The sequence below is a fragment of the Lycium barbarum genome, chromosome 12 (genome assembly GCF_019175385.1).
Source record: "Lycium barbarum isolate Lr01 chromosome 12, ASM1917538v2, whole genome shotgun sequence".
Taxonomy (NCBI): domain Eukaryota; kingdom Viridiplantae; phylum Streptophyta; class Magnoliopsida; order Solanales; family Solanaceae; genus Lycium; species Lycium barbarum.
Window position 1 is genome coordinate 63,226,143 of NC_083348.1, and position 72,089 is coordinate 63,298,231.

Here is a 72,089-nt window from a genome sequence, read left to right on the forward strand (position 1 = left end):
CCCTATTTCAGTTATGATCCTTTTACTGTATTTCATGGTTTATACTCAGTACATCTTCAGTACTGACCCCCTTTCTTTGGGGGGCTGCATTTCATGCCCGCAGGTACAGATAGTCGGTTTGGTGATCCTTCAGCATAGGACTTCTACTCAGCTGTCTTGGAGAGCTCCGTTGTTCCGGAGTCTAGACCTTTGGTACGGATCTTCTAATGTATATGTATATGCTTATCCAGGGGTACGGCGGGGCCCTGTCCCGTCATATTTCACTATTAGTACTCTTAGAGGTCTGTAGACATGTGTGTGGGTTGTATACAGATTATTATCAGTTGTGTCTATATAGCTATTGTGGATGTTTCTGTTGTTGTAGCAGCCTTGCCGGCTTGCACGTGTTATCGATACGTAGTGGCAGCCTTGTCGCCTTGCGTAATACATTGACATGTAGTGGCAGCCTTGTCGGCTTGCGTAGCATAATGATATATATAGTGGCAGCCTCGTCGGCTTGCGTATGTTATTACGTTGTGATTGATTGAGAACCTATAGTATCAGTCCGATTACGTTTAACAGGTACATATGGGTGTCCAGCTCGGGCACTAGTTATGGCTCACGGGGCTGGGTCGTGACAGTTCTGCTGATGAGTATAGTGAAGATACTGATGATGAGTTGGATGTGGATGTTGAACCTGGCGTTGACTTGCCAAGTAGAAGGAAGAGCAACAAATTAAGGTATGATCCAGATTGTGTTGTAAGTATTTTTGAGCTAGGCATTGTGTTTGAAAGTGTTGAAGTGTTTAGGGAGGCAATAACTAATTATGTTGTTGAATACCATGTTCAGTTGAAACTTAAATCAAATGATAAGAATCATGTGAAGTGTAGGTGTAAGTCTAAGATTTGTGACTGGAGGTTGTATGCTAGTGTTGATAGAAATTCTGGGATTTTATGGTAAAAACTTATCATCAGATTCATAAGTGCACTCCACTTAACAAGAAAAAAATGTACATTCTAAGTTCATATCCAACAGATTTAGAGAAAGGATCTGTTATACCCCGCATTTTTAGAGCATGAGCGTGACACGTGCTTCCTCAAGAAAAATTGACAATCATGTTGTTGCTACATAATTTAAACTCACGTTGATAGTGTTGTATCCCGTATTTTTGAACGTCGGATTATTTGTAAGCTGAGGTGGGGCCCACACATCGAGATTTTTTTGGAACATCTCAAAAGTTATATGAATCACATATGTGAAGTTAAACACAACTCACGAAGGACTCTTGGGCCAAATCAAAGTAGAAGCCCTCCAAACGAATATTTTTAAGAAAACGTTTTCGGGTGACCTAAATTCGAGGGGCAAAAACGGTATTACAAGTTTGGAATTTGGAAAAATACCAAGAAATATAAGTTGTAGATAATTGAATTATCTTTCCAACCATATATCGTGGGCCCCAATTTGAAGTCTGGACAAGGAGATCTGAACGTTTTAAGTCCGAAAGGTCAGTGGGCTAGGCCCAACTCGGGCCCAACCGGGTTAGGCCCATGACCCATGTTATATAAGTGATATTTCAGCACTTCCCTACTCATTTTCAGACCTGGAACAACCAGAAAATTCTGGAGATGGAGAGAAAAAAAAGCCTTGGAGAAGAAAAATCAATTTTGACCAAAATTCGAGCCCCGAATCCTGAAGCCCATGAAGGGAAAAGTGTTGTACGCTGCGTTGTCTTCAATTTGAGTTAAAAATCAACCAAGGAGGAGGGTGATAACGTGGTGGCTGAATTCTTAAGGTATGGATAAGGCTCCTTTTCATTGCTAACAAGTTTATTTAAAGTTTTAACGGATTAGATCGGAAAAAAAAAATAGCGATATAAATTCGTCCGTTGGTATTATGAATTATGGAATGAGATTTGAAGAGAATTTTAGATGAAAATAAATGTAGTTAACTTGTATAATGTGGAGGATGTTGCTATTGATGTTGTTAGTATTAATTTCGACTTCGTTACGGAAATAAAAATTATGAAATAGTTATATCGTGAATTGGTTGGTTGGAAAATTTGAAAAATAATGTGTGGGCTATTATATGGAATATTTTGGAGCTGGAAATATTATGAATAATTGTTGGTGTTGTTGTTGATATTGTGGCCGAGTTAAATTTTCGGGTTTTTTGTTGTATTTTTGGCCGAGTTGAATTCTCGGGGATGTTGAATTTATAGGGGAGATGCTGCCCAAATTTCTGTAGACAAGTATGGATTTAAGATTGAATTCCTAAAGGCTTACAATTAATATTTGGTAATTGTGACCAATTGTGGATTTTGGAGGAAACGGGATTTGAGTTTGGACAAGCGTAAAAAGCAAATAAGGTATGTAAAGCTTTACCTTTCCTTCTTTTGGCATGTCTTAGACATAATAGGTTTGGATACGAGCCTCGGGGACAACTCTATTTCTAGAAATCCGAGTTTGAATTTGACCCCTTTTCATTCAATAGAATTGAATTGAGTACTCCATGCCTTGTTGAAACAATTGCTTAAAAATCTACAACTTGCCCAAATGGAACCGTACTACACTAAAACATTCATAGGTGACTCCCTAAGGCTTAATGTACGTAATTTGTGTCCGCCACCTCGGTTGACCCGAGGTGGGCCCACTATTTCCGAATTCGCCCCTATTGTATTATTGATTTGTCTTCGAGCAATAATTAAAGGAAACTTTTGATCATTGTTCCGTTTATCAAACAATAAGTGTTGTAACTACTCCAATGAGTCTTATAATGTATTTGGATATGTAAAATGATTCTGAAGGCTTTATTTTGATACCGTCCATCGTGCCATCCAAAAGGTATATATATACATTATGACTATCGTCCGATTCTTTCGAACTGATCTGTCGTTTGAAATCTGCTTTGAAATGTTCGTAACGATTCTGTGGTAAAAATGTCTGTAATTTTCACATATCAATTCCGATCGTCTCGGAATATGTTTATGATCTTCAAATGTCAGTAAGTATTCGTATCTCTCGAGTTTGGATATGTGTGTATATGGTTTCTCACTGCTCTGTTCGTGCAAGCCTCAGTATGTCATTCACTGCGCCCGGGCCAGATTCTGTTATGTTATCGTGCATCTTCCTCTTCATTGTTCACCGCGTCCCTCTCCCCTGCGGGCCGGGTTCTGTTATATGTATGTTTATGATGATAGGGGCGGTGGTCAGGATGGCATATGATATGTGATTCACCGCGTCCCGCAGCAGAGGGTCGGGTTCTGTTACATGCATACATGACATATGATTTACCGCGTCCCTTACTAAGGGCCGGGATCTGTTATCTACATATATGTTACATGATTCTAACATGCATTAATAGTTCTGTCCACCGCGTCCCTTACTAAGGGCCGGGATCTGTTATCTGCATATATGTTACATGATTCTGACATGCATTGATAGTTCTGTCCACCGCGCCCCTTACTAAGGGCCGGGATCTGCTATATGATTCTGTCCACCGCGTCCCTCACGGAAGGGCCGGGATCTGTTATACGCACATATACGATATACGATTCTGATATGCATGGTTTGTGTTTGGAAAGTAAGTTCTCTGGCGTTCTGTATCCTCTGTACTTCTTCTGACCTATGATATTGATATACATGATCTGTGTCTGGAAAAACAAGTATTCTGACATTCTGGATCCGTACTTCTTCTGACATACGACTTCGGCTTATATGATCTGTGTTTGGGAAACAATCATTCTGATATTCTGAGTCTGCACTTTTCTGACATATGACATCTGCTTACGTGATTAGTGATCGGGAAATATCACTTTGATAATCTGGATAATGTATTTACCTTTGTACTGTTGATCCAGTATGTTCTGTTTTCTGTATTTCATGCTTTACATACTTAGTACATATTCTGTACTGACCTCTCTTCTTTGGGGGCTGCGTTTCATGCCACGCAGGTACACCCAGATGATGTGCAGTTTTATAGAGGATGTTCCAGCAGAGATGGCAAGCTCCATTTGTTCCCGGAGTGCTGCCGAGTCAGAGTTTGTATGTTATGATTCCTGGACTTATGTTAGAGACTTTGTAGACAGAGTCGTGGGTATTGGTTGTCGGTTCTGTACGCGGCTCCATCGGCCGATGTGTCACTTTATGTTATGATATAAGTTCTACATGTTTACAGACTTTTGTTTGATTTGAGAACCGCGAGGAAAAAGAAAAATATATGATATTTCTGAGAGCTTTACTATGTATTTCCTCCTTAATTGTTTTAAAAATTAGACAAGATTATGTATGTACTAAGAGTCAGAGGGTTCGCTCGGCCCCAAGTAAGGGTCGGGTGCCCATCACACCCTAGTAAGGTTAGGGTGTGACAAAGTGATATCAGAGCAGGTCTGTCCTAGGGGTTGTCTGCAAAGTCGTGTCCGGTAGAGTCCTGTTTATGGTGTGAAGCGCGCCACATTTATAAACAGGAGGCTACGGGGCATCTAGGGATTGTTGACCTTCTTTCTCTCTTAGATCGTGCGATAGAGCTAAGTCACAGGAAATAAGATTCCTTACGTAAGCCTTACATACGGCGAAAAATGGCAAGTGGTGACATGGGAGGTCATAAAGGTAAGTCTGGATATATTTGTCTTGTTACCTGAAACAGAAAGTTCTGGATGGCTAGAATGTGATATGTAGCCATATACTCTGTACGGTATTTTTGGTATTTGCTGTGTACAGATTTCGAATGATAAGAATTTGTAAAGGTGACTATTGAAGATCAAAAAGGGTAAAATGGTAATTGTAAAAGAAGGGACGTGTTACGAATATGCTTTGGAATCTGCAAAACCTTGACTTGCTCCAGATTATGTAGTAAAGGACATACGAGGAAGTAGACGCGATTATATAAGCATTAGGGCACCGAATTCCACCAAGGCTTCGAGGTTAAGTGTGCCAAGATGGGAGGATGGGTGACCCCCTGGGAAGTATACCCACAATTTCCACAAATGTAGATCCAAGAGACAAATAAGAAGTTGGAGTAGCCTGAGTGAAATTAGAACGTACGGGATGGTGGGAGACCATAAAAGGCCACATAGCACGCGGCAGGCTAGATTAGATAAGAAACAGAAAGTACGTCACGGCTCTGGAATTTGGATAGGCTTGAATAGCGTTTGGAAGCATTTTGTGGACTAGTTGATAGTAACTATTTATATATATATGAATGTGTATGATACCACATAAGTGACTGTATCCGTGGACACGTGTGTCCCAGCGACCGGTGCTATGATATGGAAGGCACCAATCGAGTAAGAGTGCCGAAGTTTAAATGACAAAAAAAAAAAAAAAAAAAAAAAAAGGGAATGGTGCAAGTGTTATAAGATAAATTGATATTATTTTCGCTATAGGTTAAGAATGGAAAAGTCTTAGCGTAATGATGTTTGGAAAAGAATGAAAGAGTGTAGATGGAAGATAAAGAGATCAAAGTGTCGGAAAATGAAAAGTAAGGAAATCTCAGTGAGTGAAACCCCCGAGAGAAATTACCGATAAAGATACAAGACTATTTGAATGAAAATTTAAAGGTAGGCATGTAAAAAGGATAAAGTATGGTAACATGGGACAAAAGAGGAATGTGTGGAGTTCAAAAAAACCAATTTCAACAAGTGGGGATAAAGGAATAGTGACTGTGACGAGAGATGTGAAGCCAGAAAAAGAATGATTAAGCCCTGTGATGATATAGACATAAAATGAAAGAAAGACTTATGGTAAGAAGTTTTTGAAATGTTATGTGCAGAGCCGGAAAGAAAGACGAGGGTACTCAAAGACTGTTGGCGGATAAGACTCTCCCTAAAAGGGGGGGGGGGGGGGGAGAACATATTATATATTAGACCACAATTCGAATCCCTCATATTGGGCAAAGTTGCACCGTACTTAAGTGCGCAGCAACATGTTTTAGAGAGTAATAAAAAGAGCAACAAAAGGCTACAAGCTAAGTTCACGACGGGTAATGGAGAAAATGATAAGATTCAAAGGATATTTCCGGATAACAGCGACTGTTATAATGAAAGTATCAACAATTGGTAGTCTGGGAAATTCTGAAAGGAAGAAAGAACGCAGCACCTGTGAATGAAATAAAAAGAGTTCACCGGATACTAGCAAATAGTTTATGGACCATTAATTGTACGGGATATGAGGAGATACACTGTGAAATTATATGAATCATCGACGTGAAGCGATGCTCGATCATATTTGTAAAGAATCAGCACCGAAGAGTCAACAGGGAATAACTATAAGAGGGGCCCTCCCGAAGTACTACAATACCCCATAAGATCAGTTGAACATTCGAGGACGAATGTTTTTAAAGGGGGAGGATGTTATACCCCGCATTTTTAGAGCATGAGCGTGACACGTGCTTCCTAAAGAAAAATTGGCAATCATGTTGTTGCTACATAATTTAAACTCACGTTGATAGTGTTGTATCCCGTATTTTTGAACGTCGGATTATTTGTAAGCTGAGGTGGGGCCCACACATCGAGATTTTTTTGGAACATCTGAAAAGTTATATGAATCACATATGTGAAGTTAAACACAACTCACGAAGGACCCTTGGGCCAAATCAAAGTAGAAGCCCTCCAAACGAATATTTTTAAGAAAGCGTTTTCGGGTGACCTGATTACGAGGGGCAAAAACGGTATTACAAGTTTGGAATTTGGAAAAATACCAAGAAATATAAGTTGTAGATAATTGAATTATCTTTCCAACCATATATCGTGGGCCCCAAGTTGACGACTGGACAAGGAGATATGAACGTTTTACGTCCGAAAGGTCAGTGGGCTAGGCCCAACTCGGGCCCAACCGGGTTAGGCCCATGACCCATGTTATATAAGTGATATTTCAGCACTTCCCTACTCATTTTCAGACCTGGAACAACCAGAAAATTCTGGAGATGGAGAGAAAAAAAAGCCTTGGAGAAGAAAAATCAATTTTGATCAAAATTCGAGCCCCGAATCCTGAAGCTCATGAAGGGAAAAGTGTTGTACGCTGCATTGTCTTCAATTTGAGTTAAAAATCAACCAAGGAGGAGGGTGATAACGTGGTGGCTGAATTCTTAAGGTATGGATAAGGCTCCTTTTCATTGCTAACAAGTTTATTTAAAGTTTTAACGGATTAGAACGGAAAAAAAATAGCGATATAAATTTGTCCGTTGGTATTGTGAATTATGGAATGAGATTTGAAGAGAATTTTGGATGAAAATAAATATAGTTAACTTGTAGAATGTGGAGGATGTTGTTGTTGATGTTGTTAGTATTAATTTCGACTTCGTTACGGAAATAAAAATTATGAAATAGTTATATCGCGAATTGGTTGGTTGGAAAATTTGGAAAATAATGTGTGGGCTATTCTATGGAATATTTTGGAGCTGGAAATATTATGAATAATTGTTGGTGTTGTTGTTGATATTGTGGCCGAGTTAAATTTTCGAGTTTTTTGTTGTATTTTTGGCCGAGTTGAATTCTCGGGGATGTTGAATTTATAGGGGAGATGCTGCCCAAATTTCTGTAGACAAGTATGGATTTAAGATTGAATTCCTAAAGGCTTACAATTAATATTTGGTAATTGTGACCAATTGTGGATTTTGGAGGAAACGGGATTTGAGTTTGGACAAGCGTAAAAAGCAAATAAGGTATGTAAAGCTTTACCTTTCCTTCTTTTGGCATGTCTTAGACATAATAGGTTTGGATACGAGCCTCGGGGACAACTCTATTTCTAGAAATCCGAGTTTGAATTTGACCCCTTTTCATTCAATAGAATTGAATTGAGTACTCCATGCCTTGTTGAAACAATTGCTTAAAAATCTACAACTTGCCCAAATGGAACCGTACTACACTAAAACTTTCATAGGTGACTCCCTAAGGCTTAATGTACGTAATTTGTGTCCGCCACCTCGGTTGACCCGAGGTGGGCCCACTATTTCCGAATCCGCCCCTATTGTATTATTGATTTGTCTTCGAGCAATAATTAAAGGAAACTTTTGATCATTGTTCCGTTTATCAAACAATAAGTGTTGTAACTACTCCAATGAGTCTTATAATGTATTTGGATATGTAAAATGATTCTGAAGGCTTTATTTTGATACCGTCCATCGTGCCATCCAAAAGGTATATATATACATTATGACTATCGTCTGATTCCTTCGAACTGATCTGTCGTTTGAAATCTGCTTTGAAATGTTCGTAACGATTCTGTGGTAAAAATGTCCGTAATTTTCACATATCAATTCCGATCGTCTCGGAATATGTTTATGATCTTCAAATGTCAGTAAGTATTCGTATCTCTCGAGTTTGGATATGTGTGTATATGGTTTCTCACTGCTCTGTTCGTGCAAGCCTCAGTATGTCATTCACTGCGCCCGGGCCAGGTTCTGTTATGTTATCGTGCATCTTCCTCTTCATTGTTCACCGCGTCCCTCTCCCCTGCGGGCCGGGTTCTGTTATATGTATGTTTATGATGATAGGGGCGGTGGCCAGGATGGCATATGATATGTGAATCACCGCGTCCCGCAGCAGAGGGTCGGGTTCTGTTACATGCATACATGACATATGATTTACCGCGTCCCTTACTAAGGGCCGGGATCTGTTATCTACATATATGTTACATGATTCTGACATGCATTAATAGTTCTGTCCACCGCGTCCCTTACTAAGGGCCGGGATCTGTTATCTGCATATATGTTACATGATTCTGACATGCATTGATAGTTCTGTCCACCGCGTCCCTTACTAAGGGTCGGGATCTGCTATATGATTCTGTCCACCGCGTCCCTCACGGAAGGGCCGGGATCTGTTATACGCACATATACGATATACGATTCTGATATGCACGGTTTGTGTTTGGAAAGTAAGTTCTCTGGCGTTCTGTATCCTCTGTACTTCTTCTGACCTATGATATTGATATACATGATCTGTGTCTGGAAAAACAAGTATTCTGACATTCTGGATCCGTACTTCTTCTGACATACGACTTCGGCTTATATGATCTGTGTTTAGGAAACAATCATTCTGATATTCTGAGTCTGCACTTTTCTGACATATGACATCTGCTTACGTGATTAGTGATCGGGAAATAGCGCTTTGATAATCTGGATAATGTATTTACCTTTGTACTGTTGATCCGGTATGTTCTGTTTTCTGTATTTCATGCTTTACATGCTCAGTACATATTCCGTACTGACCCCTCTTCTTCGGGGGCTGCGTTTCATGCTACGCAGGTACACCCAGATGATGTGCAGTTTTATAGAGGATGTTCCAGCGGAGATGGCAAGCTCCATTTGTACCCGGAGTGCTGCCGAGTCAGAGTTTGTATGTTATGATTCCTGGACTTATGTTAGAGACTTGGTAGACAGAGTCGTGGGTATTGGTTGTCGGTTCTGTACGTGGCTCCATCGGCCGATGTGTCACTTTATGTTATGATATAAGTTCTACATGTTTACAGACTTTTGTTTGATTTGAGAACCGCGAGGAAAAAGAAAAATATATGATATTTCTGAGAGCTTTACTATGTATTTCCTCCTTAATTGTTTTAAAAATTAGACAAGATTATGTATGTACTAAGAGTCAGAGGGTTCGCTCGGCCCCAAGTAAGGGTCGGGTGCCCATCACACCCTAGTAAGGTTAGGGTGTGACAGGATCACTTCTCAACCTTATATTAGAATCTGGGAAATTCAGAACTTGGTCAGGGAAAAACTAGGGTTGTATGTGGGTAGAACTCTATGTTATATGGCAAAACAAATACTAGTGATTATATGCTCATTATACAATTAAGGAACAAAACATGCACTTGTAGAACATGGCAGTTAAGAGGAATCCCCCGCCAACATGCAATATGTGCATACTATCATCTAGGTGATGAACCATATAATCATGAGGACCATTGGTATAGAAAAGATACATTTGTAAAGGCGTACTCATACTTTCTTGACCCACTCCCCAACATGAAGATGTGGCCTGAGACTAATAACATGGAGATTGAGCCTCCAGCACCAAAAGTAATGCCTGGCAGACCCAAGAAAAAGAAAAGACAAGACAAAGATGAACCTAAAAAGAAGTATGGCAAGCTGTCCAGAAGGGGTGTGAAGGTGTGGCAAGCTGTCCAGAAGGGGTGCAAAGATGACATGCTCAACATGTCACCAACTAGGCCATAACAAAAAGTCTTGTCCAGTACAAGGGTATGATGTGATTTACACTTTCAGATTTAATACTATATCATTGTTGTAGTTTTTATAACATTTGGCATTTGATTTTATTTCTAGGGTGTAAAAGGAGAATCTTCAAGACAAGCTAATGCAGCAACTCAATGTAGTCAAATAAGGGCTGTTTTTTGGTGGTCCAGAAGCTGGTCCATATAATGCAACCAGGGGCAGGGGGAGAGGATTATTTCCTAATTCACCTCCTCTAACTCCTGGTAGAGCTGGGTTGAAAAGAGGTAGAGAAACTGCTGAATCAAGCTCTACAAGGAAGCAGCCTAAAAATGCAGGATTTGGATGCTATGTAAACCCCATAACTGGAAGGACTGTCATTAATGTAAGGATTCAAGTTTTACAATTCCAATCTAGAAATGATTTATAGCATTTTGTTAAGTTAATCTAATAGTTTTTAATGTCAATTGCCGCCTGAGTTCAAGTAAGAGAGTTGTGAGTCATGGAAGGTCTATGAAGGACACAAGTGCAGTAAATATTGACCTTGGATTTGAACCTCCTGGTCTGAAGTTCAGAGGAAAAAAAGCTATCACAGCTACACAGCTCAGCAGCAAGATATAAATAGGAGAAACACCCTCAACAAAAATGTTACACCTTGGAAATTTCATGTCGTCGTGTAGTGAATGAACCAATGCGAGCTTAAATATAACAGGAAGTTCTTAAGACGATAAGACGGATATTTGGTAGTCTTAGAATGCATACGTTAAGATTTTGAAGTCATACGAATTGATAAAATAAGGATTGATAAGGACAAGTGAAGTATAAGTAGGGTTTTGGAAAGGTTTCGTAAATTATTGTGATAAGAATCGTTTGGTAAGACCTTGAGGGAGAGTTATAGGGATGTTTAGATCATTAATGAAGTATTAAATGAGTGTTAAGAAGGTTGTATAAGGATTGCAGATCAAACGAAACGACGAGGACAACTTCGGAAAAGCTATGAGTTACACGACCACCTTACACGGACCGTGGAACTTTATACGGACCGTATAAGGGCCCGTATAACCCAACAGCAAGAATGTCTTCCATGGTGGTGAACCACGGATACTTATACGGACCGTACAATGTTATACGGACCGTATAAGTGGTCCGTATAATGCCCGACGGACTGATTAAGTTGCAAGTATAAATACATGTTCCCACTTTTATTTTCTCATTCTTTCCACTTCTCCACTTCTCTCCAAACTTCTAGACTATTCCATGCACTTCTTCAACATAAAATCAAGGGAAACCAAAGATCAAACACTAATATTCAAGGGAGATCAAGCATATGGAAGCTTGCTAGAGTTATGAAAGTTAGAAATTTCCTTTGGAATTGAAGCAAGGGTTTTCTCAAAGTGAAGCAACCCTAACCAAAATCCGTTCCTACACATTCAAAGGTGAGCTTTATGATTATTCCAGGTTATTTAAGGTACTAAAAAGTTGAAACGCTTGGATTATGGAAGAAGATGGAAAATGGGTTATAAAATATGAGATCAGTGGCAATTGTGAGCAATAGATTAATATGAATCATGATTATTGATGTGTTGTGATTGTAATTACGTTATGAATGATGTTAAGAGCATGAGAGAAACATTAGACGAGAATGAATGTAATGTTGTAATATGATCATGATTATGGATAAACTTGAGAAGAAATTATGGGGATTGGATAATGATGAATTTAACAAAATTTATTGATGATGATATTATGAATGTTATTATTGACGTTTAGGAGTTGATTTATGATATGGAGAAAGTAGTAGAAACAAAGGAGATGCTGCTCAATTTTCTCTAGCTTTAGTTCAAACACGCTTATGTTATCGATTATCTAATATGAGTATGAACTCTCTTGAAGGTAGAAACGTGAATATTGGAGAGGAACGTTCAAGCGATAGAGTAGCTAAATGAAAAGGTATGTAAGGCTAGTCCCTTCTTTCTAAGGCATGAATCTTATGATATGATACTTCTTCCTTCTTCATGAATTCTCTACATTCCGAAAAAACTAAGAGTCTATGTTCATGAATAGCCATATGAATTAAAGAATAAGAGATATTATGAACATGATGATAATGAGCTTAAGTCCAAAGATTCTAGAGTTCATGAATATGATATTTCTACAAGGCTAATGATGTTGTTCATGTATACACTCACCTTATATGCTAATTCCTTCAAGGTGAGGCAGAATGCTTATGAATGCTCCATAACGGACTCGAGGGTTCACAACCTTTCGTCATCCCGATAAAGTATAGTTGTCTTTGAGTTCCCAGGCATGCATAATGATAATAGTATGATAATATTATGATAAGTCTATGAGATATACATGATGATATCACGCTGCGCCTATATGGCCGGGCAGACACCGCTAAAGCGGGCAGCGTATACACCATGTCTAGATGGCATGGGCAGACACCACTAGTGGGCGACATGAGATGGTACCTCGGACGCGGGAGGCCTGGACGCGGGCTAATGATTATCACACCGTACCTATATGGTCGGGCAGCTTATACATATATGCATACTTGATATGATGATGATTATGGAGTAAACCAGCATGCATTATTTCTTTAATAATTGATAGTCAGTTACAGGTTGCTCCTCACTTGATGCTTTCTTATTTCATTGATGTATTGTTATTGTTGATGCCTTACATACTCAGTACAATGTTCGTACTGACGTCCGTTTTCTTTGGACGCTGTGTCCATGCCCACAGGGAGACGGTGCAGATCCATAGGAGCTATCAGCAGATTTACAGGAGCACTCCATTATTCCGGAGGTGCTATTTGGTTTATTATTTTGTGTACATATTTGGGCACGGCGGGGTCCTGTCTCGTCCATATGTCTTGTACTCTAGTAGAGGCTCGTAGATACGTATGTGTGGGTAGTATGATCTCACGATGTCCTCATTGTATATATATATATATATATATATATATATATATATATATATATATATATATATATTATTTGATAGCCGAAGGGCTTATGTTTATAAAGGTAAGCATGTTTTAAATGAAAATGGTTTTCCTATGATTATGAGCACAAGAATAATGAAAAAATGTTTAATGAGTATGATAAGTAATAGAATGAGCGGTGCTCGGTGGTTAGTCCCGGGTACCCGTCATGGCCCCTAGTCGGGTTGTGACAAAAGTGGTATCAGAGCAGTTCAGTCCTAGGAAGTGTCTACAAGCCGTATCTAGTAAAGTCTTGTTTATGGTGTGTTGCGCGCCACACTAATAAACAGGAGGTTACAGGGCATTTAGGAAAAATAACCATCTTTCATCTTAAGAGATCATGCAATATAGCTGTGTTATAAGATTATCTCCTCATTAATAGTGTGCTATGATTTCAAAAATGCCGCCAAAGGGAAAAGCTACAGCCACCCAGAAGGGCAAGACTACGATAAAAAGGCGGGTAGAAAGAGAGCCGCCAATGAGTGTAGAAGAGGGCGAATCACATAACGAGGCTCCATCTAATACTTCTCCCACTCCGCCTATTATAGAAGAACAGGAAAGGGCATCAACTCCAGCTCTTATGCCTCCAGTTCCTCCATCGGCTGCTTCGGGTCAACAAGTGACCGAGGTTATTCATCTATTGACGCAGTTAGTTGCCGCCCAGGCACAGCGGCAGAATGCGAGTCCAAGTGATCGGGCAGCTAGTACCAAAGCCCGTGATTTGATGAGTTTGAATCCTTCAGAGTTTTTCGGATCAAAGCCGAATGAAGACCCACAAAGTTTTATTGATGAAATGTTGAGGACATTGAAGATTATTCATGCCTCCGAAATCGAATCTGTAGAGTTGGCATCTTATAGACTCCGAGATGTGGTGGTATTATGGTACAACAATTGGATATCGTCAAGAAAAGAGCATGTGCCTCCTCCCGTTTGGCAAGAATTTGTGGATGCCTTTATCTGCCATTATTTGCCACCCGAGGTCCGTCGATCTAGAGCGGATAGATTTTTAAATTTGAAACAAGGGAATATGAGTGCCCGGGAGTATAGCCTTCAGTTTAATTCATTGGCTAGTTATTCCCCGACTATGGTGGCCGACATGGGAGATAGGGTACACAGGTTTGTGAGTGGCTTAGGGCCACATTTATTTAAGGAGTTTGATGGCTTCGTTGCAAGATAGGATGGATATTTCCCGCATTCAAGCCCATGCCCAGAATTTAGAAGGACAATAATATCCACAAAGGGGTGATCGTGATATTGGTAGAGGGCAAAGCAAGAGGGCCAGGTCTATGAGGGCAGGTAGTGATTATAGAGGGGGATCGAGGCAGACATATCCCAGACACTCAGGCCAGTCGGCGACTAGTGCGTCTTCACGATTTGCAGGTTGAGATTTGATCGCTTCTTTCGTTCAGGACAGGGTCAGAGTTCGAGGGCCTCAGATTCTCAGTTTGGGGGAGATTATAGCCAGAGGAGACTCCCAATACCGCGATGCAGCCAGTGCAGTAGACTACATTCCGGACAGTGTCGCCAAGGTTCAGATGCTTGCTATGCCTGTGGCCAAGTTGGGCACATAATGCGAGATTGTCCATCAATGAGTGGTAGAGGTGGGGTTCAGCCCACAGGATCAGCGGTTGGTTCCTCTTTAGTGCGCCTAGTAGGGCAGACTCCCCAGATTCCAGTAGGTCGAAGTAGAGGCAGAGGGGGATCATCTCCTTCAGGCGCCACTCAGCCCCGTATGTATGCTTTAGCCGGACAACAAGATCTTGAGTCCTCCCCGGATGTGGTTACAGGTACATTATCCGTATTTTTTCATGATGTGTATGCAATGATAGATCCGGGTTCTACCCTATCTTATATTACTCCGTATGTTGTTGGTCGTATTGGGGTGAAACTCGAGCCAATTAAACCTTTTGAGGTATCTACTCCGGTTGGTGATATGCGACCGCCAGACTAAATAGGCCTTGAGGGCGAGTTATAGGGATGTTTAGATCATTAATGAAGTATTAAATGAGTGTTAAGAAGGTTGTATAAGGATTGCAGATCAAACGAAACGACGAGGACAACTTCGGAAAAGCTATGAGTTACACGACCACCTTACACGGACCGTGGAACTTTATACGGACCGTATAAGGGCCCGTATAACCCAACAGGAAGAATGTCTTCCATGGTGGTGAACCACGGATACTTATACGGACCGTACAATGTTATACGGACCGTATAAGTGGTCCGTGTAATGCCCGACGGACTAATTAAGTTGCAAGTATAAATACATGTTCCCACTTTTATTTTCTCATTCTTTCCACTTCTCCACTTCTCTCCAAACTTCTAGACTATTCCATACACTTCTTCAACATAAAATCAAGGGAAACCAAAGATCGAACACTAATATTCAAGGGAAATCAAGCATATGGAAGCTTGCTAGGGTTATGGAAGTTAGAAATATCTTTTGGAATTGAAGTAAGGGTTTTCTCCAATGAAGCAACCCCAACCAAAACCCGTTCGCTTTATGATTATTCCAGGTTATTTAAGGTACTGAAAAGTTGAAACACTTGGATTATGGAAGAAGATGGAAAATGGGTTACAAAATATGAGATTAGTTGCAATTGTGAGTAGTAGATTAATATCAATCATTATTATTGATGTGTTGTGATTGTAAGTACATTATGAATGATGTTAAGAGCATGAGAGAAACATTCAATGAGAATGAATGTAATGTTGTAATATGATCATGATTATGGATGACCTTGAGAAGAAATTGTGGGGATTGGATAATGATGAATTTGACAAAAGTTATTGATGATGATATTATGAATGTTATTATTGACGTTTGGGAGTTGATATATGATATGGAGAAAGTAGTAGAAACAAAGGAGATGCTGCTCAATTTTCTCTAGCTTTAGTTCAAACACGCTTATGTTATCGATTATCTAATATGAGTATGAACTCTCTTGAAGGTAGAAACGTGAATATTGGAGAGGAACGTTCAAGCGATAGAGTAGCTAAACGAAAAGCTTTGTAAGGCTAGTCCCTTCTTTCTAAGGCATGAATCTTATGATATGATACTTCCTCCTTCTTCATGAATTTCCTACATTCCGGAAAAACTAAGAGTCTATGTTCATGAATAGCCATATGAGTTAAGAATAAGAGATATTATGAACATGATGATGATGAGCTTAAGTCCAAAGATTCTAGAGTTCACGAATATGAAGTTTCTACAAGGCTAATGATGTTGTTCATGTATACACTCACCTTAAATGCTAATTCCTTCAAGGTGAGGCAGAATGCTTATGAATGCTCCATAACGGACTCGGGGGTTCACGACCTTACGTCACCCCGATAAAGTATAGTTGTCTTTAAGTTCCCAAGCATGCATAATGATAATAGTATAATAAGATTATGATAAGTCTATGAGATGTACATTATGATATCACACCGCGCTTATATGACCGGGCAGACACCGCTAAAGCGGGCAGCGTATACACCATAACTAGATGGCATGGGCAGACACCACTAGTGGGCGGCATGAGATGGTACCGCCTGGACGCGGGCTAATGATTATCACACCGTACCTATATGGTCGGGAAACTTATACATATATGCATACATGATATGATGATGATTATGGAGTAAGCCAGCATGCATTATTTCTTTTATAATTGATAGTCAGTTACAGGTTGCTCCTCACTTGATGTTTCCTTATATCATTGATGTATTGTTATTGTTGATGCCTTACATACTCAGTACAATGTTCGTACTGACGTCCGTTTTCTTTGGACGCTGTATTCATGCCCACAGGGAGACGGTGCAGATCTATAGGAGCTATCAGCAGATTTACATGAGCACTCCATTATTCCGAAGGTGCTATTTGGTTTATTATTTTGTGTACATATTTGGGCACGGCGAGGTCCTGTCTCGTCCATATGTCTTGTACTCTAGTAGAGGCTCGTAGATATGTATGTGTGGGTAGTATGGTCTCACGATGTCCTCATTGTACATATATATATATATATATATATATATATATATATTATTTGATAGCCGAAGGGCTTATGTTTATAAAGGTAAGCATGTTTTAAATGAAAATGGTTTTCCTATGATTATGAGCACAAGAATAATGAAGAAACGTATAATGAGTATGATAAGTAATAGAATGAGCGGTGCTCGGTGGTTAGCCCCGGGTACCCCTAGTCGGGTCGTGACAAAAAAGGCTTCTACCCAACCAGCACCAGCCAGCTCTTCAACAAGCAAGAAGATGTAGTTGTTGTTAAGTTTAGTTGTGTTAAGTTTAGTTCTTGTTTCTAATTTGGTATTGTTTGGATCAGACCAGTCATGTTTAGATGTTTTTGCAAGGTTGTTGTGTGACAACTTGGATTTTTATGTATTTTTGAAACCAGTTGGCAGTTATGTGTTAGTCCAAGAAGTACTTTGATGTCAGTTTTTGGGAACTTCTGCACCAGTTAATGAATGAATGAAGATGTATTTTTGTTAAGTTTATTGTGTTAAAATATTGCACTAGTTTTGGTTAAGTATTATGCACCAGTTTTGTGTTAAGTCTTGCACCAGTTTTGGTTATGTATTTGCGCCAGTTTTGGTTATGTATTTGCACTAGTTTTGGTTTAGTATTGGACCAGTTTTAGTTTAGTATTACACCAGTTTTGCACCAGTTAAGTTTTGCACCAGTTATGAATGAACTTCTGTTAAGTATTGCACCAATTTTACACCAACTTTGCACCAGTTTTGCACCAGTTTAAGTTTTGCAACAGTTTGGCAATTTCTTTTTTGCACGCAATATAGGACCAAATAAATGCAGGAACACAAGAATGTCTAGCCAAAACACAATATATTCATATTCATTCCATTCATAAAAGTGTGGCCATATACATTACACAAAATCACAAAATTTGGCCAACTTTGAGAACAACCTAAACCATAATATACTACCTAAAATAGTGATATACAGTGCAATTTAACCTAGTAGAACTAAACTTCATCAAGTATAATACACAAAATGGAACCAAATAGCAAACACGAATGCCAGACCAAACACCACCATCTTCCTAGTTCTTCTTGAACGAGCCTTAACTTCCTCAAAATCTTTAACCCTCTTCAACAACCCATAGATGACTTTACAAGCTTGCTTGGGATGCCTTGGTTCATACCAATTGGAGTAATTACATCCGCCTTTAGGCTTCAAAAAATAAGCAAGAAATTTTTTAAATCAATTACGGGGGAAATGAAGTATAAAAGAAAGTAATGAAAAATTCACAAATAATAAAATACACTACCTCATCAGTTGAGAAAGAAAAAAACCTCCTTCCTGGATTATTTGGACTCCATGAAACTTTCAATTCGCAAATACGTCCACATCGGCAAAACTCGACTCTTGAATTGTTAGCATTGTTGAAGCAAGATTATAGTTCAAAGCAAAGGGGGGAGAGAGAGAGTGGAAAAGATTTGTGCAAAAAAACGCTTAATTTGACTGGAAAATAAGAATTTTGGAGAAAAAATGGCTATGGAGTAATTAGGGTTGAAGAAGTGAATTGGGGGAGATCATAAAATGGGCCAAATATTTATTTGGTGTGGGATCCATATTATTACCATTGGGGGATTATTACCATTGGTGTGGGTCAGCAATATGTAGCTACTTCACGCGTCTGTTTCGACTGAGCTTCACGCGATGTGCCAAGCTGGCCCGACGTGTCCAAGTGGCATAGTATTAGTGATATTGGAGGGTTCAGATGGTATTATGCTCTACTGGGGGGTCTAAATGGAATAAATGGACAAGTTCAGTGGTCTGTCGATGCGTTAAGCCTACATTCAAGTGTGTGTTGTGATAATAAACTGTGTCAGTTTATTTTTACAAGTTTCGGGTCTCATGGCTCTGGATATTGGACACTTTTGCATACATACATAAATAAACGAGTTTAAATTAAATATGAGTAAGGCGGAATATAAGGCATAAAATTTTGGGACATCGGTATAATTCGTCGTACTAAAACCGACATCCAATTCGAAATTCATAAATTTTAAAAATAAAATTCAAAGTCCTAATCCATAATCCAAATATCCAAAAATTTGGATTTCGAATTGGCCCAACCGATGCCTGCTCCTATGCAGAACACATGATAAAATTGGGTGAGATCATTTACACCTCTATGTTTGCTTTAAAAATCAATATCCTCCTCTAATTTTGAACAATAAATATACTCCTCCCGTATTATGTCTCTTCTGTCCATGCCCACCAAACCACTACGTGGCTCATCCTATATCTCTTCTATCTTAAAGACTAAACCAAGAAAAAGAAATTCACAAGGCCTAAAAATGGCGATTATTGAGAAAGAAGGAAAGCACTTTGTTTTGGTACATGGTGCATGCCATGGAGGTTGGAGTTGGTACAAGCTAAAGCCATTGCTAGAGACTGCAGGTCACAAAGTCACAGCCCTTGACTTGGCAGCCTCTGGCATTGATTCGAGAAAAATCGAGCAACTCCGCACACTTCATGACTATACTTTGCCATTGATGGAGTTGATGGAATCCCTGCCACAAGAGGAGAAGGTTATACTAGTTGGGCATAGTTTTGGTGGTATGAATTTGGGACTTGCTATGGAAAAGTATCCACAAAAGATCTATGCTGCTGTTTTCTTGGCTGCCTTCATGCCTGATTCTGTTCACATCCCCTCCTATGTTTTGGATCAGGTAAGTATATATACTTGGATAGTGTCATTGCATGATAGTTTTTGTTCTAGGATTTAATTTAGAGTCACTTTTGTTCTTTACATATTTATCGATATATGACCCGAGCTAGATATTTGAGTTCTGTCGAACTCTGCTTCGTCTTCTTTAGATCCGTCACTGGCGTAGGGAGCTCTAGTTTCCTCTCTTGCTCAAGATGTGTGTCATGCTATCCTATTTAGGCCTCATTTGTTTGCACTTAATAGAGGTCTTAATCTTAATCATTCAGATTCAACTCATTAAATACATTTGTTTTTAGGATCTGAATTTTAATTATCCAGATTCAACCCATTAAGTGCATTTTTTTTTTGTTTCCTTATAAAACCTCTTAATGGATCTGAATAGATCTGAACAAATCAGATATGTAAGAGAGTCTTATTCCATTCGGACTCATTAAATTAATAGGTTATTCACCTTTCACGCCTCTGTCTTCTCGGCAAAAAAACCTTTCATGCCTTTCTTCTTTTCTAGCACAAATTTCCTCTTGAACTGATGAACTTTCATAATCACTACAAGTATATTGTATACTTAGTATTTTTTCCATTCACAATATGTTTGGGTGTATTTATGTCTATCAACCTACTGCCTAGTATTGAGGTGTTTTTATAATATAGTATTATACCATTCTATAGTTCTAGTTGAGAAAATCAAACCATAGGAAAAGATTAACGCACCAATCACAGCAAGCAGGTCCTTTTCTATGTGATTTTGGCATTTTGTGGTAATCTTTTTAATTGGGTCTGTACTATTAAAGCAGAGCAGGAATATTTTATAGCAAGTTTGCAAAAAGTTTTGATCTTTTTAAGAAAGAAATATCTTTGAACTGCAAAGTTTTGAAAATTTGCTGGGAATTTTATGAGTTTTGTGCTCAATTTTGAAGTTTTACAGAGTTGAATTAACTGTTGAAGTTCGTTTTTTCATTTTAAGTAGAGAAGGGTTCTGTGTTTTCCTCATCTGGGTAAGAATTCTTGAAATTTTGTCAGCTTAGTTCTTGGTAACTATGAAAAATTATCTACTACTTTTTAAAATCGTAAGTGAACAAGATTTTGTTTAGCTGCTTGATTTTTTTTAATTTAAAAGATTAAGTTATGTTGAATTCAACCAAAAAAAAAAAATCATGTTACCTTGTTATAGTAGTTTTTATATGGTATGTAAATTTTAGTTTGCATTTTAGATAGTTTAAATTTTTTATCAAATATAAATATTCAAAATATTATTTTCTATCAAAAAATATAAAATCACTGCAATATTTTATTGATATAGTGTAATTTCACATACACATTCAGATATTGAAAACAAACAGTCTTAATGATTCTGTGTTCAGATCTAGGGACCAAATCTTAATATTCAGATTTGCATTCAGATCTAGACATCTAGATCTTAAGGCACATCTTAATATTCAGAAGTGTATTCAGATTCAGACGTTTTAATCTTAATGAAAACAAATGAGGCCTAGTCTATCCCAGAAATATCATACTTGCTTATTTAAAATAACGTAACTTTATATTTTTTATTTTAACCTTAATGGCATGATTTATAATCGCACAAATGTTTATAAGTTATTTTAGAACACAAGTTTCGAAAAAAAACTTTTTTACACTTATTGCAATCACACATTGTCACATAAATTGGGACGACCATTTGTGGTTCGTGAACCCTGAAAAGGAATTCCTGATTCTATCCAAAAGAAAGGAATGCCTAATTATGTGTGAGGGGAAAAAAGAGGCTTTTATTCGTAGTGTCCATATGTGGTTTATTACTTTCGTGTGAGCACATGCTCATATTAGGCAAAAGTATACAGCCTAACAATGATTTTAAAATGCGAATTCTTAAACTCTAAAACTTAATTTATTATTGTCTACTACATAGGGATGAACGAAAGAAGTCAAGGTAGTAATTATTGTTTTAGTTTAACGCAATTTATTTATATTTTCTTTTTTAGTCTGTCCTAAAAAAATGATATATTTTCTTATTTGGTGACAATTTAACTTTAAATTTTACCTTTCACGCTTAACTAGATGATCTATAACCATACAAATATCTTTAACTTCTTTTAGATCACAAGATTCAAAAGTCATTCTTTTATTTCTTAAACTTCATGCACAATCAAACTATATTACATAAATTGAAAAAAAATTATAATGGTAGAGGCACAACTATGACATGTTGTGTCAGGAAATTTTTAATTGATATTTTAATGTGGGATCCACCACTTTTTGCTCCCTCTCTCTCACCCTTTCTCTTCCGTCTTCTCTCTCCTCTTTCCTCTTTTCTTTTTTCTTTTTCTTTCCTTATTACGTCTTCACTCTCCTTTCTCTCTCTTCTTTCCTCCTTTTTTTTTTTTTTGGGAAAAGGGCCTGATTTACCATTCTACTTTGAGAAAAGGTTCATATTTACCCCCCGTTATACTATCAGTTCATTTATACTTCTACCATTACAATAGTTGAAACATTTGCCCCTATTTTTAACCCCCTGTTCCTGATAGTATAACGGGAGGTAAATATGAATTTTTTCCCAAAGTAGAGGGGTAAATCAGGCCCTTTTCCCTTTGATGGCCGATTCTTCTATTTTTAGATAACGTTGCAGATTTCCTAACTAGTTCTGATTTGCTAAAAGAAATTGATACACAATAATTTTATGCAAAAGTAAGGCATTGCTTCATCCAAAAGAAGGTTTTACAATGAACATATTATAACAACAATTTATCCAAACGAGGGCATTACATTACATTCATCCAAACAAAGGCATTTAAAACAACTTCATGATAATATTTTTCAAGTTACACCAAAAACATAAATGGGTCAACTTTGGAAGACAAAGTAACAAAGATGTGGATGGTAATTATAGTTTCATTGGCACTTTTCGTGAGTTTCATTACAGCTCCAATGATGAAGTGATTGCCCTTACGAGACTAGTATTTATGTTTTTGGTGTAACTTGAAAAATATTATCATGAAGTTGTTTTAAATACCTTTGTTTGGATGAATGTAATGTAATGCCCTCGTTTGGATAAATTGTTGTTATAATATGTCCATTGTAAAACCTTCTTTTGGATGAAGCAATGTCTTACTTTTGCATAAAATTATTGTGTATATTGTTCTTTTAGCAAATCAGAACTAGTTAGGAAACCAACAACGTTATCTAAAAATAGAAGAATCGGCAATTAAAGGGAAAAGGGCCTGATTTACCCCTCTACTTTGGGAAAAAAGTTCATATTTACCCCCTCGTTATACTATCAGGGATAGGGGGTTAAAAATAGGGGCAAATGTTTCAATTATTGTAACGGTAGGGATATAAATGGGCTGATAATATAACGGGGGGTAAATATGAACCTTTTCCCAAAGTAGAGGGGTAATTCAGGCCTTTTTCTCATTTTTTGTTTTCATCAATTTTAAAACTATTTCTATTATACTCATTAGCAAAACAATTTAAGATATTCTTGATTTCATTATCTGTTTTTCAATTTTATCTTAAAAATTCAGTTAAACTCCAAATAAACATAAAAGAAAATAATTAGCATTTAAAAAAAAAATATAAAAATTGATTGCTAAAAATGAACTTAGGATACTTCTAAAAGTAAAAACACCTTGAAAATTTATTAGACTTCTTTTTTCTTTTCTCTTTTTACTTTTCTTTTGGTGCATATTCAATTCAGAGTTTCTACATTATGTACCATCGAAATCAAAAATTTTAAGTGCCATCAAAGTAAATCCTAAATCTAGGAGTATTAAAAGTTGGTTTGACCGATAAACTTAACCAAAAAAATTGTTATGGGATAACCGATATCAAGTTATTGGGTAATGATTTTTGATAATTATGTAGTTTTTTTCTTTGACTGCCAGTTCGATTTTCGATTTTTAAATTTACATTAACGGTTAAACCGATAACCAAAGGTCTTATTAAAATTACATTCTTAAGTATATTTCAGTGAAATTTCTCTGTGAAAGATGTGGAAGGCCAAACCAATTGTGATTGAAGATTTTGCTGGTTCAGTTTATCGGTTAAACTTATTTTTAATACTCTTAGATTTAGGATATACTTTGATGACACTTAAAATTTTGGATTTCTAGGGTGCAGAATGTAGAAACTTTGAATTGAATATATATCAAAAGAAAAAGTGAAAAAAGGAAGTCCAATAAATTTCTCGTGGGGTTATTACTTTCAGAAGTATTCTAAGTTCATTTTTAGCTACTAAATTAAATTAAATTTTTTTCAACTATCAATTACTTTCTTTTAAACTTGTTCGGAGTTCAACTGAATTTTTAATATAAAATTGAAAAACTAGATAATGAAATCAAGAATATCTAAATTTTGTTTGCTAATGTGTAAAATAGAAATAGTTTTAAAATTGATGGGAAAAAAAAAAAAAAAAAAAAAAAGGAAAGAGGAGAGTGAAGACGTAAGTAGAAGAAAAAAAGAAAGGACAGAGGAAAGACGAGAGGTTGAGAGAGGAGCAAAAAGTGGGGGGTTCCACATATAACTATCAATTAAAAATTCCCTACACACCATGTCATACTTGTGCCTCTATCATTGTAAAATTTTTCCATAAATTGAGAAGGAAGGAGTGCTATTATAGCAAAAAGTACCGTCTTTTTAATTTCTATTTCTATAAATGGGGGCTTGTGATGGGGAAAATACCATTGATGTGTGCTGCTGGATACATTTTTGGCATCTACTATCAATGCAGATGAGGTAGAAAACAACTCGACGTTACATCATTATTTCTACACGTTTCGCCAATTGTAGCAGTTTTTGAAATGTCGACCCAAAACTAGGGGCGTTTATGGTTCGGTTTGAGTTGGTTACTGATTAAAATCATAACCAAACCAATTTAATTGATTTTTAAATATCTAAAATCATAACCAAATCAAATAAAATAATAACCACCGATTTGGTTATTGTCGGTTTGGTTCGATATGGTTCGATTTTTCGGTTTATGACTAGCAGTCATGAGACTTATCAGTAAAACATTAAAAAGTTGAAAAAGACATGTCTTTTTTTATTATTCAAACGATAACTTTTATTTATAGTTTAAGGTGGAACATACATCATAGAAACATTTTCACTATTAGTGATAGTGTAGTACTCAAGTTACTCAAAGTTGCTTAACTAACATATAAAGCTAAAAACTAACTTAGTAGTGGCCGCACCATTTTTGTCATCTTAATACACATACCTAGAAATAAAGTAGAGCATAGGAGCTTTTAGTTGTTGTACAGACATACATATTAATTAAACATAAAGACTACCTAAAATTAAAATGAAAATATATGAAATAAAAAAACTTTGTGTAATGATCCCAAACTTTGGGGCAATGCTTGCATTTTGCCTTCAATTTTCCCATTTTATTAAAAAAAATCTTTGTGTAATGATCCCAAGCTTTAGATGTTTTTCTATCATTATCCTCAAGGCTAGGGTCTCGATACAAGGAGTTGTTCTTTTCTACTTTTTAGGAGAATTACCCACGGAAGAAGTATTAGGGTATTACCGTGTGCTTGAGTTGCAGCAAATGTTGATGTTACTAAAGTATCTTCTATAGGAACCTTCAAATCCACAACCTTTGTCCTTCTCGTATGAAAAATATTAGAAGTTTAGGACCTATTTAGACAAGAAAAAAGAAAGGTATAAATTCGAAAAAAAAAAAAACCTAAAATCAAATGGCTGACAAAGAAAGGCTAAAAATTTAAGTTAAATTCTTTAGACTCTAACGTGAGCTTCTGTTAGTCGGTTTACACTTAACACTTAAAGAGTTAAATGACTTAAAGATATGGGCTTAAACATATTCTTAAAAACATGGGCCTTAAACAATCATGTGAAATACATAGACCAAAAATCAAATTAATGATTAAAAGGTATAAAATATTTATAATTATTTATGAAAAACTAATATTATACATATAAATAATTATAAAATTTATGTATATAATTTATCGGTTTGGTTCAGTTATTTATTCGGTTATTGTTTAATAGAACCATAACCAAACCAAATATTATCGATTTTTAAAATTTAAAACCAAACCAAATGTCAAATTTTTTATTCGATTTGATAATATTTTCAGTTTGATTTTGATTTTAATCAAAACCGTAAACAGCCCTGCCCAAAACGACTGATTCAGAAATCCAATATCTAGATCTTCAATCGACTTTTGTCCAATACAAACTATGTGGAACTGTTTTTGTCATTTTCTTTCTCACAGGCTGAAAAAAAATTACTCCCTCCGTCCCAAAATAAATGTGACCTTAGCAAAAATCATACTCATTAAGAAATCAATAAATACAATATAGAGTTTACTAAACTATCCCTTTTTATTAGATTTTTTTTTTTAATTAAGCAATATTAAAGAGAACTACTTCTTTAAGGCTAAGGGCATAGTTAGAAATATTTGCTAATTTTTTTCTCGAATTTCTATGGTGACACTTATTTTGGAATTGAAGAAGTTATATTTTGTAGAGTAAATGCCACTAATTTGCTTTAATTATTGATAGAAACAAGGGTGACACAAGTGATCGGACATTGGCTACAATGTATTATCAGTTCTATAAGGGAATACAAGTTGTTGGAAAAAAATCTATAAATTAAGTTTATCCACTCCTCATTAAAACCAAGTTGTTTGAGGATGAAGCATACAAAAGGCCAAAACACCCTGTCATTACTATGGTCATATACAGGTTAATAACTACTCCCTCCGTCCAACAAAAATTGTCTTCCTTTTCTTTTTAGTCTGTTTCAAAAAAATTAACACTCTTTTATATTTAGAAACAATTTAACTTTATGAGATGATTTACCATCATACAAATATCTAAGGTTGTTTTGGATCACACATTTCAAAAAATTTCATTTATTTCTTAAACTTTTTATCAAATCAAACTAAGAAAATCTTTTTGGGAGGATGGGAATACTATACATTACTCTCTTTTCTAGGTTTGCCAAAGTTATTCACAATCTCTTGATTCTGTAATATGTTCTCATCGATAGACTTTCCCTTGCAAATCCACTTTGGTTAAGGAGATATATAATTTAGGTAGAATATAGTTAAGTCTGGCATTTGCCAGTTTTACAATATTTTTACTAGATATTGCACAAATTAGAGACACATGTCCATATCTGATTAATAAAAGAGAGACATGCATTTTTGATTTTCCTTTTTTCCCTTTTCAGCCACATAAAAATATCCTTTTATTGATGGGGTAGTAAATCCACACAAAAGCTGATCATTTAGCCAATTCACTTTTCTGATAATTGTACTCCCTCCGTTCAAAAAAAAATTGTTTTAATTTGACTTGGCACAGAGCGTAAGCAATAAAGGAAGACTTTTGAAATGTGTAGTCCAAAACAAACCTTAGATATTTGTGTGCTGTAAATCATTTCATAAAATTAAATTATTTCTAAATCTAGAAAGGTGTCAATCTTTTTGGGACATACTAAAAAGGAAAAGAGGACAATTTTTTTGGGACGGAGGGAGTAGTAATTTTGACAAATGACTAGAACCGTGAATAATACATGAATCTAAAATTATACTCCCTCCGTCCCAAAAAGATTGTCCTCTTTTGACTTGACACAAAGTTTAAGAAATAAAGGAAGATTTTTGAAATGTGTGGTTCAAAACAAGCCTTAGATATTTTTATGGCTGTAAATCATCTCATAAAGTTAAATTGTTTCTAAATATAGAAAGGGAGACAATCTTTTTGGGACAGATTAAAAAGAAAAGGAGGACAATCTTTTTGAAACAGAGGGATAATATGTTTTTGAAATGAGGAAGTCAGATGTGATTAATCTGTTCATTAGAAAGAAAAACAACACATTTGTTATGTATGTTGATTGTGAATGGATTGTGAATGATTGCTTCACTTATAAACCCAATTTTAATGTGATTTTCTAAAGTCACTTAGAGCGGACGCCAGCAGAGCATTTGTTGGACACCCAGTTTTTACCATATGGTTCCCCTGAAGAGCCACTGACATCCATGTTTTTTGGCCCCAAAGTTTTGGCTTACAAGCTCTACCAGTTATGCTCTCCTGAGGTAAGCTTTACTCTGGAAAAACATAGTAATACATCTTTTTTTTCTTTTATTGGTGAATGAAATAGCATATTAATTAGGATATTTAATTTAAATATACAAACAATATAAAAATCTTTATACTATTAACATGTTATAAGATGTTACTTTAGTCTTCGTAAATTTTCAAATTACCTTACTAGTTACTACAAACAGTTAACTATTATTGTATGTTAGCTTAGAGCCTGTTTGGATGGGCTTATGTCTATAAGCTGTTTGCAGCTTATAAGCTAAAAAAAATAAGTTGGGGTAGTCTAATTTATTTATTTTGGCTTATAAGTTGTTTTCAGCTTATAAGCTGCTTTAGATAAACTAAGTCAAATGGGCTCAATTATTTTTTTGAGCTTATTTTAAGCACAAAATGACTTTAAGCTGGCCAGCCAAACACTCAAAAAAGCTGAAAACAACTTATAAGTCAATCCAAACGGGCTCTTAATCTAATAATGTAAAAAAATATACAGTGCCAAGGAACAAATGTTAAACTCAATTAGTTATATACCCTCTACAAAAAGATCATTATTTTTTCCTTTTAAAATAAAAGTTGTATCACATTTGAATGATAATGTGCTAGGATCTTGCATTAGCATTATCATTGGTGAGGCCAAGCTCTTTCTTTATGGAAGATCTGTCAAAGGCCAAGTATTTCACAGATGAAGGGTATGGATCAGTGAAGAGAGTTTACATAGTGTGCACAGAGGATAAAATCATACCAGAAGAGTTCCAAAGATGGCAAATTGACAACATTGGTGTTACAGAAGCAAGGAGATTAAGGATGCTGATCACATGGCAATGCTAAGCAAGCCCAAACAACTTTGCGCTAGTCTCTTGGAGATTGCCCATAAATACAACTGATTTCTACATATTTTGTCCTCGTCTCCTGTCAAGATCTCAACTCCTCATTTAGTACTATTACATAACTAGTTTGAGTAATTATTCTCATGGCAAGTCTCTTTAGATGGAGCATGATTGTGCTGTTTTTCTATATATTCAAGTGTGTGCTGAGATAATTAAACTGTATCAATTCTTGTACGCCGCTTTATTTTTACAATTTTCGGGTCTCATGGCTATGCATTTTGGACACTTTCGCACACACACTACACCAAAAGAGACTTTTAGTGACAATATATTTTTCTTTTAGCGCAATAGTTATTGCCACAAAAATATTTACCAGCAATTGGTTAATGCCATTAGATCCAAGGTCGCTAAAGCCTTTAGCGGCATTTATTGTTAGGGCTAAAGTTTGGTATTACCGGTAATAATTGATTCCAGAATATAATTAGCGACAATTAAGTTATTGCTGCAAATTAATTGCCACTAAAAGCATATTTTGTTGTAGTACATGAATAAATGAGTTTTAAATTCTATACTCTAATGAGCTGAAAAATACTTACACAGTCAAGTCACTTAATAGTCAATTAAATATCAGTAAATCTTCAAATAAATATATATATATATTAAATGGTAATCGGGTAAAAATAATAATTAACGTACAATATATTAAAATTTACCAATAAAGTTAAGAACTAGTATAAGTTATAACGTCCAGTAAGAATGCATCTCATTTTTTCTTAGACGGACACATTTGCCTTTTTGTCCAAGTCTTGCTTGCACTTCAACTTGACTCATGAATATTACTCCCTCCGAAAATTTATGTAGCACTTCTCACTTTTCGCGAGTCAATTTGACTAAACTTTGAACCTAAATTGGATTAGATTAACGCAATATTTTAACATTAAAATTTATATAATTGAAAACTATACGAAAAATACTATAAGTTGCAACTTTTTCCATCTCATTTTGGTGAAAAAATACATCTTAAAATGTTGGTCAAAATTTATGCAGTTTGAATTTCGAGAAGCAAAAAGTGCCACATAAATTGAATCAGAGGGAGCATTCTCTTCCAAATTTCACATTATACGAGAAAAGCACGACCATGATAGCACGTAGTTGGTCACAACTTGCAGACGCTGTTTGTTTTCTACGAGCCATCAGAGAAGCATAAATACCCTTCTCTTCTTATGAAATCTTATCTTATAATAATATATATAAAACGGAAAAGGGCCAAGTATACCCCCTAATTATCGAAAAAGGGCTAAATATACCACTCGTTATACTTTGAATCCAAATATATCTTTACAACTATATTTTGGGCACAAATATACCCCCTCCACCGTTAAAGTTAACTAAGGTGGATCTCAATCCCACGTGGCATTAAAAATTTAATGAAGTAAATACCATGTGACATGCCACCTCACTAACTAAACTCAATTTTACCCCCACCCCCTCCTTCCAGAATCATCTTTCACCATTCCACCATTTTCACAAACTCCAAAGGTGGAAGAAATTAAAATGCTGACTTTTCCTAATCATTTTTTTTGTGTTGCAAAATTTATAATACAAGGGGTTGTAAATATTTGGTTTTCAAATATATAAGGTATATATACAATTGACTTGTATTTACTCTAAAAAGTTTAAGCCATACCCACATAGGACGGGTAAGAGGAATTTCCAAACTTAGCCTTAGCTTTGTGTGGCTGAAATGGTAGAAACCTGGGTTTGTTTCCCTGTTTGTTTTTAATTAATTATAAAATGCAGTTATTGATAAATTGAATGGTGTTATGAAATATATAGGATGGATGTCCACTACACAAATATAATGCTTCTTTCATTATCTTCCACCATCTTAATGGTTCTTCCATTATCTTCCACCATCTTAATGGTTCTTCCATTATCTTCCACCATCATAATGATTCTTCCATTATCTCATATATTGAATGCATATGTAGCACTATAAATAGAGGCATAAGTTTTCATATGGAATGAACTTGTAACACATTTTGGAAGAATAATAAAATCTCTCCTCTTTTGTCACTTTATTTCTATGGTTTTCATACTTTAATATAATTACTCTTTTAGCTTCATTTTATAACACGTTATCAGCACGAGACTCTACCGTCTCAAGGAATTTTTGAAGGTTAAGGTAATATTTTTATTCTCTCTATTTTATGGCTAACCTTACAAAACCCGAGTTCGTTGCCCTTGATATTTCGGGCAAGAACTACCTATCATGGGTGCTAGATGCTGAAATTCATCTTGATGCTATGGGTCTTGGAGACACCATTAAAGAAAATAATAAAGCATCCAACCAAGAAAATGCCAAGGCTATGATATTCTTGCGTCATCATCTTGATGAGGACCTGAAAATTGAATATCTTACTATTAAGAATCCACTCGTTTTATGAAAAAACTTGAAAGAAAGGTATGACCACCTGAAGATGGTCTTCCTCCCAAAAGCACGACATGAATGGATCAATCTAAGGCTACAAGATTTCAAATCAGTTATGAAGTATAACTCTGAGATGTTCAGAATTACTTCTATATTGACACTATGTGGAGAAAAGATTAGTGATTCTGATAAGCTGGAAAAGACGTTCTCCACTTTTCATGCCTCGAATGTGCTCCTGCAGCAACAATATCGAGAGAAAGGTTTCGCAAAGTATTGTGATTTGATTGCTCATCTTCTTGTGGCCGAACAAAATAATGATTTGCTGATGAAAAATCACGAGAATCGACCTACTGGTGCTGCACCACTCCTCGAAGTGAATGAGGTGTATGCCCACTACTCCAGGCGTGGAAAAGGTCGTGGCCCCGGTCGTGATCATGATAATAGTCGTGGTCGTGGTCGTTATAATGGTCAAAGAAGAAATTATTTTCCTGGTGTTAATCACTCTTCAAAGAAAAATCACCACCAAAAGGGGAAAAAGAAGGATGATAGGCATGAAATGCCAGAAACACGTGGCTCAGAAAACAAATGCTATCGATGTGGTGGAAGTGGACACTGGTCACGTACCTGTCGTACGGCAAAACACTTGGTTGAGCTTTATCAGGCATCAATTAAAAGAAAAGAGAAAAATCCCGAAGCTAATTTTATCTCTGAAAATCAAATTGACATCACACACTTGGATGTAGCAGATTTCTTTGTGCACCCTGAACGAAAGATAGATCACTTGATTGGTGATGGTTTTGTGGTTAGAGATGATTGAGTTGTTTATTTTAATTTTTACTAGTCGTAATAGTTGATGAATAAAAGACCATGTGACAGTAGTTGTTTACATGAGTACTATTTTTAATTAGTCTAGATTTAGTAAGTTTGTTATAGTCAGTTATTAATAAAAAAAATTAAATCTGGTTTGTCTTGATTAAATAATATTTTAATATTGGTATTAGTATCCTCTGTTTACTAATTATAAAGGCTCAGTGAGTATTTTGGGAGATTTATAAACCTATGACACCAATTCAATGGAGTTTGAATTATCTATATCTTGTTACTTCTCTATTCCTCTGCCCGACAAGATTTTTCATTTTATCTACACTTTACATTCTTTTAATCACTACACTTTATACTTGAAGTATAATAGAATTAATATACTACTAAAGAGCGAACTGGAAAGATGGGAATTGGTTTATCAAATCTAGTGGTATAAATTGCAGTGTTATGCTATTTCATTTTTACAGTTACATATTTAATTCATGTCTCTTGGTACTTTTATTCTATAGCTTGTTAGCATAGATTGAGATGTGTATAACGTGGCTATACCTTATTAAGTTTCTAATTGGAGGGATGTGGTAACAAGTCACATGGATGATAGCTTGTCAACTTGCTTTTTGCACGAGTCATGGTAATGAATATGTCAGTACTTCATTTTACCGGATAAAATACGTGAAACTATTTAGTATTATCTAACCTCCTTGACTTTATATGTGTATAAGTGTTAATATTTAACGGGTATTCATTTAATTTTGTGTATGTAATTTCACTTGAAGATATGGATTATTCTCAAAGCAAGTTTGGATTAAAATCCAATTATGAAGACATTTGTTTGATTGATTATGCTAATACACACACGATATTCAAAGACAAGAAATAGTTTACTCATTTACTTATGGGTAAGGCAAATGTTAATACCATATCTGGTAGTACTAGTTTGATTGAAGGCTCCGGAAGAGCCACCATAATTTTACCTAAGGAAACAAAACTCATTATAAGCAATGCCATGTTCTCTCCTAAGTCCAGAAGGAACTTATTAAGTTTTAAAGATATCCGTCAAAATGGATATCATATTAAAACAATGGATGAGATGAATCTTGAATATATTGGTATCACCAAGGATGTCTCTGGCCAGAAAGTTGTTATAGAAAGGTTCCCTGCTTTGTCTTCTGGCTTATATTGGATAAAAATTGAAGTAATTGAGTCACATTCTGTCGAAAACCAGAAGTTTACGGACTCCAATACGTTTGTACTTTGGCATGATTGATTGGGACACCCTGGATCTATAATGATGAGACGAATTATAGAAAATTCAAATGGGCATCCATTAAAGAACCTGAAGATTCTTTTAAACAATAAATTTTATTGCCCTTCTTGTTATCAAGGCAAGTTAATTATTAGGCCATCACCTACAAAGGTTGAGTTTGAATCCCCCAAATTTTTGGAACGTATACATGGGGATATTTGTGGACCAATTCACCTCCCTAGTGGGTCATTTAGATATTTTATGGTCCTAATAGATGCTTCTTCTAGATGGTCTCATGTGTGCCTACTGTCATCTCGCAACCTGGCATTTACGAAATTATTGACACAAATAATTCGATTACGGGCACAATTTCCTGATAATCCGATAAAGTTTATTCGCCTTGATAATGCTGCAGAGTTTTCATCCCAAACATTTAATGATTATTGTTTATCAATTGGGATAAGAGTTGAACATCCTGTAGCTCATGTTCACACTCAAAATGGCCTTGTAGAGTCATTAATTAAACGTTTGCAGTTGATTACAAGACCATTACTCATGAAAACGAGGTTGCCCACCACTGTTTGAGGTCACGCTATTTTGCATGCAGCAACACTTGTTCGTCTCAGACTGACAAACTATCATAAATTTTCTCCGTTACAATTGGTTTTGGGTCAAGAACCTAATATATCCCATCTAAGAATTTTTGGATGTGCCGTATATGTGCCTGTAGCACCACCACATCGCACCAAGATGGGTTCCCAAAGAAGATTAGGAATATATGTTGGGTTTGAATCGCCCTCCATTATTCGCTACCTTGAACCATTAACCGGAGATTTGTTCACTGCTCGATTTGCAGATTGTCAATTTGATGAGACAATTTTCCCAAAATTAGGGGGAGAGAATAACGAAATAAAAAGGGAAATTTTGTGGAATAATTCATCATTGTCTCATCTTGATCCACGTGCTTCTATTTGTGAGCAAGAGGTTCAAAAGATTATTCACTTGCAGAAAATAGCAAATCAAATGCCAGACGCATTTACAGATTTGAAAAGGATTACTAAATCACATATCCCTGCAGAGAATGTCCCAATTCGGATTGATGTCCCTGTAGGACCATCTACTAGTGTCATAGCAAATGAGTCCAAAGCACGCCAGAAGCGTGGTAGACCATTGGGTTCCAAGGATCGAAATCCTAGAAAAATAAAAATAAATGGTCAAGATGACACTATAAAAGAACCTCATAAAGAAATTCAAGATTTGAACAATACTGATATTCTTGAAGAAATCAATGAGCCTGAGACTCAAGAAAATGAGGAAATATCAATTAATCCAATTAATGTTGGGACTAATTTGAACCGATTGGAAATAAATGTGGATTATGTCTTTGCCTATAATGTTGCAACAAGAATTATGCAAGATAGTGAGGATCTTGAACCCCAATCTGTTAAAGAATGCCAAGAAAGACGTGATTGGCCAAAGTGGCAAGAGGCAATTCAATCAGAGTTAAACTCACTTACCAAACGGGAAGTTTTTGGACCTGTAGTCCAAACACCTAATGGCATTAAACCTGTTGGTTATAAATGGGTTTTTGTGCGAAAAAGAAATGAGAAAAATGAGATACAAAGATATAAGGCACGCCTTGTTGCACAAGGATTTTCACAAAGGCCTGGTGTTGATTATGAAGAGACATACTCCCTTGTTATGGATGCAATAACATTACGTTATCTCATTAGTTTCGTTGTCCATGAGAGACTTGAGATGCATTTGATGGATGTGGTTACAGCATATCTATATGGATCACTTGAAAATGAAATATACATGAAAATCCCTGAAGGATTTAAGATGCCTGAAGTATGTAGTTCAAAGTCTCGGGAAATGTATTCAATCAGATTACAAAGATCATTATATGGTTTGAAGCAATCCGGGCGCATGTGGTATAACCGCCTTAGTGAATATTTGTTAAAGGAAGGCTATACAAATGATGCAATTTGCCCATGTGTTTTTATAAAGAAAGTAATATCAGAGTTTGTTGTACTTGCTGTATATGTTGACGACATAAACCTTATTGGAACTCCTGCAGAGCTCAAAAAGGCAATTGATTATTTAAAGAAGGAATTTGAGATGAAAGATCTTGGAAAGACAAAATTATGCCTTGGTTTGCAAATTGAACATTTGACAAATGGCATTTTTGTCCATCAATCTGCCTATACAGAGAAAGTGTTGAAACGATTTTATATGGATGAAGCACATCCATTAAGTACTCCGATGGTTGTTCGATCACTTGATGCGAATAAAGATCCGTTCCGACCTCAAGAAAAGAATGAGGAAATTCTTGGTCCAGAAGTACCATATCTTAGTGCAATTGGTGCACTAATGTATCTTGCCAATACCACAAGGCCTGACATAGCATTTTCAGTTAATGTGTTAGCGAGACATAGTTGTGCTCCTACAAGGAGACACTGGAACGGAATTAAATACATATTGAGGTATCTAAAGGGGACTATTGATTTGGGCTTATTTTATTCTAGCAATTGCAGTCCCGATCTTGTTGGTTATGCCGATGCAGGGTATTTATCTGACCCACATAAAGTTAGATCTCAAACAGGCTATGTATTTATTTGTGGGGGCGCTGCCATATCTTGGCGATCTACAAAGCAATCTATTGTGGCTACCTCATCAAATCATGCTGAGATAATAGCTATTCATGAAGCGACCCGTGAAGTTGTGTGGCTGAGGTCAATGATACATCTCATTCGAGAAAAGTGTGGTTTGAAATGTGATAAAATACCCACAATCTTATATGAAGATAATGCAGCATGCATTGCCCAATTGAAAGGAGGTTTCATAAAAGGAGATAGAACGAAGCACATTTCACCAAAGTTATTCTTCACACATGATCTCCAGAAGAATGGTGATATTGATGTGCAACAAATCCGTTCAAGTGACAATCCTGCAGATTTGTTCACCAAATCTTTACCAACTTCAACTCTTGAGAAGATGATATTCAAGATTGGAATGCGAAGACTCCGACATCTGAATTTTGGTCTTCATCAGGGGGAGTGAAATACGTACTGTACTCTTTTTTCCTTAACCAAGGTTTTGTCCCATTGGGTTTTTTTTTTGTAAGGTTTTTAATGAGGCAGCTCTCAAAGCGTATTACTAGATATGCGTAATCTTTTTCCTTCATTGAGGCTTTTTCCCACAGGGTTTTTCCTAATAAGGTTTTTAACGATACACATCATTTATGGACATCCAAGGGGGAGTGTTATGAAATATATAGTATGGATGTCCACTACACAAATATAATGCCTCTTCCATTATCTTCCACCATCTTAATGGTTCTTCCATTATCTTCCACCATCTTAATGGTTCTTCCATTATCTTCCACCATCATAATGGTTCTTCCATTATCTCATATATTGAATGCATATGTAGCACTATAAATAGAGGCATAAGTTTTCATATGGAATGAACTTGTAACACATTTTGGAAGAATAATAAAATCTCTCCTCTTTTATCACTCTATTTCTATGGTTTTCATCATTTAATATTATTATTCTTTTAGCTTCATTTTATAACAAATGGGCAGTAGTGCTGCCTATATTGTGGTGGATTGTTATGTTTTTCCCAGTTTGGATTGAGGAATTCAAGGATAGTCTTAAGTTTATAACAGGTGGATAAGGAATTAATGAAGGGTGATGAGAGGGCTGCTTTGTCTCTTGTCAAGGATTTGCATTCAGAGGAAAAATCATTTGAAGAATTTTAATTTCTTCACCTTTCGAGTTTGTGAAAATGGTGTGGCAGTGGTGGAGGGGGAGGTGCTAATGGTGAAAGATGATGTGGAAGGAGGGGATGAGGTAAAATTGGGATTGGTTAGTGAGGTGGCATGCCACATGGTATTTACTTCATTAAATTATTAATATCATGTGGGATTGAGATACATCTTAGTTTACTTTAACGGTGGAGGTGTATATTTGTGCCCAAAGTATAATTGTAAGGGTATACTTAGACCCAAATTATAACGAGCGGTATAGTTAACTCTTTTTCGATAGTCCAGGGGTATATTTGATTCTTTTCCGTATATAAAAGCAGGACATAGGCCCGCTAACGTGATACTCTCTAAAGCCAGAAACTCTATTTATCTTTTACGTCAATTTTTGCCTTTTTCCTCCTTTTTATTTATCTAAATAAAAAACCTAAAAGTCACCGCGCTACACAATCGCACATGTCCGGCCTCCCTTATGAGGATAACGGCTGCTCTGTTAGTTTTTGTGCGCGGTGAAATATGAAAATCCAAAGCCAGTACCATAACGAAAATCGCACCTGTTCAGAAGTGAAGGATGTCACAGGACTAAAATTCTCCACTTTTCCTTATCAATCTCTCCGTCATGTTTGGTCTCACCTTCTTCACAAGTCTGCCAAAAAAGAGCAGACATCCGTTAAGCAGTAAAAAACTGAATCTTGTAACTACCATCCATCCCGTCCAGGAGAAAAAACGAATTTTGAATGATCAGAAACAACCTCAGCAGTTTCATGGGAGCGTGACTGGTGTTTCCATGGACTAAAAAAAAGTAGGCTCGGCAAAGAACGCCCTTCTACTTTCACGCTATCAAGAATTGCATTGATGGTTAGCATCTTTGTCTCTATGTTTTTCCAAAAATTTTATGCAAACTTTATGAACGATGTTTTCATTATGTAATCAATATTAAACATTGTCTGTTGATAACTTTTAGCACAAAAACACTATATGCTTGACGAGATTATATATTTTATCTTTTTAAGTCTCTGTTGTGAAACAGATTTTGACATGAGTGTCTGGTTTTATTTTTGAATGCAGAATGCACTCAACCAGTTTTGTTACATTGTCATGCTTCCTATATATTTGGAATACCTATATTGTATTTCAATTAGAAAGATTAGAAAAGTAGTTCTTTGAATTTTTCATTTATGCAAACATGAAAGTATGTCACTTAATGTCCCTTAATTCGATAAGTAAAAAGTCAGTGTTTTGTCAGTACATGGTTATATATTGCACTATGATTTAGTTTTATGTATACTTTCATAGTCGCTTTGCAATTATTAGGTGACCATCGTGGTCCAAAGTATCTTGGATATGCGTTTAATATTTGACTAATCAAATGAGATATTCTTCCTTAATTCAGTTAATGCTCATTATATTATTTATTTAGCTTTTAAAATTAATTCCCTGAATCCAGACTTCAATTACTGTACTATTTCCTCGTTTATTGCTTATGGACAATGTTTTGCAATGTGCAAACTTTGATTTCTCCTTGTGATGCTCGCAAAACTTAGGGAAAAAGAGAGGGACACAAATAGAAAGAATTACAGTGAAACCTTGTAGTCATGGCATACTTTTGTGTGCTATTGGTAGTGTCAATTTTTTATTGTTACTATCATTGTACATAACTTAAACTCCGACTATCATTTGAAGATAACTATCATGAAAAGGCGATACTTAGACTTGCATAAAATTGTTCATGCTAGGCTGGATTTTTTGTGTGTTACTTTTGATCTAACTCTAATCGGTTATTCCTCTATAAATAAGTATACAAATAAAAAGGCTAGAATCTTTCTATTGACAGAGGTTTCACGTCTGTATTTTTTGCTCTTCCATTTTGTTCTTTCTTTTGCTGATCTGAAATCCGAAAGAGATAAAGAAAACGGAAGAAAAAGTGTGAACTTTCTAGAGAAGATTGGATTAATGGCGGATTTAATGTCCATATGATGTAAATGTTTGATTTGTCAGAGTGATCATGCAAAGTACAAGAGTATTTCCTCTGGTTTTGAAATTTTACTTAAGGAGCAGGGCATTAGAGGATTCTTTTGGGGTTGGGTGCCTACTTTGATTGGTTATAGTGCGCACAGGGAGTATGCCAATATATTGATTTCTATGAATTTTTCAAGAAATACTATTCAAACCTTGCTGCACCTGAGAATGCTGTCAAGTACAAGACCTTGATCTAACTAAGCCTGGTTTTGTCAGAGGCTTGTCTGATGGATTTCCCAAGTTTGTCATGGCTGAAGTTGCTGATTGGTGCCAATTTCTATTATCTTGAACAAATTTGTTGTTAGCATCCAACTAAGAAAAATAAGACCTTTGAATTTTTCTTTACAGGCTTTACATGGGGATTGTACGTCTCTGGGGACGACAATTCCATGTAAGCTTACAGATTTTCTCTGATTTTTTCATCACTAGGATATTGATTTTTCATTTGGATATTTTCTTTGACTTTTAGACTTGAATACCTTCCTAAAGGTGTCGTTCAGTTCTTGCAAGCTTAGTCTATACCTCCTCTGTTTCATTTTATATAGCAGTGTTCTGTTTGATTAGACACGGAGATTAAAAACAAAGAAAGGGTTCTGGCACTTACCAAAAGTACCTTAGAACATGTGTTCATAAATCAAAGATCATGACATTTCTATAGTTATTAGAGCATGTCATTAAATGTAAAGTGAGAAGTTTAAAGTTAAGATACTTTCAAATATATAAGTCGTAAAAAATGAAAAAGGAGGAGTATAACCTTTATTGATCGAACTGCTTGGCATCTGTTTAATTACTCTTTCTTGAATGTTCCATTGCTGTGAAAAACGGAAACTACCTAGACTGACCGAGTCTCACATGATTTTTTTTTACAAACAACATGGTGAAGTTTGCATCATTTGAAACCATAGTGGAACAACTCTATAAACATGTCATTCCAACACCAAAAGAAAAATGCAGCAATACTACACAGCTTGGTGTGAGCTTTGCTGGTGGATATTTGGCTGGTATTCTCTGTGCTGTTGCTAAGATTCATTTTCTCTTAATCCTTCGAGACATTATAGTTAATCACTTTCATAAAGAGAGCTTGCAACTAGCTTACATATGATTGTGTTGACAACTTCAATCTTCTTGATGAAAGTTAAAAATAGGGAATAAGTTGAAAACAGTAATATACTACTCCCTGGATATTCTTAATCACAAAAGAATATGACTTATTACTGATTTTTATTAGGGTGGCGATGCAAGCATAAAGAGGGTGAAGGTTGAACAAGAAGTAGATCAAAGAGTAATTAGTGAAACTCAAATCGATGAGGGGCGTACAACTACAGTTCTAAAGGAGGATATGACTTCTATATCCAAGGAAACCACTATTGAAAGTACATCAACAATGGATACTAGACCTGAAAATTCTGAACTAGATGAGCTTGCTGAAGAAATGAGTGAAATGAAAATTAAAGATGGAAAAACTGATAGTCTAGACGACAATTTAAAGGCATCTCCTAAGCTTCTAATATTTTGTGCCAAATTTAGTACCTAATGTAGCTATCTTTAAATTCAGAATGAAAAGTCGCTGAACTATCTTTATAGTATATTGTTATTTTTAATGTTTCAAAATTAGGAAAACTATTATTTTATAGGGAAAAGTGTTAAAAATATCCTTCTACTTTGTTTTAATGGCTAAAAATATTCTCCAAACTAATTTTGGGTCATTAATGCCCCTACCGTTATGAAAGTTAACAAATATATTTGACGGAAATCATGAAGTCTTTCACGCAGGCAAATTTTCTATTATTTTTATAAACTTCAATATGTTAACAACCATATTGGACGATATCTTATTGAAGCATCTATCCAACATGTAGACCAATGATATAAACCAAATATCAGCAAACCACTGGTCATTACCACAAATTCCTAGACGTCAATTGTAACAGCAAGGTTTTTTTTTCTCCGGCAACTTGCAAATCTTTGATGTAGAAAGATGACAAGATATAACAACATTAAAAACCTACATAGCCTAAGTTACAAAAACAATTACTCTGTTACATAAAACTAACACACTTTCATAACAAACTAATTAAAATAACCTCCGCTACCAACAAACCCTCCCTCTCCACCAGAGAGCTGCCACATGCTGGCTCCTACACCATTATTGAAATTACGCACATATGAATCGGGAGCTCCAGGAAATGGCCAAACGGCAGTTCTTCCAGTACCAAAGCTCATATCCTCAATACCACCAAGTGCTAAACCACCATGTCCATGAGAACTCAACAAAGAAGTGAAACTATTCCCATTCATATTCAGAGGAAGCAAGAACGGAGAATTACCGGATGTTACGAGAGGAGAGACGGGTGTACTGGGATAAATGCGGGAGCGTTTGGCATTTTTGCGGCTACCCCCACCAATAGGGATATCACGTAAGGTGCCTCCACGTGTCCAGTAACGACGGCATGACTTGCAGAAGTAACGGGGCTGAGACAAGTTGTAGTTGTTGTAGTAGCAAAACTTTGTGTTGGTTGAGTCGCAACGTGCGCGTGGTAGTTGTTGATCAGGTTCTTGTGCCGTTGCTATTACACCACCTGTTTGTTGTTTGGTTGCTCTTCTTTCACTGGCATCCAAAGTCATTTTTGTAGCTTGTTAAGAGTAATTAAGTTACTAAAGGGAATAGAGTTGTGGGGTTCGTGGAAACATGGGAATCAATGGCGTTTTATTTATAGTTAATCGATATTGTGCCTAGTGAAACAGGGTATGTGTGTTGTGAAGCTTATGTGCAGCTTTTGCAGGGATATTTGCCACGAGTTATGGATTATATTCAGATAACTGGAAAAAGTACTTGGCTTTGTTTTGGGTCAGCTCAGAGACGGGGGCTCTTGTTAGCCTATATACAGATAGATAAATACTAGTACTAGTACGTAATAAAACTATAGCCGCATCATTGTAGTATATAGGGATCTCCCTGCTTGTGTTTGCTTCTACCTACCACTCCTTTCGTTTTGTCATTTTCTTGTCATGACATGCTGATTCCTTGTTCCCTTCTCTTCATTCGTTTGGTCTAAGTGATCACTTTTTTTTTTTTTTTTTTAAATATATAGTCATCAAAGTTAGTCCTAATATATAGAGGAAAGCTAATTTCAAATCACTAGGTTGATAGGTTCTGAATGTTAACTAATTGGATATTTCCAGATTCTTCAAGTACACTCCAAATATTTAATTTGATTTAACGTATCAGATTGATTATATTAAATCGTTTTAACATATAGGAGTACCATATATGTGATGAACCATTTTAATTTATGCCATATGTTAGTGAATGAATCAGATGCGAGTAAGTCTATTTCAATAAAATGGTCATGTTTGACCGACTTAGTGTGTTACTTTCAAAAGGTCCTTAGCTTTTCAAAGGTACCGAAAGAAGGATGAACAGCACATCATGTTTTTGCCGAAGGTTTGTATGTCGATTATCGTAGCGAGAGCATCTATGTAAATTCGTCACATCTTAAGTGCCATTTTTGCTAATGTTTTATCACAAAAGGAGGAAGAAAAAAAAAAACCTCGTTCCCAATGCAGGGACAAAAAAAAAAAAAAAAAAAAAAAAAAAAAAGAGGCCTAAAAACTTCTTTTCTTATTACAATCATGAAATTTGCCAGATGTTTAATTAACACTATTAATTAGTCGTTTGCACTTAATTAGGAAAAAAATTGTCACTGTTTCCGCACTCTCTCCTTTTAATTTTCCTCATCTTAACACATCTAATTAAACAACCTGTAATAGTACTTGGGTAAACTACGCAGAGTAGATGGTCAAAATGGAAACAATCTGGGTCAGAAAAGGAATAAGTCCAGTGGCTTGATCTCAAGAAAGTTCCCAAATGAAGCAATAATGTCAATTGGACAAAAGAGTAAAACCAAAATTTAAAAGACATGAGCTGACGCTAATCGACACCAAAGGCTGCTTCTGGTTACATACCCTCAGAAAATAAAGGCAAAGCAAGAGCCTAAAGGGAAAACTCCGAGTCCAGGGGTGTAAGAAGATGAAAACGATTGAGGATAGACTTTGACGACTGATATATGAATCAACCTTAGTACAGACAGTATGTATTATAATGTGGGACTAGCGTGGAGAGCCTTAGTCCTTTCTGCCACAGGCATGTAATTTTCTCACTTTCCCATATCTATTAATTCCCTCACTACTAGAAATGGAGATTTTATCCATAGACAATCAGTGAAAAATTTGTGATATCAAACATTATTTTCCCACCTCATTCCCAACGAACCAGCTCACTGGAAAATGCATAGTGGGAAACAGGTTCCCATTGAAAAGCTGAAAACTTCTTAATTTTTTCGTGTGAAAACACTACTATTTAGATTTTTTCCACCAACTTTCAATGGGAAATAACCCCCCAACATTTTTCAGTGGGAAAATAGAGATTTTTTAGTATGCCTCCTCCATATATTATTGCAATTTTTTCACTATATATATTAATATAACAATTAACTTGTACTTGTTTAAGGTTACTAATTTTACTTATTAAATATGACCGAATACTTAGTGTTATTTTTTAGATGGTAAAAACAATATTGCATTTTCAGTGTATACTTGTTGTAGACCACATCTCAAGTCATTTTCGCACTCCTGCAATTAATCCTGGATTAATGCCATCCTCTTTATTGTGATTTGTCGCACTCCTCTCAGTTGAAGTCTTTTTTGCAGCAGCCTTGGCAGAGATAAAATGCATGCGCAGTAGAATACTAGAGACTGGTACATCCGCACATGTCTTTCGAGTTTGTTCATTAACTGGTCAATTATATGTAATCAAATCGTCGTCAATCACGTAGATCTCCGAGCTTGCTTCTGTTTTGTCATGTAAGTAATTAATTCCAAATCACTAGGCTCTGAAATGTCAACTAATTGGATATCTCTGTGCCTTTGGAAAACTAGATCTGTCTCTAAACCAAATTGAGATGTGTATTAACATGTCGAAGAGAAGTGTACATTAGAATAGTTCTTTATAAAGGCCTCCAATGTCATGGAGAAGATTTTGTCATTATATACACTTTTATGGGCTAATTGACTTGGGCTCTACCGTGTTGGGTATTTGGCGAGTGAAGATGGGTTCACGTACGCAATTCGCAGAAATGGCCTTATTTTGGGGTGGTCTTTAATTTTTATCCCTCAAATTGGTAGTCTTTAATTTTTGTCATTCGCCTAATATCATGAGATTTGGAATTTGAACCCCGGCTCATTCAAAAAAAAAAAATCACAAGACAGAGTTTTGTAGCAAAGCTAGGCCTATTCGAGTCAAAGTTAGGCCTGAGGTAGAGTTTTGCCTTGCGAATCCAAATCTCTGCCTTGTGAAATTCCTTTTTTTTTTATTGAGTTGGGGTTCGAACCCAGAACCTTGAGATATTAGGCGAAGGACAAAAATTAAAGACCACCAATTTGAGGGACAAAAATTAAAGACCAGTGCTTTTGAAGGACAATCCGCACAAAAAAAAAAAGGCACGGGAGAAGTGCACAAATAAGCTACTTTTACTTTAAGGTTACCATTTAAAAGCTAACCAATATTTAATAACAATTTAAAATTAGCCAGCAATAAGTATATAAAATTTGAACTAAATGCTGCTAAACCCTGTTTTTGCTCCTTCTAATTCCACGGTTTGCAGCATAACAGAGAAAGGATAATTGTCAGAAGAATGATGGATTTTTTCATGGTTTTAGTTGCTAAAATGGTTGCTTCGACAGAATTGGATAATTCGCACGATTGGCCTAGTCTGGGATGGTCTTTAATTTTGTCCCTCAAATAGCTGGTATTTAATTTTTGTCCTTCGCCACTTTAAGTAACAAAAAAATGACCAAAAATATCTCTGAGATTCTGGCTTCGAAACTCAGTGGAGTAAATAAAAATCACAATGCAAGAGCTCATAGCAAATTATGTCTACTCGGGCAAAAGTTATGCTTTAAGGCATAATTTCTATGTAAAGTATGTCTTGTCTGGTGTCTTGTCTGGCATAACTCTGTAAAAATTAAGTTATCCTACAGAACTATACCACAAGGCATTAGCAAGGCAAGATTTCATAGCAAATTATACCTATTCAGGCAAAAGTTATGCCTTGTCCGGCATAGTTCTGTTTAAATTAAGTTATACTACAAAACTATGCTGGAAAAGGAACTACATAAAAGTTATGCCTTAAGGCATGACTTTTGTCCGAGTAGGCATAGTTTGCTATGAAATCTTGTCTTGCGATTTATTTATTTTTCCTTTGCTGGGGTTCGAACCCGAATCTCTAATTTTATAGACCAGCAAATAAGGTACTTTGGCCCATGAATTTTCATTAAATAAGAAGTAGGAACAAAAATTAAAGACCATCGATTTAAGGGGGAAATTTTAAATAACAATCCATATGAAGAGAAATCCACGCAATTTTTTGCAGTAGATAAGGCTTTAGTAATGAGAGTTAGTTTAGTAGTTAACACATTTGTGTCACCTAGCTTAGGCTTCGGATGTGTTTCTTGGGCTTTTGGTTTGGCTAATAAAGGGCCCAAAGATACATTACTGGTGTGACACAAGATCTGAAGGAGCAAATCCTGACTGAAATGCAATTCAGTCTTGGAGAAATGTCATTCAAGTAACTTGGTGTCCCCCTATCATCAAGGAAACTAACTATTCAACAATGCATGCCTTTGATATAAAGGAAGACTACCAGGATCAAATGCTGGCCAATAAATGTAATGACCCGTTCGGTTGTTATGCGTGTTTTGACCATTTTACCCCTGTTGACCCAATTTCCGAGGTCATAGGTCGATTCTAGAAAAAATTGAAAGAATTAGAACCTTTGAGTGGAAACGTTTGACCGATAGTTGACTTATGAGTAAACAGACATTTTTTTAGAATTTCGTCGATTCCGTGAGGTCCGGAGGGTCGTTTATCACTTGATTGGAAATTTGGTTTTAATCGTTGGGGGTTGACTGAGTCAACGTGACCTCCGTGGAAAATTTCGAGCTCACAAATGGATTCATGGTATGTTTTTACTTGTGTTTGCATGTTTGGTTTGTATCCAGGAGGTCCCGGATGGTAGTCGGGGTTTCGGGTTGAGATTTGGTGAAACCAGAAATTTTTTGGTTCTGGTGTCTCGCCCCGGGAGTGAAGTTCGCCCCCGCGGACTCGCTCCCGCGGAGACTCTTCGCCCACTTTCTTCTCCAACTCACTCAATCGATAGGTTGAGGCAATCAACTGGAAATCGACCAAAAGGACCTGTCAAGCCTTAGAAGTCAAAGCATGCATCACATATCATCATTGGTCCGCATGATGGACTATGACGTGTTTAATGAAGTTCTATCCCAACGGATAGGAATCCTCTAAGGCGGGATTGCAGCAGCTGAAGGGTTCCGCCCCAGCGAATAACGCTAAACTAGAATCCCTATTTTATTCCTAACTTCGAGTCATTAGTTCCGTTCACCCAAAAACCTAAGTCTAAGGAGCATTAAGGACGATTTCTAAAGATCTTGTGGTGGAATCATCTTGGGGTAAGTCCTTGAACCTTAACCTTGTAATTTATCTTTCCTTTACTAGTATCCATGGTAGTTAATGGCTATTGAGGGTGATAGGTTATAGAAACCTAAGTTATTAATCATTAAACCCTCTAACCTAATTGATAATTATTATTCAATTTGCTGATTCTACCATCTATAATTATTGATTAATAGATTCTAGGATTGAATCTCTCTTGGCTTCTAGAATCAATTCATGAATTTAGGGTTCTTACTAAATTGGGAGTTTTGGCTTAATTGATGAAATTGAAGAACCAATTATGATTAGAACTCCATGAAATTAAGGATAATGACTAATGAGACTATGAGTAGTGTAATTTCACCCTTATTTTTCGATTTTACCCTTATGAGTCGATAAGGGTATTTTGAAGTAATTCTCCAACCATTGCTCTTTCTGATTAGTTGGATTGTTGTGGTCATTTACTTACTTAGCATTGTTAATATTAGACTTCGATCGTTTTGAATCACTTCAGAAGGGGAAGGGGAAGGTGGAGTAGTACGTGACTCCTGTTCGGCATTTGAGGTACATTATGGCTTACTTTAGTTAGACTTTGATTAGTGAAACGTATGTATGCGTAGAATTGATGGGAGAAAGCATGATTAGGTCTTCGGACATGATGTTGGCATGGATATACTCCTAGGTTGGTATGACTTCTGATTATGTGGGCTTGTCGTCGTTATTTTACGCATTGTGACATCAGGTGTACTTGTTGTTGTGATTTGGGTGATTGAGGTGATAGATTCATTATGATGATCGAACTCTATGGTGTTCCCATTTTCCATGGTTGTTTTGATTTATGTCAGTCTTGTTATAGCTTATGGTGCTTGTGATCTCCATAGCATACTCATTGGCTTAGCTTCATTATTATCTCATCATTGCATTTATACATTCATGCATGATGGAAATGTTGTGGAAAATAGTTAAATGAAAGAACTATGGAGCAGTGATGGAAAAGGATTTGGAAACATATGATATACAGTGAAACATGAAAGTCATCTCTGGGCTTTGTGTGGAGTGGCTATTCTATGGAAGTCACCTCTGGGCTTTGGGTGAAGTGACTGGTATATGAAGACCCTGGGTCCCTCGGGTCATGACTGCCGAGATGTAGAGATTTCTGGACAATGTGTGTACAGGTTGTATTATTGACCATTGCATTGCATTGACATCCATCTCATTGCATTGCATATATCATCATCTCACTTTACATCTATTGATTGTTGTATTGTGTCTATGCTTGTGTTGTGGCTATTCTGAGGAATGTTGACACCCAATTTTGTCCCGCCTCTCCTCCGAAATACCTATTTTACGCTTCTAATATTTTTGGAAAATTAAAAAATATATATTTAGATTTTTTACTATAATTATTAGCCTTTTATCAATACCGTTGTTTCACTATTCTACTACTGCATTAGTTATGATTATTACTATTATTATTATTATTATTGTTATTATTTATTATTATTATTATTATTATTATTATTATTATTATTATTATTATTTATTACTATTATTATTATTTATTACAATTATTATAATTCGTAATTTTTATCATTTTCGACATTTTTACCAGCTTACGCACACGCATCGCATTTATCTTTGCATAATTAAATAATAGTATTTATTTTACTGTAGATTTTCGAAATATTATTACGCGGCTATTACAACGCCATTTTTTATCTGAGCATTAATGATTGCATATTTCATATTGAGCAATATTTTAACACAATTTATTTAAACATGTATTTTATTTAAATTTAGAAGCGAAACTATTTCGTGCACTCAGTCCGTATTTTTGATTTATCGGATCCCAAATCAAAGCCCAATCAACTCATAAATATTTCCTGACCAGCCCATATTTTGATCTCAATTTTTAAATCAGTCCGTGTTTTAATTCGCTAGCCCATTCTTTTAATACCCGGTCCAAAAATTGACCCAGTCCATAAATGGACCGGATCTGACCCATACCCGTTCACAATAAGGGTTTCCCCTTCATTTTTTCCTCTTCACCTCCCTTTACCCTAATCCCTTTTCTCCTCTATGCCGCCGCTCCCCTCCTTCGTCTCTCCCTTTCCCTTTCCTCCTCCCTTCTCCCTCTTCCTCGCACCCCGCTCCTCTCCACTTACCCCTGTCCCCACCACCGCCGTTTCCTTTTCATCGTCACCCCGCCACCACCGCCGCCTACCCCACTCCCATTTTCCTCTGTTCCCCACTCGTCTTTGTCCCCCGCTCCTTTCCTCTTTACGCTCCTCTCTCTCTTCGTCACAAGAAAACCCTAAATCGCCTTATAAATACTCATCTCCAAATCAAGAAAAAAAGGAGGCCATTAGAAGGGGGATCTAAAAAAGAAAGATTTTTGGAATCAGTAAAAACCCCTCCCAAGAATCAATTTTGGTCAGTCAAAGAATCCCCTTACAAAAAACGAGTTCTTGAACCCCATAAATCCCCTACAAAATAGGGCTTTCGAATCGTAAAAGAGGCTCTGAAAATCAAAGTTCTGAAACCAGTTTTGAAACCCCGAAAAGCTCTAAAATATGAGTCTTTTAGTCGCCTATAATTCCCCAAAATATGAGTTCTATTAGCAGTTTCAACCTTGTTTTATCGTCAAATCAAAATATCAAATCAATTTTGTTTTCGTTTGCCTTGATGTTGTTGCAAATCCGAGCATCGCAATCTCTAATTTGGTAGTGTTCGAGTGTAAATCGAAGACTCGCACCCACTTCGCTGCACCTGGAGAAGGTAATTCTCCCTCCCCTTTTTATATTTCTGTTTTTATTTGTACCTCATAATCGATGTGAAGGATGTAGGACATACTGTTCGGTTCGATTATTTTAATCTAATGGATAAGTCTGTTGTGTTTGATATTAATCCGGGTTTAACCAGTTTTGCATGATGGTTTAGTTGTTAAATAAATTCTATTTAACGCATGTTAGGTATGGCAGTTTGGTTTTAGCTGGTTTAAATGTGTGAGTCTGTTCATGTGCTAGTCACAGATTAGATGAATAATTTCCCTTCTTCGCTACCTTGATTTAGTTCTTTACGTCTTGCCTATCTGTTACAGCTTGTTACGTTAAACTTAAAATTGGTCGTTAGCCCAGTATATTAGTTTAGCTCCCTTAAAATGTCATTCAGGTCAGTGACCATGTTGAGAAAATATTCCACGTAGATTAATTCGGCTGTTACAATAAGTTGGCCATTCTATAATGAAGATTAGATGTTGAATGGGTTTCAAACAATATAGGCAGAATATGTATTAGTCTAGTTAGTCTTTTGTTTGGTAGGTGTAATACTGTGGTTTGAAACAAATAAGTTGAGTATGCTAATAAGCCTGTTTCCCGCTGGATGGCCTGTGCCATTAAGGTTGGTCATGTCTTGTGCACTATCATAGCTTAAAGCAGTCCTAGACAGACATGATCTTACCTTTTGTTCAATTTGCGTGATCAAGCATACTCGTTTAAATCTATGTCATTACAAATTTATGTCAAAACGTGTCGTGGTCATAAACATATGTTTATCCTGTTAAGAGGCAGTTGAATGTCCATTTTAAATAACTGCTGGTGGTAGTTTGTTCTGCTAATGAATGCTTTAGTTTAAATATTAGTTTTTAGTGTGAGTACTGCCCTTGCATTTATTTGAGTTTGCTGGGATCAAGATAAGCTGTTCTGGACAGCATGCTTGTCTTAAGTCTTGTTTTAGTTATTTATTACTCAGATAACCAATGTTGTAACATATGTTTGTTAGAATACCAATTTGGATAATGTGATTTGTTGATAAGGATATTGTAAACCTGGATGTTCTCTTCCATGCCACTTGAGTCATTGCCTTACTGCCTAGTCCTTTAGTGTGAGGATACATGACTATGAGATTTAACACTAATGACTTGAAGGAATTTTGATGACATCTTTCGATCCTGTCTGAACCTCTGAAAATACTAATGCGTATAACTCATCTAAGTTTAACCTTATACTATGTGATATAGGATTAAGCTGAATGGCTCCTAGTTAACACTCAGGATTACAAAATGGCATCATTTAGTTTAAAACTTAAGTGTAACACTGATCACCTAGAATTATGGACATATGTAACTAAGGGAGTTGGCTGGACTTAAGGATCGAACTGACCTGGTAGCAGGTGCTATAAGTGACCAGTTCCTTGGCATATTTAGCCAGCTTTGATCAGATAAACCATAGTGAGCTTACCTTGAATGTTGTTGTGTTTGAAAACCTGTTCCATTTGGACAGTAAATTAGTATTATTTTTGTTGAACTAAGGAAGATCTGGTCATTTGAGAGTCTGTGTCTGTTCTCTTATTCTTAATAGCCTAACATGCCTAATTTAAGGATCATAGGCAGCGTGTGCATAAAAGTGTGTGATTTGATGAATGAAATCTTTTAAATCCCGTCCATTCCTTACTTAACTATTTGAATCCATGATTTAAATGATTTGTTAGGTATGCAGCAGATATGACTGATAATAAAATAATAAGTTAGAAATGATATTATAAGAAAAATGTGTGTAAATTTAGTTGGAGTCTATACTTTGCCAAGAGTGTCTTAGTCTATCCCATGTTTGTAAAAATCAACCTAAAAATAGAACTTATAGGCCTGTTAGAGTTCTGTTAAGGTTTAAAAATCAGAGGACATTTCATAATTAGAATTACCCGATGACCTAGCTATAAGTTTGAACTGTATCACTGTCTATCAAATTGGGAATCGGTCAGCATATCAGCTTGCCTCTGTGTGTTTAACTTATAACATTGGTTTGAACCCTTTGCTAGCTGATTTAACTGCATAAATACTAGAACAATTATTGATGTTTAACTGAAATATTCTGTCTACTTGGAACATATCTTAGGAAATCCTATGTGCATCAGATCTACGCGAAATGTTGTGATGATTTTGGGTTGTTTTTTTTTAAAAATTCATATATGTTAGCATGTCTAGTACCTCCTTATGATTGTGTGTGTACGAGATATACTCGAATATACATAAGTATATACATATAATCTATGGAGTTTACTTTGGATTTGTACTGTTACCTGTTTAAGCCTTACTGATCGTATACTGATCCTTTTCCTTTCGTTTTTTTTTTTGCATGATCACCGCATACGAGTCCGAGAGACTCGTTCTTCTTCCATATTCGGGGTTGGGCTAAAAGCCCAACAAAACCATCTCCGCCCAGCCCAATCCGCAGCAAAAACCCAAAAGAAAGAAAAAATGGAAATTCTGGGCCAAGGCCCAATAGCGTGGACAGTTCCCAGCAGTCAAAAAATGGGCTGGCCCATTCGATATTTATTTCCCTCTTTTATTTTATTTTGTGCATATTAATTTGTATTATGCAACTAACTCTTTGCTTGTTTTGTTTTCTTAATTTAGATAAATCCTAATGAATTAATAGGTTTAGTTTTAGTAATGGGTAGTTTAGTTTAAGGAAAACTAACAATTAGTCCTGTAAGTTTCATTTTCTTCCGTTATATTGAAGTTATTTGAAGCATTTATAATATTTAGGATAATTAATTTTTCAATAGGAATCATGTTTTACTATCTTAGGAATTTCAAAACGTCACTAACACGCTAACACGCAAATAGGAACTAAAGAATATTTTGTAGACATCTTAAGGTTTCATCCAAAATTATGCACACTTTAGTCAAATGTAGTTAACGAAACATAATCTCGGGTATTTCTAAAGCGCCAAGCTAATTAATACATAATTGTTAAAATTGTTTCATATAGTTACCAAAAAAAAAAGTATGTTACAAATTCGCATTTCTTCTTTCTATGTATATATTATATGTAAATTTTATTTCAAAGAGCATTATTATTTAAGGTCTTAGCAACATTTTATAAGTTTATTTTGAATGGCATTTGAAATTTCCTTTTATGCAAATCATCACGTTTTCTACAGGTCTCATTCTAAATAGCATTTTTTATTTAAAGTTTTATCAATTTCTATCAATTTTGTTTGAAATGGCATTTGAAAATCTTCTTTCATGCAAATTATTATATTTTCTTTAAATCTTATCTTCAACAACATTCTTATATTTTTCTTAAAAAACCTTAGCAACATTTCTTAACCTTTTTTGTTTTTCTTAAGGTTTAACGTCTTATTTAGCATTAATTAATTAACCTAAGTTTGGTCGGATAACCGTAAGTTAACGGATTCTAAAGGATGCCTAACCCCTTCCCTTTAGGATAATATAGAGCCCTTACCTACAATCACACTGGTTAAGCAGACTATTAATTGAGGTTTAGTTTTAACTTTACCTTAGTTAACATTTAGATGTCCTAATTCATCGTTAAATTAATTAGGTGGCGACTCCTTAAAACAAAATAAACAGGAATCACCAATATGTCATACTCCTTAACTTTGACCCGGTTAAAATGGGGTGCGACAAGGAATAGATAAAGATTTGGCAGACTTGTGTTTAGGAGCTACACCATAGGCTATGACTCGATTATTGATCTTTGTGACTTTGTGTGGATGTTGGTGTTTGTCTGCTTATTTTGTCTGATTCTGTGTGTTACATGTGTGAGCTAATCTTAGTTGGCCTGTGATGCTTACCAGTACGTATGTGTACTGATAATACCTTGTTGCACCCTTTTCTGAGTGCAAATTGTGAGGTCGGACCGTCATCGAGACCCCGTCACTAGCCTTGAGGCTATTTGACCGAGACTCCGAGGGTGAACCATTTCTAGCCTATAGCCCTGGACTCTCATCTCTATTGTTTATTACTCTATCCATTAGACAATATTTATTTATGTCAGACAGATGTACTATTCCTAGACATGTTTTGGTAGATGTTCTTGTACGGTGACTTCATTTCTTGGGTTGTATTATGATTGGTATTTCTGCACTTATTATTATTTATGGCATTGACTTAGACTATCCATTATTGTTATTATGATTATGTTATTTTGGGAAATTAAATAAGTAATTGGTTAAGGGGATGGTTCGCCCCTCAGAGGGGTTAATGTGGGTGCCATCACAACGATATTTGGGTCGTGACAATAAAATTCTTGTCCTACAGTGGTAGAGTCCAGTTGATTAAAAGTGTGTTATTTGAAATGTGGACCTACTAGGCTCATGTCTTATCTATTTCCAAAAAAGGTAATAAGCTTTTCAATAGCATATGTTGCTTGTGACCTCATTATAACAAATTCACTGATTGATCTAGTAAGTACAATTTTGGCCGCAAATTCAGAGGCAGAGCAAGAATTTGAAGTTTGTGGGTTTCAAATTTAAACCCTTTAAGTTATTGGGTTCTAAATTACTAATTTATACATATTATATAAATTTCTTAAGGCAAATACAAGATGTGAACAAAAGGTTGTGGGTTCGGCCGAGCTCGACTTCGACACTGTGGCTCCGCCACTGGACGCAATACTAGGAAGATTTAATTAGGAAACCGGTGGAGTAGAATTTTATCCATATATAATTGGTGTCAATGCACCTTTATCTTGGACTGTGCTATGGCGGTTGTTGTTTGGGAGGAGAGGAGAAAGGAAGAAAGATTTTTCTAAGCTTGTATTTTTCTCCTTTCCTTCATTTGTGTGTTCTTGGTATATCCACGCACAAGCTGATCAATGTTTAGGAAACTAGATCTGTCATTAATGGATTAATTAATTGATTCATTCCAACAACAATTTATTTCTCTGCCGCCGAATGAAAAGAGATGTCCATCAGCTACTATATCTAATTAAAATGGATATTTAACTAGATTAACAGCCCATATTAAAAATAAACTCAAAATAACCCTACTTTTAGAAACCATCCAACTTTAACTTTTCTAAGTACTTGAATAACTTTTCTTAGCCAAAAACAAATCAACGTTTTCTCTATCACTCAAACAATCTTCCATCCTTTAATTTAAGGATTTGTTTTTCATTAAGCATATACCATATTTCTTTTTCTTCGATTAAACCACACTTCTCACTTCACCCATTCTCTACAATCTCTCTTTCTCTTTGATAAGTTGTGTCGCTGTCACTAACCTCCAGTCGTGTTTCATATTTTCTGCCCTACTGATTTTAATTGTACGAAGATGAAGAAGGTGAAGAAAAAATGGAAGATTGGTGATTTTGTCCATCAAGATTTGTCAGTCTTTCCTCACTGTCGTTCATTAGATAATCACTGTATAAAATATATATTTTAAGACAAGATAAGATACGGAGAAAATAAGTCATTTATGCATCGTGTAATTCGTGTGTGTGTGTAATTAGTGTATATATATACATTATATACTGATTATACACAGATTTATACATATAATTGTTGGTGAAGTCATTTATACGTTGTGTAATTTATATATACATTGTATATAATTAGTGTTTATACATTATGTACTGATTGTACATTGTTTTATACATTGTATATTAATTATACATTTATTATACACATAAATTTTTTAAATTTTTGGTGAAGATGTGGTTAAAAAAAAAAAACTGTCTTCTATCACCTTAAGTTTTTTCAACATTGGGAACAAATCTTTTGGAGATATGAATTAAGTAATTGTTGGAGAAATTTTAGGAATTAATTTTCTTGAAGAGTGTTTTATTTTTCCATTTTTTTTTACTTGCTGACTTATATAATTTATGGCTAAAGTTTGTAAGGCCAACTAAAAGTAAACTTTACTACTGGGCTCGGCTATTTGTGTTTTGATCCCGTTAAAAATGAATATTAGTATTCTCTCTGATTACTTTTATTGAGTAAATTCCCTAAAAGGTCACCCATGTTTTGAGAATTGCCCACTAATATCATTTTTATTTCTTTTAGGACTAGAATATCACCCAACTATCATTATTTTTCTCAAAATATACTAAACACACCAAACCCTCCTTCCCTCCTACTTGGCATGCCATGTCACATTAATAATCAATCTTTTTAATGATAAATTTATATAACTCATCAAACTCATTTTACTCAATCCAATCCAAACTCATTTAACCAACTCAACTCACATTTTATACCCATTTACTCCATAATTTTACATCCTTGTCTTAGTAAATTATCACTTATTTTCATCTTACCGTTAGTTACCCATATCAGTCCATAATCCCCTTTTCTTATGCCAAATTGATGTGAATAATTAGCGGCATTATATATATAAAAAAATCATTACGAGTTCAAAGTTTCGTAAAAAATAAAATATCTTTAAGTTCTTTCCCAGAAAATAATGTAAGCATACAAGTTTATAACATTCTCTCTAAGTTGGCATGTCATGTCACATTAATATTTAATTTTTTTAATAATAAATATATTAAACTCATCAAATCCATTTAACTCAATCCAACTCAAACCCCATTTAACCAACCCAACCCATGTTTTATACCCATTTATTCCAAAATTCTACATTCTTATCTTAGTTAATTGTCACTTAAGTTCATCTTACTGTTGGTTACCCAGGTCAGTCCATACACCCATTTTCTTATGCCAACTTGATGTGAATAATTATCCACATTATAAAAAAGAAAATCATTACAAGTTCAAAGTTTCGTAGAAAATAAAATATCTTTAAGTTCTTTCCCAGAAAATAATGTAAGCATACAAGTTTATAACATTACCATAAATGTATTTTGTGAGAATTTTTCAATAACCAAAAGAAGGCAAATCAAACCATAATTTTAATCGAAATAAAATAAATTGATCACGTTGACACTATAAAATATCAAGACCATATTGCCAAAAGCATTTAAAGCATTTTATTCGCATAATTAAATTACAAACAAAAATTAAACAAAAGTTTGTTAATACTTCTAAACATCCAAAAGATAATAAAATCAACGAAAATGCACAAATCTTAGTAGCTAAATCCATGAAGGGGTTTTGAAAAAAATCGTCATGAATAAATTATAACACCAGCAAAACATATTTCTCCAAAATCAAAGCAAATCACTAAAAGATAATCAAATATTCATCAATTATTTCTCCACAACAATGTTTCATATTCCAAAAATAATACATCTTAAAATAATACTAACAATAATAGATATTTTAGTTTCATAGAAAAAATTATTAATGTCAAAGGGTAAACTGAATTATCACTGAAGAAAATTTTAAAATTAGAAGTTCGTAATGATTTTTTTTTAATAATGTGGATAATTATTCACATCAATTTAGCATAAGAAAAAGGGATTATGGACTGATCTGGGTAACCAACAGTAAGATGAAAATAAGTGATACTTTACTAAGACAAGGATGTAAAATTTTGGAGTAAATGGGTATAAAATATGAGTTGAGTTGGTTAAATGAGTTTGGATTGGATTGAGTTAAATGAGTTTGATGAGTTATGTAAATTTATTATTAAAAAAATTGATTATTAATGTGACATGGCATGTCAACTAAGAGAGAAGGAGGGTTTGGTGTGTTTAGTATATTTTGAGAAAAATAGTGATAGTTAGGTGATATTCTAGTCCTAAAAAAAACAAAATGATATTAGGGAGCAATTCTCAAAACATGAGTGACCTTTTAGGGAATTGACTCACTTTTATTTATCCACTATACTAAAAATACATTTTCGCATAAGAGAAAACATTTTTTTTAATGTTCACCCTTAATATTAATTACTTATTCCTCAAATCATTTTCCAAGATCTAAGCTAAACATCAATTAATATTAAGTATTGTGGTAAAATACTCAAAAGTGCAAACTAAACAAGCAAAAGTGAATGAATGAAGTACTTAATTAGATATTAATACTGTCACTTACTCAATGATTATGTGATGTAATGTTAAGATGTTCTAGGATATACTGAGATTGGGCAACTAATTAATAATGCTCTTCCCTCTCTGCTTTGACATTAATTTGCAAATGAATTGGCTCGTTACAGTCTTTTGGCGCTAGTTAATGGAACCAACAGTGAATCTATATATAATATAAAGCTAGGTATAAACTAGGTGATGTGGCACCTCTCTATGGCCTCCATTTCTATTTATCTTTTTCCTCCTTTTTTTTGACAATTTCTCTAACTTTTCTATTTTTTATTATTAAAAAAAAAGTGTCAATTACTACTCTTTCATTTACTTCATATCTTTAATGTAAAAATTTAGTGATCTTTATTTGCATACTCCCACAACTTTCGGAAGTGCAAAAGTCCTCATAATGTTTGTTATTTCATTTATCATTACATCATTACAATGCTGCATTCTGCAGATAAAAGGTTGCCATCTTCGATTCTGTTAATGTGTCTTTTTTTTTTTTTTTTAATCTGCGTTAGTTTCATGATAGTAGGTTGTTTCCAGTTTTTATGTGTTGCATTGCATGATGCTTTCCTCTATTAATTTATATGTTAAGTTCTTATATTTTCTTATTTTTATGATGCTTTCTCTCTTTAGTTTTTTTGCCATTGTTGCGGTTGGTTTTTTTAAAAGGTAATGTCATGAATCTGATATCTGTGGTTATTGTAGTCTCAGGTGACTATAGTAGTTGCGGAAGTCCACATTCATTATGATGCTTATGAATCAAAAGGCATATACGTACCGAGAACGAAAGGCAGGTATAACTTCTTTTTTTGTTGGTTTCTTTGTGATCTTTTTTATTCATTTGCAGCAAGTCTGCAAGTAATCTTCTATATATTATATAAAGCTAGGCTTTGAAGAGGTGATACATCTCTATGGCCGAGAAGATCATGTATCTTTTTCTCATTTTAAAATTAATGTGTTGTATATTAAAAAATTCAAAACCATTCTCTTAATTTTGTTAGTTATATCTCTTAATTTTCTTAATTACACTTTTTTCTCTTCGTCTATCATCTTACTGGTGAAAAATATTTTAAGATTTTCTGGGATTATAAAGGTTATATTTATTAATAATAAAAAGGGGGAGATTCACACTCTTTTTCATGAAAAAAAATGAAATACAAACTACCCATTAAAGCGTCTGTCTGTTTGCTTTCCATATGAGATACAAACTTGATTTTATAGATCTTTGATCTTCGTTTCAAACCATTCACCTCCCCCATTCAATAAATTTTGTAGCTTGGTATAGGCTCAAAGTAGGAATGAGGAGAGACTGTTAATTAAACTTCGAAGCATATGTGTAGATATAATTTTAGGAGTATGAGAGTTGTTTATAGTATATATGATTTGTACAAATTTGGTCTTATTTTAAAAAATGATCTTAATTTTCCTCATTTTTCTTTTATCCTATTTGGTATTATAAATGTTATCTTTGATGTCCTTACTAAAATGTTCTTCATGTACATAATTATGAATTTTATAAAAGGGAAGAGACGAGATTTTGAAATTGCATTACAACTTTCACTATAAACATAATTACGAGGAGGAAGAGGAGATCAATTTTAGTTTGGTCATAAGCAGTAGCATTCAAATTAGTAACGGATTTGTTTCATTTCTCCAATTGTTAAAAGTAATTACTATACAATTATGGGTATTGAATTGTATTATACGATTATGAGTATTAAATTGTAATGTAATTTGTCATTTATCCTTTGTCCCTTTCAATTCTTTACCTTATCCCAAAACCAAATTCCAATTCAGCTTTATATATATTGTGGTCACTGATTTATCTCAACTACATTTTGATGAGTTTCCAAATTATTTTTGTCTTAACAATATTCTTATTACCTATTTTTAAGATATTAAATATTTCAAGAAATGTACCCTCATGGCCTCACCTATACATATCAAAATAAATGTATGTATGTAAATAAAATTAAATATTAGATCAAGATGATGATATCATAAATATCTCCGTATCAACTTCTATTAGGTGGTGAACAAGTTTGGCAAGTTTTTATTTAATGAAATTGATTCACTGTTAATTTGTAGTTTGTACATACTTTTTACTTTCATTTAATTTTGTTGCTGTTTTTTGATCTGTGTTGCAGTATATTGGTCATAGGTGTGTTGCAGTGGTGTCAAAACATTTTTCTCATCTTTGTTGTCACTGTGTGAATAATATGGCTTGTGTCGGATTAGTATAGGGAGATCACGTGGGTCATGACACTTTTATAAAATTAAATTAATTATTATTTTGAACTCTTTTATCATTTTACCCAATTAAAAGAATAATGTTTTTAATTCTTTTCTCTTCACTATTTAAGATGTATACTATGTAACTCTGAAGCTTAGATCGGAAGAGGTAAAAAGATTTATTCGCCTCTTTAACGTTTTTGCACGGTAATTGCAAAAAAAAAAAAAAAAAAAAAAAAAATACGACTATACGAGCACTCTTGGAAACAGCATATTTATAGAGGAGGGGTAAGGTGGGAATAGGAAGAAAAAGGAACCAAAATTAGTGAATTGGAAACGAAAGAAAAAGATAAACAGTTAAAGAAAAAATTTACAAGGAAAACCAATAGGGAAAGAGTATATGACTTGAATGTAATCCTCTTTCTTTACTTTTCATTTCATATTTATTTTATTTAAAAGATCTAGAAAATATTTTTTTTACTAATAGTTAGATTAAAAGAAAAAGACCAAAGCATTTACTACGAAAATAGAAATGAAATGTATTAAAGAATATATATTTTGGCTTATTAGTTAAGAATAAATTCTCTCTCATTTGTTCGATGTTAAATTTATTAAGTTTGGTTTTGTTTTATCATTTGGTATCAATCTTGATAGTATAATTAGAATAGTTGATAATGTTACAATTGGAGAACAAAGAGAATATGACATTGATCGGAGAGTAAAGATTATTTTCTTAGTTAGAAAATTTATAATTTCCTTTAATCACTGCGCGAAGCGCGGGCCAATTGTCTAGTTTAAGATCAAATTGAGATGTGTGATGATATGTGGGATTACATGTTGGAAAGGAAGTTAATTAGATAAGGCCAAATGCATAAACAACCCCGTAAATTTATTAATATTTCCCATTTAGACACTTGAACAAAGGGTGTTATCTATTAGGCACTTAAGGTATGTCTAAACTGTACTTATTGAGCACCTTATCAATACTAACTTACAAAATTTGAGCGCGTGAAGTTTAAAAATAATTATGTGGCTAAAATAACGAATGAAAGACCAACATGTGGCTTACAGTGCCTTTCTAACCCCCCCCCCCCTGGGCAACCCCGAAAAAAGAAAAAAAAAACTTTTTTCCACCACAAAAAGGAAAAAACAAAATAGAAACTTTCTTTAATTTTTTACCGGTAAGAACTCCATCGATAACCACCACACCAATACATACAACTTCATACCACACCATCTCTTCCATTTTCTTTCAACACCCACCTACTCTTTTTCCCTCACCCCACCTCAAATCTAGAATTTCCACTCATCATCTTTCACCCTTTTATCAATTTAATTCATAGTTTTTATTTCTGTGGAGTAAAATTTTGCTGAAAATAAGCACAATTTGAAAATTTAAGTGAGAAAATGGAGATTTCAGATATGATGACGGGGAATCAACAATATTTTTTGTGGTGGTCTGTTTTCTTGACGGTGGTAATAACAGCGATAAAGGTTTATAGTTTGGTTTGTGATTGGTCGGAGCTATAAGGAGGAAGTGTGCTAATTTTGTCAATGGTTGTGGTAGGTACTATGCTGAGAATAACTCCTTTTTCATACCCAGACGGTGAGTGTGAAATTGGGATGGTAAAGTTACGGTAGTCGTGAAATTTAAGCAGCTCAGACAAAAAAGCAGAAAGAGGGTGAGAGACAAGAGCTGCAGGGTGATCGGAGAAGCCTAGTGTTCTCGTACATGTGTTACTTTTTTCTTTGTTGAGGTTCTTCTGATTCTTGATCGACTTTATTTGTGGCGGGGGAGCAGTGGTGATGGAACAAGGAGATGAGGGTTTAAAGATGATTGTGGTTAATTTTGAAACTTCGGATAATTTGTTCAAAGGAAAAAAACGAGAAAAGTAGCGCCTATAAAGGAGGTGTCAAAACACAGTGTTGTCATGTCAACAAATCGTGTTTAATAGATACATTTTAGGTATACTTTAAGTGTCTAATAGGTAACACTCTTTATTCAAATGTCTTAAATGGAAAATATTAATAAGTTTAAGGGATTGTTTATGTATTTGGCCATTAGAATGGTTTTATATAAAGGCCTCCAATGTCATGGAGAAGATTTTTCATATATGCACTTTTATGGGCTAATTGACTTGGGCTCTACCGTGGTGGGTATTGGGCGAGTGAAGATGGGTCCACGTACGCACTGGAGAAGTCCACGAATAACCTACTTTTACTTTAAGGTCACTATTTAAAATCTAGCAAATATTTAAAATTTAGCCCGCAATAGTATATAAAATTTGAACTAAATGCTCCTAAACCTTCTTTTTGCTCCTTCTAATTCCACGGTTTGCAGCATAACAGAGAAAGGATAATTGCCAGAAGAATGATGGGCTTTGTCATTGTTTTATTTGCTAAAATGGTTGCTTCGTCAGAATTGGCCAATTCTCACGATTGTCCCTATTTCGAGGTAGCCTTTAATTTTTGTCCCTCAAATCGCTGGTCTTTAATTTTTGTCCTTCTCCATTTAAATAATAAAAAAATGGCCGAAAATATCCTGAAAATTGTAGTTTCAAAACCTAGCAAAGTAATTAAAAAAAAAAATCGCAAGGCAAGATTTCATAGTAAATTTTTCTTATTTGGGTAAAAATTATGCCTTAACGCATAGTTTCTATGTAAAGTGTCTTGTTTGGCATAGTTATATAGAAATTAAGTTATCTTACAAAACTATGTCGGACAAGGCATAGTTTGTATGTAGTTACATAGAAACTATGCCTTGTCCGGCATGGTTTTATACAAATTAAGTTATACTACAAAATTATGCCGGAAAAGGAGACATACGAACATGCCTTAAGGCATAGGGCATAATTTCGTAGGATACTACAGAACTATGCCTTAAGGTATAGCTTTTGCCCGAATAGGCATAGCAATGAAACCATGCCTTGTGATTTCTTTTTTTTTTGGCCTCTGCTGAGGTTCGAGCCCGAACCTCTGATTTCATAGACCAACGAATAAAGATACTTTGGTCCACAAATTTTCATAAAATGAGAAGTAGGAACAAATATTAAAGATCACTGATTTGAGGGGCAAAAATTAAAGACCAGTCCATATGAAGGACAATCCGCACAATTTTTTGCACTATATAAGGCTTTATTAATGAGAGTGAGTTTAGTAGTTAACACTTTAAAACTTTTGAGTCACCTAGATTGGGCTTTTGGTTTGGCTAATAAATGGCCCAAAGATATAAAGGAGCCAATATTAGCTATAAACTCAAAATAAATTCATTTTTGTTATAAATACACTGTGTTGTGGATGTCCATTTAAATATACAGTCAACTGGATAAGCTTACAATTAAGCAGACAGCTTGCAAGTAGCTCAAGTAGGCAGTTTACCAGCAACTTTTTCAGGCTTGCAATCAAGCAGGCAGCTTGCAAGTAGCTCAAGCAGGCAGTTTGCCAACATCTTCTGAAAAGCCTCGCAGCTGCTTCTTTTCCTCTATAAATAGGATGTCAATTCAGTTCATTAGTATATCAGTTCAAAGTTGAATAATAAATTAGTCTCTCTCTATATAGTTGTCTCTGGTGTGTTTACTTTATAGTCTTTATTTTATAACACGTTATCAACACGAGACACTGCCAGCTCGAGCAAATACTTTAAAAGCTTCGAAGGTATAGTCTTTCTCTTTCTTAATTAATGGAAAATATTTCTAAACGTGAATTTGTTGCCTTGGGTATATCGGGCAAAAGCTACCTGTCTTGGGTACTTAATGTTGAAATTCATCTTGATGCAATGGGTCTGGCAGACACCACCCAAAATAAAAATCAGGCATCAAATCAAGACTGTGCCAAGGCAATGATATTCCTCCGTTATAACCTTGATGAGGGCTTGAAATTGGAATATCTCACTATTAAAGATCCTCTTATGTTGTGGAAGATCCTCTTATGTTGTGGAATAATTTAAAAGATAGATATAACCATCTGAAGATGGTCATTCTTCCACACACGTGCTTTGATTGAATCCATTTGAGGCTACAAGATTTTAAATCTTTCTGTGAGTATAACTCCTCAATGTTTAGAATTATATCTCAGTAGAAATTATGTAGTGAAAATATAACTGATAATAATGTGTTGGAGAAAACTTTCACCACTTTCCATGCCTCGAATGTGCTCCTGCAGCAGCAATATCGAGAGATGGGGTTCAAAAAGTATTCTGAACAAATTTCACATCTTCTTGTAGCCGAACAAAATAATGGCTTATTAATGAAAAATCATGAAAGTCAACCTACTGGTTCTAGTCCATTCCCTAAAGTGAATGAGACTAACTTTCACCAAGCTAAGCGTGGAAAAGGTCGTGGCCCCAATCCTCGTCGTGGCCCTAGCAGTCATGACCGTGGTCGAGGGAAAAGTTATAATCATGATGATCGTCTTGCACCAAATAAATCCCTTCAAAAGAAGGATGAAAAACATGAAGCGGTGCAAAGGAGAAACCCAGAAGATAAATGCTACAGATGTGGTGGTAAGGGAATTGGGCATGTGCTTGTCGTACGCCAAGGCACTTGGTTGAGCTTTATCAAGCCTCCCTAAAAAGGGCAGAAAAAAATGTCGAAGCAAATTTTATTTCTGAAGATAATGATGACTTCATGCTTATGGATGTAGCTGATTATTTTGCACTCTCAGAAATAGATCTTGTAATAAGAGATGCATCTGTAGAAACTTAAATGTTTTAATTCATGTTGTTTGTATTATCTAGTATAATCACGTTAATACTTAAAGTTAAGTCATGTTTTGTTTTAGTAATCTGGTTTGTACGGTTATGAGTCTTGTAAATCAAGCGTAAATCATGTTTTGGTAATAATATTTACTACAATGTTCACTTTGTGTATATTTTTTCATGTTTAAGAAACTATGGATGTTCCTCAAATATTGTTTGGATCAATGATCAAAGATATTTGTGTGATTGATAGTGGAACAATGCATGCCATATCAAAGACGGGAAATATTTTGCTTACTTGCTTAGAAAAAAGGCAAATGTTACTATAATTTCTGGTAATTCAAAACTGATTAAAGGCTCTAGAAGAGCTACTATATTTCTGCCTAAGGGGATGAAACTTGTTATAGAAGATGCATTGTTCTCTTTTAAATCCCCAAGAAACTTGTTGAGTTTTCAAAGATATCCGTAGGAATGGGTATCATGTTGAGACATTAAATGAAATGAATGTTGAATATCTTGGTATTACCAAGAATGTCTTCGGCCAGAAATATGTTTTGGAGAAATTACCAACTTTGTCTTCTGGCCTGTATTATGCAGAAATTAGTACAATTGAAGCACACTCTATCGTAAACCAGAAGTTTACTGATTCAAGTACTTTTGTGTTTTGGCATGACCGAATGGGTCATCCTGGATCAATAATGATGAGGCAAATCATTGAAAATTCAAATGGGCATCCACTTAAGAACCTGAAGATTCTTGAAAGTAGTGAATTTTCATGTGCTGCTTGTCAAGGCAATTGATAACAAAACCATCACCAATGAAAGTTGGTATTGAATGTCCTGCTTTTCTAGAACATATACATGGGGATATATGTAGACCTATTCACCCACCTTGTGGGTCATTTAGACATTTTATGGTCCTAATAGACGTCTTCAAGGTGGTGTCATGTGTGCTTTTTATCATCTCGCAACCTGGCGTTTGCGAAATTATTGGCACAAATAATACGCTTAAGGGCACAGTTCCAGATTATCCCATTAAGGCTATACGTCTTGATAATGCTGGAGAATTTACATAAGACTTTGATGATTATTGTTTATCAGTTGAGATAAAAGTTGAACATCCTGTAGCTCATATTCATACTCGAATACTCAAAATGGCCTTGCTGAGTAATTTATTAAGTCCCTGCAATTAATAGCAAGACCACTACTTATGAAAACACGATTTCCCACTACTGTCTGGGGTCATGCTATCTTACATGCAACATCGCTTATTTGTTGTTACGGTTCGCTTTTACGCGGATGAGGCTTAAAAGTTACTACGAGTTTGTTGGTGTTCTAATTGGATTTTTAATATTTTAGAGTCGGCACCTAATTTATTATGAAAAACTAAGAAAAATTAGGTTTAAAGATTTTGGCAAAAATAAGTAAAAATCTTTTGAACCAAATTCGAGATAAGGGTTCTACTGATCCCCTAAAGAAGGTTTTACGCATCTTAGTATTAAAAATTCGTAGAATACGATTGACCTACGAGCTTTAATGTGTGATTAATGTATTTACTTGTTTAAAAGTGTTTAATTTTCCGCAAAAATGTCATTCTTGTTCACATCATAAATTTTAAGAAGAAAAAAACGGCAAAAAGTCCCCTTATAAAAAGGGGTTTTGGTACTAGAACACACTCGGAAATTCTCCAGAGTAGAGTCGCTACTATTTTAGTCCTAACAAAATGAGTTTAGTACCTACGGGTTTTATTATAAGTACAGATACAAAAATATGGAGTGTATCTCCATTTATATATATATATATATATATATATATATTAAATCAGGTCCATTTTAATCATTGAAGCCATAAGTCAATAATATTCCCAGATCCAAATTCATTTTACCGTCATAACCCAATCCAAGCAATTTCGATCCAATTGCGGTCCAAAACAGCTTCATTTTTAGTCCAAGTTCAATATGGACTCCCAAGCCCAAAGAAATCCTTGGTCCATCTTTCCAAAATTTATCCAAGTTCAAAATTTCGTTTTCCATCTCACAAAATTTGCCCAAGTCTTCATCTACAAATTTACTTCAAGCCCAGAAAATAATTCCATTGGTATGTACCAATTTTTGAAGTCACACTTATCTTCTAGCTTTGTTTCCATTTCAAAATGAACCCGTCAAAAAATTTCATCATTTTCATCTCGGGTTTAAAGCCCCAAAATGTTCATTACTTAACACTTAGAAAATCCTTTTTCGCGTTGATCCAGTTCTAGACTTAATCAAAACTCCATTGTGTTATCACATACTTAGCCATAGCATTATACTTTTTTTTTAAAAAAAAAAAAAAAAACAAATCAAACCAAGTTTTTGATTTTCGTAAAAAAAAAAAAAAAAAAAAGGGGCGGGGGGGGGGGAAGGGAAGTCGTTCATTATCCGAATTTTGAAAATGGTTTGACGACTTCCTAAAATACTACTCCCTCCATTTCAATTTATATGAACCCATTTGACTGGGCACGACATTTAAGAAAGACGGAAAACTTTTGAAACTTGTGGTTCAAAATAAGCCTTGAAAATTTGTGTGGCTGTAAATCATTCATAAAGTGAATTTGTTTCCAAATTTGGAAAGAGGTCACTCATTTTGGCACAGACTAAAAAAGAAATAGGTTCAAACAAATTGAAACAGAGGGAGTATGTGTTTTTCCTAGTTCTATACATGCATAGAGTTTCAATATTTTTTGCAAGAGTTTTCCAAATACACATACATGAACAAATATATAAAAATAAAGGGATAAATTTAGGTTGGTGGGCATACCAAGCCCACCAGTAAACTATTTTCACCCATAGCTGGGTCTTCAAATATTTTAGCCTCCCTTGCCATATTTCTCAATCCAGACTCTACCACAGGTAGATATTGGGCTTGGCCCAATTCGAAATATCAATGCAAAGGCCCCAAAAACCAAGAGAGAAGTTTACATGAAAGGGATAAGAATTAGTATCCATCTATAAATGCTTAATTATTATTGCACTCATTTAAATCACTAAACTAAGTAAGTTGGGTCATAAATAATAGAATGAGGCGTAGCCAAACTGTACGTACACAGGCCCAAACCTGGGCTAATTAAAAAAACCATAAAGGTTCGGGCTCAAGTAAACTAAGTCCAAGACTGCTAACAATAAAATAGGCCCAATGTCAAATAAAGTAAGTCAAAAAACTGTTAACAATAAAATAGGCCCAAGGCCAATTTTTAAAAGTGAAAGTTGTCAGATATTTGAATATACATAATTTCCCCTTAATATACCATGATATACATACTCATGGAGATGATAAGAATGGCATATAAAGGAAAGCTTTTACTTTCTTCATCCCGATGTCGCACAAGATTCAAGGGGTTTCTAGGAACCCCAGACATGGCAGACACCGGGGAAAGCTCAAACTTAATCCCTAAATGCTATCCCTACTTCTCCATTTGTATATTTAATTATAATATACATAGGAGAACATGTATATTCAGTTAATATACCAAACAATCCCTTGATTAATAAAACAGAAACTGAGTATATCAATCAGTATATAACTAGTTACAGTTTGTAATATTAATGACTTAGCTTCAAAACAGGATTCACAAAATATGGCATCATTTTACTCAGTCAAGCAGAAACATTTCCAGATTCTATAGGTACTAACAGTGCACATTATCACATTGTATTAATATTTAAACAAGTGTTTGTAGTTAATCTGGGTAGATATAGGCAAGTATGAATATTTTTAATAAAGAACAAACCAATTGTCATCTATTTCAAGATTACATCTAAGCTAAAGTAAATCATCAGAGTTTTCTTAATTATTTCAAAGGGAGAAAATCAGTCAAGATTAATGGTATCCTTCTCTCAAAAATGTTTTAAAAGTAAGCTTAGTATGATTATAACAAGTTTGTAACCCATCAACTGCATCAATCACTTGTATGAGCCAACAATCCTGGTTTAAGTTAAGTACTTTAGGAGGAAATGGTCCACTAAGTGTTAAATGGATAAATGATACTCAAACAGACAACAGGTCAAAATAGTGCCTTCCAATTAGCTCAAACTAGTTTATATGTCTATCTAATGAACCAATAAGTCTAAACAATTAAGGACAAACAACTCAACTATACCAGGTTCTAAACATATAGGCTATCCTTCAATTAGTCATGTAATTCAACACAGATTCAGGTATATAGTAGTAAAATGGAAACTAAGTGCCCAAGATGGATTCTGAACTTAACCGACTCATTTCTAGCATTTTAGATGTAGACAAACCCCTCTTAAGAGATCCTCACCTTTAGTTAACACAACCAGTCCATAACAGATCCCAACAAACTAGGTAAACAACTTCAACAAACCCAGATTCAACTTAAATCACACAAAGGGGTAAAAATTGATTCTTAATCTTGCAAATTTTAACTTAATATAACCTTAGACCCACTCTTACTATTTATGTTTCAAATCTGGACAATGTTCTTAATCATAAGTAAACTCTTTCTAAAAAATGAATGAAGACAATATTGTAGATTTTAACTAAACCCCTCATATCCTTATACTAGTCATTCTTCATTTTAGGCAGATTCAAACCAGTGTCCCTTCTTAACTTAACTCAACATTTTCCAGCGAAACAAGTTATACCAAATCACAGGTCTATTCTAGCACACATGAGAAATACAACTGAAAAAACATTTTTTAATCAAGATTCAAATTTTAGAAAGCAGGAACTTATCTTGAGTCTATCATTATCACACAGGTCTCTAAAAATAGAATTTTTCAAAGTTCATCAAATTTCCAATTAAAAGACAACAACTAGAGTCTCTTATTTGATTTATTATACAGCCTAGTTCATGAAAATGATAAGGAAGCCATGTCTACAGCTAAACAGAGCCATAAGGACATACATCAGTTACAATGAACAACAGCAAACCTAGTGTTTTAGATGATAACCTATAACTATTCAGTTTTAGTTATGATTACATCAAATAGGCAAATTTCAAAGTGAAACTCATAAAGTCATATGGACACTAATAGACCATCTTGAATTTACCAGAAATCACTCATGGAAACAACTCATATAGATTTCCAAAACGTGATAAATTCAAGTAACTTCACATTGTTATTCTAATAATAATAGACAAATTTAAACTTTTCCTACATAATCTTTTCTTAAATAAAAACAGGACAAACAGATAACCAAATCTTAGCTTACTAGACTGAACAAATCCTAATCTAACACATAATCATTTAATCAAAATAAATATAGGAAAATTTAAAACAAAAGGAGAATATTACCTTTTTTCGTGCAGCCCTTAATCAAGATTAAACTTGGAGAAACCACTCAATCCTCAAAGCTCAAATCAAGTGAACCAAAGCCACACACAAGAACTTCAAATTGTTTAAACTTAAACTTAACTCTGAAAAACTTAAAGGTTTTGAAATATTTCAAAACCCTAATTCTTTTTGAGTTCTTTTGCAAAATAAAACTGATATCTCAAATTTTTGCAAGAAGTTTTTCGATTCCTTCCAAAACAGTAAAGTGAAAGCATGTATTTATAGTACCCGAAAAATCCCAAAACCCCTAATTTCTCGATGTGGGATGACCCTCAAAATTGAGGTTCCATCCTCACATATTCATCGTAGGGCTAGGATTTACCCCAAAAAATATCAATGGACAGAAACAAGTGAACAAGAACCAAATCCATAGGGTATCCCATAAACCAATCAAATTTCAAGATTTCAAGCGAGTACAAACAAACATCATTAAGGATCTCAGGCTTTTGCCAGTTGTATGGCAGAGAAAATAAGAAAAGAAATTGACAAAATAACATTACAAACCATGTTTGGATAAAATATGGAAGAAAGGTCAAGCAACCATAAATGCATTACCATATAAGGTCACACGGACCTGCATAAAGCAAAAGCAGTCTGCAAAATTTCCATAAACAACGATGATGACGCGAGATATAGAGAGAGAGGCGCCTGCGGCGCCTAGGGTTTTTGGGGGGAAGAGGGGGAAAAGGAGAGGAGCCGTTTGGCCAAGGAAAATAAAAGGGTAGGGGCTGTTGCCCTCTTTATTTAATAGTTGGGCTGGGTCTGGCCCTGTTGGGCTGGACTCGGTCCATAAAAAAAGAAAAGGGGCGGGCCCAATTTCACACACATATGGCCCGATTTCACACACACACACACATATATATATATATAGGACAAAAAATGCAAATTAATGAGCAGGTAAAAAGATTTAAAGGGATTGATCCATTTTAATTAAAATTAAACAATTAAAAAACACAAATGATTTTCACAAAATATTGGATTTATAATATGGCCTTAATTGAATTAAAACATGTATTTTTGTTATTTCAACTAAGGCCCTATTTGACTAACTAATTGATTATTTCAATTGTAGCCATAATTAAACATATAATAAGCAATTTACAAATATAACCATAATTAATCATCCAAATTAATTATAATTAATTTGAGAATTGTTCATGTAAAGGGAGCATGCAGAAATAAAAATTTGGGGGTAAAAATGATTATTTAATCAAATCAATTCCCTTGAATTAAATGGGGTAAATATTTGCTGATTAATTCCCGATAATTGCACAATTAAATAAATGACTATTTTATACTATTTTCTAGTTGAAAATCAGTAAAATGCATTATTAATTACTGTGAAATAATTTCTAAATGATTTATTATATAAATTATTTTACCAAACAATAAAGGTAAAATTTTATCTGCATAGTTTATAAAATCATTCTGATTTTCTTAAAAAAAACATATATTAGCCCATTTAATATTCAAGTCTTTTGAGCAATTAGAATAAGTTAAGGGAGGTCAAAAATTAGGTGTCAACATTCGCCTCAGACCGGCTCATTATAATAAATACTCTCCGTCACAAATCATATTTGGCCATGAACCAAATATTGCTCATCTTTGAATCTTTGGTTGTGTTGTATATGTACCGGTTGCACCACCACAGCGCACTAAGATGGGCCCCCAAAGAAGGTTAGGAATATATATTGGGTTTCAATCATCCTCTGTTATTCGCTACCTTGAACCTTTGATGAGAGATTTATTCACTGCTCGATTTGCACATTGTCGGTTTGATGAAACGAATTTCTCACAATTAGGGGAAGAGAAAAGCGAAATCAAAAGACAAATTGTGTCGAAAGTTTCATCGCTCTCTTATTTTGATCCACATTCCCCTGTTTATGAAATGGAGGTCTAGAAGATCATCCATTTGCAGAAAATAGCAAATCAGATGCCGGATGCATTTACTGATTTGAAAAGGATAACTAAGTTGCATATTCCTGCAGAGAATGTGCCTATCCGAATTGATGTCCTAAAAGGACAGTCTTCTAGTACCATAGCTTTTGAATCCCATACACGTCTGAAGCGTGGAAGACCATTGGGTTCCAAGGATAAAAATCCTAGAAAAAGAAGCATGAAAAATGCTCAAAATGACACTAGAAAAGGATCTCATGGTGAGATTCAAGATCTGATTAATCCTGATATTCCTGAAGATATCAGTAAACCTAAGACTCAAGTGAATAAAGAACTATCATGAAGTTCTACTGGTGATGAGATAGATTTGAATCGATTGGAAATTATGGTGGATAATGTTTTTGCATATAATGTTGCATTGAATATTATGAAAGACAATGAAGATCAGGAACCTCAATCTATCGAAGAATGTCGACGAAGATGTGACTGGCCAAAATGGCAAGAGGCAGTTCAATCAGAATTGAACTCACTTACTAAAAGTGAGGTTTTTGGACTGGTAGTCTAAACACCTGGTGGTATAAAATCAGTTGACCACAAATGGGTCTTGGTGCAAAAAAGAAACAAGAAAAATGAAATTGTGAGATACAAGGCACGGTTGCACAAAGATTCTCTCAAAGACCCGGTG

At 35.1% G+C, this 72,089-nt stretch overlaps 2 protein-coding genes and 2 pseudogenes across 2 annotated transcripts; 3 read left to right on the forward strand and 1 right to left on the reverse strand.

Annotated features, from left to right (window-relative positions):
• The first annotated feature begins 19,286 nt into the window (after nt 1–19,286).
• LOC132621636 (salicylic acid-binding protein 2-like) lies at nt 19,287–28,968 on the forward strand (annotated as a pseudogene).
• A 2,503-nt stretch (nt 28,969–31,471) lies between these two features.
• LOC132624329 (uncharacterized) lies at nt 31,472–31,963 on the forward strand. The gene has a single exon (XM_060339124.1). It carries the CDS (start codon nt 31,472–31,474, stop codon nt 31,961–31,963), a length of 492 nt encoding a protein of 163 aa, XP_060195107.1.
• Nucleotides 31,964–36,912: 4,949 nt separating this feature from the next.
• LOC132624331 (mitochondrial phosphate carrier protein 3, mitochondrial-like) lies at nt 36,913–40,536 on the forward strand (annotated as a pseudogene).
• Nucleotides 40,537–40,871: 335 nt separating this feature from the next.
• Nucleotides 40,872–42,202, reverse strand: LOC132625037 (dof zinc finger protein DOF3.4-like). Its single transcript, XM_060339800.1, has one exon. The coding sequence runs from the start codon at nt 41,625–41,627 to the stop codon at nt 41,073–41,075; it is 555 nt and encodes a 184-aa protein (XP_060195783.1). The 5' UTR covers nt 41,628–42,202; the 3' UTR covers nt 40,872–41,072.
• Nucleotides 42,203–72,089: the final 29,887 nt, after the last annotated feature.

Excerpts from the sequence above, each read along its gene's own strand:
- LOC132624329 (XM_060339124.1), top strand. The coding sequence starts at position 31,472 with ATGAAAAATCACGAGAATCGACCTACTGGTGCTGCACCACTCCTCGAA.
- LOC132625037 (XM_060339800.1), bottom strand. The coding sequence starts at position 41,627 with ATGACTTTGGATGCCAGTGAAAGAAGAGCAACCAAACAACAAACAGGT.